This window comes from Condylostylus longicornis, unplaced genomic scaffold (genome assembly GCF_029603195.1).
Source record: "Condylostylus longicornis isolate FDR11 unplaced genomic scaffold, ASM2960319v2 ptg000044l, whole genome shotgun sequence".
NCBI classification, from domain to species: domain Eukaryota; kingdom Metazoa; phylum Arthropoda; class Insecta; order Diptera; family Dolichopodidae; genus Condylostylus; species Condylostylus longicornis.
This window is the reverse complement of record NW_026578013.1, coordinates 8487620-8559708: the sequence shown is the minus strand read 5'-3', so window position 1 is coordinate 8559708 and position 72089 is coordinate 8487620. Positions and strand designations below refer to the sequence as shown.

Below are 72089 nucleotides of genomic sequence, written 5' to 3'. Positions count from 1 at the left end.
AACGGTTTATTTTTATTTACCGTTATACTTAGTTTTATTTTCTGTTTTTTTTTTTTTTATTTTGCTTTTGAAAAGGCAATAAAGTTTAATATTATAGAATTAGGTTAGTATGTATAACAGTAATTTATTAAATTGGTATTCATTGTTTTTCTTTTTACTGTAAAATGAAAATGCTTCAATAAAATACAAAACACAATATATATATATATATATTGATTATATATATATTGAGTGAATAGGTTTGTTCATGGGTTTAGATAATATATCAAATTTGCTGTATATAGATATATATATATATATATGTCTATAACAATATATGACAGGAGAACAATAAAAGTAAATAAAAAATATGAAAAATTGTGAATGAGATTTTCTACATTATTTTCTACTTGCACATTACTTATGAATGTATGTGTAGATATTTTTATAGAATATGATAAAAGTAATGTAGCAGAAAAATTCTGAATTTCTGTTTGTTTAAATGTGCATTTGTTTAAGAGAAGAAAAGCATCAAATCAAAGTTTTTGTTTGAATTTTTTTATTATTCTTTTTTTTTATTCTTGTATTCAAAGATCTCCATTACATTTAATGCAATTGTAAATGGTAAAAACGTTAAAAAATTTTGTCTTTATTTCCTTTTGCTTACAACCATAATGAATAGAATAATAGGGGTATTGTGATTGCATTAAAATTTCACATGTCGATCTTTCAACGGAAATGTAGATGTTAGAGAAATGCAAACAAATTAATATGATTGAGGGATCAGCTTGTCGTATGCCGACATAAGTTTATTAACCAACCTAATTGTTTAGAATCTCATAATTGATTAGCATCTGTTAGATGCTTTAATAAAAATCCGGGTACAGAAACCGATTCTCTAAAATTGTCTAATTTTTGGAAGAATTTTAAAACTGGTTTTTATATTTGCATCTAGTTCATACAGTTCAGTTATCTAGGTTTTATATTTTCAATATCATTTCAGAAATATGTACAATACGCTACGACATGTCATTTTTCACATTGACCTGTTCACATTATATCTGTGATACTTCCTTGACTTTTAAATAAATTTTGTCAAAGTATGTTTGGAAAAGTGTTCAATGAACATAATATGAACATAATATCTACGTGTATATGTAGATAGATAGTAAAATATTTTTTCAGAATTTGCAATTTTTTGATATTTAATGCCTAAGGCTTTTAATATATATTAAAAGGATATGTTACAATCAGTGAAATTGTGTCATAAAAAAAGTTGTCTTCAAGATAAATTTTGTGCTAAATTGCCGATGTATGGATGGATATTGCATAATAGCGTATATGAGTTGATTTTTAGGATTTAAATCTTATTAATATTCTTCTAATTATATAAGAGGTATGTTAAACGTCAAAACTCCTTTCTTTCAATAATTATTTTTCCGTAATTTTTCCGGAATTTTGAGTTAATATAAAAAATTACGGAAAACTTATATGTATGTACATATGTATGTATCACATTTTATAAACTGTTATAGTATCCTGTTATTTTTTTTAAATTCTTATTGTAACGAAAACTTTGCATGTGTATGTATTGTAAGAGGTTTTTATTTTGTAAATGAAAATAAGAACATTTCTCAATCAAATCTCAAAATTATTTTCGTATTTACTCACATAATATAACAAAAATTTTTCATTGCTTACTTACTAATTATTGGTGTTGCCAATCATATAGTTTATCTTTTGGAATTTTTTGTAATTTCTAATCGACACTCTTGATCCTCCAGTGAGGGTCCTTTCAATTTTCATTTTCATGAAGATCTGTAAACTGCTGATCTTGATTATAATTTCAATTAAATTTGTGAAATATGAAGAAAATTTTAAAATTTAAAACAATAATTACATTAAATTTCCAAGAAACGCGAAAAAATAAAAGAAAAATTGAGTGCTAGTGAAATTTTTAGTTAGTGGGAATTTCTTAACTCAATATCACCCATCACTAATATTACGAAAAAGAGTAATAAGAGAAAATTGAAATTTTAAGTTTGTTTCGAAAGAGAATTTTCATTTAAAAAAAAGAGAATTTTCATTTTTCTCTTCAAAGAATTTAAGAGAATCACATTATGAAAATATAGGTACGAAAAATGAGAGTGAAAAAAAGTAAATTAAATATGTTTGTATATTAATTAAGGACATTTACAGTGTTATGAGCAAATTAAATATTTTTGTTTTTCAGTATTCAGTCACACATCAAGAGGTAAACTGTGTGGGTAGAAATTTATCTAGAAATAATGTTGATGTTTACGCCTATATTATGTGTATATAAGAATAATTTCGTAGAATAATAAGTAAAAATGAAATTTTATTGAAGTAAAATTTATTTTATCATAGTACTTCATAAAAATAGGACGATAATAATCAGTTGAGAATAAATATTCGAGTACCTGCTGTTGAATAATTTTCGATTTGTTGAAACAGATGATAAAAGGTCCTTTATACATACATTTTTGATGTTAAATCTATATGTAGATGCTTTTTTTTTTATTTCCATGATATTGTATCCTTATTATCATACTTGACGACAAGGTTGAATTGAATTTTATTTTTATTTATTTTTATGTTTTATTTTGTTTTGTTTTCAAGAAAAATTAAGTGTATTTTTCGCAGTGTAGGTGTTTAAATTTTCATTAATTCCTTTCGGGAATTGAAAATATATTGGTTGTGCAGATTTCATAAATAATTTTTTAAATCATGTGTACAGACATGTGCAATTATATGTAATATATTGGTACATAATAAATAATGAAATAATTTATATAAAATATTTACTTTCAGAATTTTTTGGAAAATAATGTCATAGCATTAAATCACAAGATTTTCTTTCTCCATAATGTATTGCCATTTAAAATTGATGCAATTTTATTCATAAAATATTCATAATAAGTTTTGAGAAATAAAAATTTTTCAATATCATAAGAGAAAAAAAGTTATTCACAATAATTAAGAGTGAAAATAAAATTAATCTTTATTATTAAAAGTTGAAGTTCCAGTAATGAAGTAAGAGTAAAAATTAATTTACTTTGCTATTTTGCAGAGGTCTACACATTTTATTGATTTTTTGAAATGAAAATTTTGAATGTTCAATGATTATGTAGGGTTTTTAATATGTAATGTAATAAACTCCTGATACTTCTGTGGTTAGAAGTAAAAACTTCTCAAATCGTTTTAAAAGCAAACTAAATCTGAATTGAATTTTGTTTGTTGGAAACAAAGTTTTTCACGTTTTACTTAAATTTTTTCTTGAAAATTATAGAAATTTGCAAAAATTTGCGGGAGGCTCAAAAAAATTTGTTTCTAGTGTTCTCATAATTGATAAAGAATTTAGCAACACAATCAATAATTCTAATTTAAAAGCATTTTGACATTAACATTAAAATTTCATTTTTCCTATTCTACTTGATACCGCAGAGAATATTTAAATTTTTTTAACAATGAACCCCAATTTATAAATTTTATTCCATAATTTAGATTTACTCCATCTCATAATTCTGCAATTTTTTCATTTTTCTTAAAAACTTAAAATTTTTGATATTATTATTGGGTAAAATTATTGAGTAATGAGGAAAAAACATTTTCCCAGAAGCTTATGAGAAAATATTTGAATTGAGAAATTGCCGTTTCATGAAATCTGTATCATTAGTGAATGTTTTTGTGCAAAATATTACGTAAGGTATATGCAAATTTTGTTTGCAAAATTAAATAATAACAAGCTTAATTATAATGAATTTATTCAAATAATTCAGAGAACTAATTATTATTTTTTAATAAATTTTATATTCGGGATTTTCATGTACATAAAACTGATTGCTATTGATTTGAACTACATAGCAATAATTTAATTTTAACTTTTAATAAATTCAAAATTGCATACTGGAAAACCATTTTACTGGTGTTCACACTTAAATATGTATCTGTAATGTAAAAAATATTTTCTAATAATAATAGTTGGCCATATTCTATTAAGGAATTACATATGTATATCGTGTCCAATGATTGAATGCAATGCCTTTAAGTTATTAAAATAATTTAAGAAAATATCCTGATTCTATATTATTATTATTAATAATTTTTTAATTATATTTTCAGAATAAATTTCCCTCTTAAAATATATTTTCGTATTTAAAACGCGAATTTGTTTATCTTGTATAATTCATCTAGTAATACAGATCCTTTTATCCTTTTAGCTATCATTCGTGTTAATCATATAGATACAGCAATATAGAATTAATTATCAGGAAAAATGTAGGTTAAGGTTATGAAAATATTCTTTCAAATGGCTATAGCTATTTGCTTTAAATTACTGAGATTTTATTAAAGGTTGTAGTTGTTAGGTTTGGCGATTTCGCTTTAAACAAAATAAGTATAAGCCAAAAATTTACAATAATATTGTTGTGGGGTTAAAAAATTTGAAAAATAAAAATAATAGCTATTCTACATTATCATATAATTTTGCATATTTTTAGGGGTAACAGTGTTAAAAAAAAGAAGATATTTTCAAATATAAAAGTTTTAAATGCTAGCTCATTTTGCGAAGCCATGAGGTAAATTTGTAATAACAAGGTGATTACTTTTCACCCTTTAAAACAAATTCGATGAAGCATATATGGTTAGTAAAATAAGTAAGAGTTAGTTAATTTTAAGAGTTAGAAAACGAAAGGATACAAAAGAGGGAAAGAAATTAATTCTAAAGAAAAATATTTACAAAACCTGTAAAATTTTAGATCTGTAAAACTTGTTTTAGATTAACTTTTAGGGAAGCATTCGTAAGCCTTCTTCTTTGTACTGCTTAAATTTAGAAAATTAAAAGAGAAAATTTGCATAGTTAAATGCTACTTAAATGATAAAATTTAATTCTTAGTCTATATTAAATAATTATTTTCCCTAAGATTTTTATTCTTTTAAATTATTTAGCATTAAATTTATCATTAATTCATAAAATTTTAATTGATTTTTAAAAATCACAATTTTTAATATTGAAAATTTCAGCTTTAACGAAGAATTGAAATTTTCCTCTTTTTCTCTAAAACTTTTAATTTTCTTTTAATTCTCATTTTCTTTGTGTTTGGGTAGATTTTTTTATCTGTTTAAGAAATTTTCCATTTTTAACTAATAGTCTGTCACATTATAAGTTCATTTAAACTTTTGTAAACTTTTTTATTCAATCAAAGACAAAAAAAGCAAAGAAAAAAAAATATGCTGGCTTTTTTTTTTAATTAAATTTCATAGTTTTTACTCTCCATTTTGAATCTGTTAAAAGACGTGATGTTTAAGAAATATTTTTTTTTCTGTTTCTAAGAATTTTTTTTTTCCTTGATGCAGAAAATCGCGCATTTAGTAATTAAAAAATGCATTTTTCAATCAAAATGTGTGCATAGCCAATTTATTATTAAAGCAAAGGGGGAACATTATAATTCCCCTTTTATAAGGGGGATGTTATAACTTTTCGTATAACCTTTAGTGGTGAGAGCTTTTAAACTTTGATTTTATCATAAACTATATTTTTTAGAGATTATTTTTTAGAAATTAATTTTTATAGTAAAAGTAGTACTATATAAAATATTTGGTAATATTTTTTTTCAGGGTGACTCATTGATGTAGTGACAGTGCAATTGTTGTAATTATGAGCTATAAAATAAAACCAATCTTCACGGAATCGCTAATTAAGTAAATGTTTTCAAAAATTAATACTCAGTTTGTAAATATTGGAACAATCTTTTGAATTATCTGTAAATTTCTCCAAACCGTTTAATATATTCTCCATTTTACTATTTGTAATCTTATAGGTTAATATGTCATCATCTAAATGCTAATCGCACAGCTAAAGTGTACGTACAAATATTCTATAATGTTTTGGTAAGATATGCCATATTACGTAATTTAATCAAATTTCTTTTGTATTTTAATTAAAAAGGAAATAATATTTTGGTTACTTTTGACACAATTTACATTTTATTGATACATTTTTTGTGTACTTGCCAAAATTTTGATACCTTTATATAAATATTGTAATTAAACATGGCTACACACATGTAAATAGAGAGCTAGAGTAAATATACGCAAATTCTATTATGTCATCTTTAATTAAATGTATTACTTGTATTTATGTGTTTGTGTTATGTAAATATTGCCATGTCAAATATTAATTTTTAATTATAAAATGTCAAGGTGAATCGGAAACAAAACAAAATTCTTTTTTAATAAAAATTGTTATATGGGCTATTATTAAAAGAAAATATGTTATGTAATAAAACAATCTGATGTGATCAGCACATAACTGAATGATTGTTTTTGAGACTGAGCTTATATATAAAATTTCAGGAAAATCTTCTAATTATTTTCTCAAAAATAGTCAAAAACGTAAAATCGGTTCGTAGTAAAAATTTAGCTCCCGGTACCTGAACATATCAAAGGTTAATCACAATAATCTCATACTTAAAATACACTAACATATATATATATATATATATATAAATTTTCTTGAAAATCGGTTAAATCGGATTTGAGATGCTGATCTTTAACAGAAAGACTGACAGACAGGCAGACAAACCGACAGACACCTCTCTAAAAATAGGTTATAAATTGCCTGTATGCAGAAGTGGGTCTCCGACGACATACAAAATTTGGTGCCATCACATAACTTTCCTCATGAAATGCAATGCAGTCATTAATTAAAATTTTGAAGAATACAGGATTATTGAATTGAAACATACTTTATATGGACTTTCCTATAGTATGATAATGCATTGAATATAGACCTAGGTAACCCATTTAGAAGATTAAAGCTTCCTAAAATACAAAAATTTTTCTTTTTCAGCTGACTTCATAGAATATTTAAGACTATAATTTTGGTTGCGTTAGAAGTAACAGTACTTTTAGACATCCACTGGAAATTGGTACAATAAACAGAAAAACTCCGTATACTAGTTTTCACTAAAAATTAAAGATAACAAAAATATTATAAAAAATTAATTTTTATTTTGGTTCAAATCAAATTTTTTAATGACGGAAATTATAAGATTGATTACATTTTTGAATTAAATAAATGGGATTAATATACTTTTTACGAGTACTTTTTCATGATTTTACAATATATAGCTAAGTACGGACCTTTTTATTTGATATTAATTTTATTAATAATATTGTATGTTATACAAAATCTTGGTAATAAATTTGCCTTTATAATTTTGCACTTAAGAATTCCATAATATTTATTGTGGTGATTATTATGATAGGCTTTATTAATAAAATATTTAAGAGCATTAAATAATTGAAAATAATTTATTATTATTAAAACTTAAATTTGATAAATATTCTGGCTATGACTACATAAAATAAACTTTTTAATTTCTATAATCAAATTTGTAATTTTACAAGGCAAAAAATGTTTTAAGCTTAAGAAAATTTTTCTATATAGAATTTTAAGTAAAAAATATAATTATAAAATGAAAATAAATTATTATGGGATTAAAATGTTTTTCAATCTCTTTCAATCTCTTTTAATTTCTAAAATTTTTTTTTCTAAAAATTTTTTAAACTAATCCTTGCCATAAGTACGTTTGGTATGGCAGCAATTTGGAATATAAAAAATTCTTTATAATGGTTTCAATTTATGAGGCTTATTCTATCGGTTATTTAAAAAAAAAATTTAGATAAAAATATTTTGTCCATTTAATTATCGCATATACGTATACATATAAATTTATATTACGTACTTGTATATGTGTGAATATAATAAAGAATTACAATTACTTTAATTAAGTTTATGTTGAAAATATTGTGAATTTATAAGAGTTCTTATAATTTTTTAAAGAAGAAAATCAATAAATTCTTGAAATTTATTTTATTTAATTATGAATATAAAATACATATACATATACTTATACAGGGTGATTCGGAATTGGTGTTCAGTTTTGGATAAAGGAGGAGGTAATTCTTTGGAGTTTTTTTGAAAACAATTTATTCGATCGAACTTTAAAAATATCAGATTGAAAATATTTTATATGATGACTAATGATAATCGAAGCTCTTAAAGCTAAAGCAATAAATTTTTCGCGACTCTTTTTCTCAGATCAAAAATTTATACAGCGGTAATGATTGACCCAGATTAGTAAGTTAAGTAAAAGTAAAAAATTTTGAAAAAATTTTAATTATCTCAAAATGCCGCTGTTTATTTCCCTATAAAATTTAACACCACTTCTGAACCACTCCGTACAGGTACCCGAGTAACATAATTCAATAAATGGAATAATGTTCCCTTCATATATAAAATTTCGTACAAACACAGACAGACATAAATATTGTGTAATTATTTTGAAGTTTTCTTTTCTATTTTTTATATCGGATATAAGCATCACCGATTTCATTTTAATATTTTAATAAGTATTAAATATCACGTTTACTAGCACAATATAAGCAATATTGAAGAAATTTCATTTTGGAATAATGTTCTGTTTAAATAAATTTGTATATTTATTCATGTATATACATATACATACCCATGTATTATTGTTGTATTGTATGTTAATTATTTTAGTATTAATATACGAGTACAATCGAAATAAAGATTTTATAAATCTTAATATCGTATATTAAAATTGAACTCTTTTTTGGTAGTTTTCATTTTATTTAACCATTCTGGTTTTAGATATTGCTATGAATGTCTTATCTGTCTCAAATATTATTGTAATTATTCAAATTTATATGATCAAGATAGTGTAATAATCTTACGATTGTAATTTAATTTACGACTATACACGGATTAAGATACATTTATAGCAACAATCGCAAAAAAATTAAAGTAAAATTAAGTGGCATCTTCGTCAACACACCTAATTCACAAGCTACCTTCTTTATTCTTTTGCTCGAAAAGATATCGACAGTATTTCCCAAACCTAGGATGAATTGCTTACTAATTTGAATGCTAACTAATTTGACAATAGAATGTGAATATCTTGACCGTTAAATGGAAAATCAAACTGAGCTGGATGCTAGCCTGTAGGATATCAAGCTTGAAATTCGAAATAAAAACAAGAAAAAGGTAACTGCAAAAATGTCAGCTATTCTTTATTGTACCTCTGCTCGTACATTATATATGTGTGCGAATATTATTGTACGTAGAATATTTTACTTTATATTATATTATACGAAAATTATTGACATAAAATGTCAATTTTTACATTATTGATATTCAATATTCTATATACAATAATATTTTCTTGATGCTTTACAATATCTACAATTTGTTATATAATGAACTCTGAATACCAAAAATGTCTTTATTATATAAATAAGATGAACATTTTTATTTGTCTTTTCAACACTCTTATGATGATAGATTGTTTATTCTCAACGTGAGTTTTTTTTTCTATTTTATTTTTCTTGTGTGTTTTTCTTTATTTCTTTTTTATCGCTTTACACTGTGGATGATCCAATGATGGTGAGATTGTTGCTTCTTTTTTTACGCATATTTTATGAAGAAAAAAAATTACCTAATTAGAGGTCTCAGTTGAATTTTTAATGCATGAACTATTTAGGAATTATTCAAAGGCATTTATTTTAAATGAATTTTTGGTACTATTTAAAGGAGTGAAATTAATTAATTAATTTTGCGTTAATAGCACTGATTCGGAAGTCAATTTTTTTCCATTGGCAAACAGAATTCACATATCAAATATCATAGAGTTCTGTCAATTAGTTCCTCAGATACGGTGAAAAATGTAAATTCGATGCATATTAAAAGTCCCTACAGTATTATGTGATTTTGATGCCCCTGAAATTATGCAATTTCTTTTGATTCTTCAGTATTCTAGAACTTGATGCGGATTTTCTTTAAGTAGCCGAAAATTTTAATTGATTGTACTGCAACTACAATGTTTTTCTTTGGGAAAATTAAGATTTCTCTGAATGTCTAATTTTATTTCTCAATATCTAAATTTTATTTTGTGACAAAATTTTTGTAAATGCAATTTACAATTAAAATTATTTACGGTTGCAAAAGTATGTAACACAAAAATGTCAACTTAAGACTGATTCATTAGTCTTACATATAGTTCTCAAAGATCCCCTCATCCAAATTTAACAAAAAAAAAAATTTTTCAAAATTCTGCTAAACACTCAAAATCTTAGAGATCAATGCCTTATTTTAACAAATGCACAGAATGCTCATTTTTCATGCTTGCAACCGACACAGGAATTAGAATTTTTAAATTGCCCTTAATACTGTATAACTAAAGAACACATAAATTTTTTTTCTGCTTTGCTTGCAGACACCCTTGAGATGAGTGCTTTGTTAACAATTGAATAACTCTCAAAAATCGATAAAATTAAAAACGAAAAGAAAAGAGAAAAAATAAATCAGAATACGAGTATACGAGAATAATAAAAACCAGAATTGTACAAATTTAAGTGCGTGTTGATCCTGTCGTAACTGAACCATATTAGATAATTAATGACAGCTTTAAAAAAGCATAACTCATACCTTTAACAATCAATCATTTATTTTCAAAAAAAACAAAAATAAAATATTTAGCAGGAAAAGAATAACAACGATCACATAATGAAATTATCCTTAGGACCATCTAGCTATTCATAATATACATATATTTTTTGTCCGGTCAAGGATATGAAATTTTTTTTTTAGTTTTCCTTTTCCACTATATTAAAAAGCATATTGAATTTTAAATTTCAACAAGGATATTTTAGATTAGAATGTACAAGAGCATAAAAATTTAAGTTCTTTAACAAATTTCTGTAATAGTTTAAGAAATAAAAAGAATTATTGATAGTTGAATTAAATGTAAATTGAAAACGATTGAAATTATTGGCGATCTTTGCTGAAATTGTGAATAAAAATAGATTTTGAGTAAATATTTTATTATTGAATAGAGAAATAAGTATATAGTGGAATATTTTTCCATTATTTTAACATTAGTCTTTAAGAATCAAAAATATAATTTAAGAAACTTAAGTTTTCTTTTAAGCAAAAAGAATATTTTCTAATTTTCAATATTTAGTAATAAATTTGCATCTAAAATCAATATTTTTCCTTATAGTTGCTGCGTTCCACCTGTTACCGGAATGTTTCGGGAAGAGCTTTTGAACCAAGGCGGAGATCTTATGGCTGGAAGTAGCTGTATTGCAAAATCATTGCAATCCATCAGTGCTATGGGTATAGTTCTAATGTAATTAGAGAAAGAGTCTATACGGAAAAACAAAGTCTCTAGAAAAATGGTTTTTTAAGTGTAAGTGCAGTGTAAGTGACATTCTAAATATTATTGTTGTAGGTGGGAAGAAATGGGGGAACTGCAATTAGTTCTTTTTCATAATAATCATATAGCTTTAAATATTTAGTAAAATTTAGATTTTATGCAAATAATTTAGTTTTTCGGCAATAAAATCTTAGCAATTGAATAACTATGCGATATAATGTTAAAGCATTTATGTTATTATCACTTCAAAAATTTCGATTCCGGATTATTCAAATTATTCGGATCATTCAGATAATATAATAATCTGCAAAAATACACAGGGAAAATAGTTAATTGTTAATTATCAGAAAAATTGCTTATCTCATCAAACATCTCACAGTACTGTCAGAATTAAGATTTCGTTGGGAATTTAAAGATTGTGTAGATGCGCACCGTTATAGTCATGTCTGACTAAGTATACATTTACCTAGTATTCAATGACAGAAAACATTGAATGACGAAATTATTAAGAAAAATAATTTGTTCGTATTACCGAAATGATACCGAAGAAAAACGAACAAATCCGAATTCAGAGAAAATTCTAAAAATGCTTTCTATTCTCAATGGATTATCGCATTATATAGAATTGCACTAATACCGTTTATACAAAACGTGACAACAGAGTACATCATAGTTGGGCTCCGACGAAGGATAAAGTAAGAACGAAAATATACTTATTTCAATTTCATATTTGAGCAATTGGCGGTCAAATCCACTCACTATATTAAAAATTCACTTGGCCAAATCCACTTTATTTGAGATCAAATACAACTAATTTTGTTAACACAGTATTGTAAAATAACGGTGGATTAATGTACCCCATATAGTCTGAACTACAGAAATTCTTTTGTATTAATTTTAATTTATGTGACTTTCAATTCTTTTTTTATTGGAAAATAAAAGTTATAACTATGGATTTAATTTATTATATTTTTTTATTATTGTTTATATTTTCATTATTATTGTTATAATTTTTATAATTGTTATTGTTATTGTTCTCATTATAATTTTTTTTGCGGTTTTATGATTCTTGATTGATTGTCTATTGAATAGAAATTGAAAGAGGGGAAAAATGTTAAAACAGGAAGTTATTTTGATCCTTTTTGTTTTTTTGATATAAAAAGAAAGAATAGTATAACGAAAACAAATTATTATAACAAAAGGGAACAAATTATAACAATAAAATAAAAAATATGAAAAAATTATTATTAAAGGAAAAATAAACTTTTCCTATTAAAAATGATTTCTTTTTTTTATGTATACATAAAATTTGTGGGTGAGATCAGAGAAAAGAAATTTCGTGTATGAAAAACTTTTTAATTTTTGTATTACAGGATTTCAAGGACATTTGACTTGTTTTCAATAATAGAAGAATAAAAAGAAAAAAAAAATAAACAATACTGAAAGTCATTTTCTCATTTCATATTATTTCCTTTGTCAAGATAAAAAAATTTTTTTGGTAATTGTAACGTGAAGTATGTAGATTTCCTACAGGTCTCTTTTTATGCGTATACATATATCTAAGTACTTATCTATGTAAATATGCTATATTCTTAGGTTTTCGTTGTTGATATTTGGTTTTGATATAAGTACCTATTTAAGGGCGTTAATAACAGAAATATAAATATTTTGTAATCAAAATTATGACGTTGTAATTTTTGCTTAAATAAAATTGTTATTATTTAATGGGATTTAAGTTTCCCATTATATGTTGGGATTTAACTTTATCTCCAAATCTTAACGAATTTGTATATAAAATTGTTTGTATTTAATAATTTTAAATAATTATATTCTATTTATAATATTTACGTGTTAACGCAAATAAATTGGATTTTCTATTAATTTATGCATAGTTTTCCAAATAGATTTTGTTATTGTTAAGATAACAATCAGTTTTAATAATGAAATTGCGTTTAAAATTACTTATGAATGTGGTTAAGATACCAGTAGTTTCTATAAATAAAAAATATGCAGTATGGCATACGTTTCAAATTGCTTGTATACGGGATTAATGTTGGAGCAGTTTTGTTGAATGATAATATATAGGGTGCCATACAAATAATAATGTTGCTCATGAGTTCTGTTTCCGGCATGCTATGATTTTTCTTTTTTTATAAATAATTTGTACCATTTAATCATTGTCAGTTCGCAAGCTGTAATAGCATAAATGTAGGGAAAAATACACGAATAAGTCAAGAATTTTAATATTCCTATAGAAAATCATTTTAATAATTCGGTTTTTGGGTTATTAATGTCACAAAACAATGACAATATTAAACTCTTAGATTCGTGCTTAGATTTTTTTTCCACATTTCTAGCTTATTCCTGTTATTTTTATAGAAAAGTTGCTCCATTTCTGTTGGTTAATAAATATATCCACTTGGATATTAGTCAAATATTAGTAAATTTATGTTGGGGCGCCAACCACTTCTTGTTTAGTATTCATAATTTTGTTATTTTATATGTTTTTGCAATCATTTGTGAAAATATAGGACTTTTGTATAATTTTATCATGATGTCTTCATTTTATAATATCTAAAATAAAAGGTATGACAGCCTGTAATTTCTAATAATGGATTTATGGTAAATATTATGAAATAATTAAGAAGAAAAAAAATTTAATATTTTAATAAAGTTCTTTTGTAATAAATTTTTCTTTTTATTCTTAATTAATTAAAATTTATAATTATAACAAGAGAAAGCTACAAATATTTTCTAATTATTTTGGTTGCGTAAAGATTTCTCAAAGATATGCTACAAAAATTCATTTAGAAACCATTACAGATCACATATTTTTAGAAAATTAATATAAAAATTTGGAGCTTTAATTATTGTTATGAGGTTATCCATGCTTACTTATCTATATATAAAATTTGTATGCGTAGGAATTTAAGTAAAATATAGTTTAAAATATTCTGGAGTAGAATAAGAATAAAAAAAATTGTTAATTTTAATATTTTACTGTTTTGTACGAATAAAATAAATTATTAAAACACAAATTTCTAATAATAAAATAAATTAACAAAAACATTCATACTTTCCTAAGGCTCAATTTTCACTAATAAGTTGCAATCTTTTATACCATAAACAATATCCTGTTTATTGTAACTTAGCAAAGACTTAGTTTTATAGAATCTGTTCCTAATTAAAAACTATTCATTATATAAAATGTTACAAATTATTTCTTTCATTATAAAAGTTTAAAATGCTATAGTGTACAGAAAATGAAATTAAGTACAGGTTCACCTCGATATATATGCACTCGTAGATATATGTAATTTAATTTTAGATATATGTAATTATTTCGTAAAATTTTAAGGTCCATAAACGTTCAGAATTTCTATCCAATCGTTTGCTTTTATAAAATTTTAACACTACAAAATTAAAAATGTTTCCTAATGCATGAATTAGTATCGATTTAATGCACGCGTCGAACAATCTTAGATTTGTTTTTTCTGCTGAGATCGGATGACCACCATGCAGTATACATTTTTCAATATGTCGTCTTCTGTTCCTCCCTTTATAGTAATTATACTACTGAGGTAATTCAATTTATCAACGTCTTCTATGGTTATGTTTTTTATCTTGAATAGGCTTGTGTTTTAACTATTTAGAGTTAGGGACTGTATTTTTTATTTCAATTTGCGTTTTTGTTTTGAAAATATGATAGATTTACTCTTATAATAAAATTTTTACATATCTGTAAATCGAAATAATTTATGTATTTTTCATTTTTTTATTAAGTTTACAAATATGTGTATGTATGTACCACGATATATATAAATTCAATTGAAATAGGAAAATTTCAGTCCTAAAAAATTACATATATCGAAGTATACCTGTATTTTTATAGTTAATTAGATTAACAAACATTCTATACAATAATATTATAAACTGATGAGTGTAAGAAAACAATGTTGTTCGAGGCAATGATTTTAATTTTAAATTTTATAAAAAATTTTCAATAGTGTTTGCGTTGCAAATAGTTTTGGTTTCATCTTCTCCTTTTTCCAAATTAAAGATTTTTTTAAACAAATTTTCTTCAAATAACATTTCAAAAAGAATATTAAATTTATAAGTTATCCAAAGTGTGATTTTTTATCATATACACTTATTTGATCTAATTTGGCTTAAAATAATGCATGGTGTCTTAATAAGAAGAAATTAAAAGTAGGTACAATTGTATAGATATTATTTAATTGCAAAAACTGAACCAACTAATTGGACGTACTGAAGGTGAATATTGCAATATTTCTTCAAAATACTAGAAATTTCGGTATTTTCAAATATTTGATTATTAGAACTGTTTGAAATTAACTCTTATTTAGTTATTAGTAATAGTTACTGTTAGTAACTATTATCCCGCATCCCGCATGGAAAATTCCTTAATTGTTCCATAAAATTTATTTCTAATGATTTCCGACAACTCTTTAAAGAACGAAATGTATAAAATAATTTTAAACAAAATTTCTTGTGTATTTCATTTTATTTCTTTTAAATCTAATCATAAGTCATGTCTTATTCTATCAAACAATATTCTTAACTTTGCAAACAAAAGAATACTGCAGAATATAGTATAGGTGTGTATATAGGAACTTACATTCTTCATGAAATTTAAACAAATCATTCCTTTTATATAACTTAATTGTGTACATCCTTCTTTCATATACTTACAAAAGAATACCGTTAAATAAATGTTTTATAAAATACCATTTTGTATGGAAATTAATAAAAATTGTAAGAAGAATGTAGTGTACTTTTATTATAAGAAGATGCTTTACAACAACAACAAAAAAAAAATATGTAGTTCATTTCTATACAATAATTTTAGAATAATAAAGTAGAAGAACTAGAAAACGAAAAACTGTATGCTTCCTTTTCAACTTTAAGAATAATATGATTTTTTCTTTTTTATTATATAAGAAGGATATTGTTGCATTACATTGCAGTATTTTATAATATAAATGTTATATAACAACCGTCATATTATATATTAAACTAACCAACCGTTATTGAAATAGTTAAAAATTTTAATAAGTTTACTTTTCTTTAAATTCTTAGTACTTTTCTAAAAAAAATCAGTTTAAGTCTGTAAGTCCTGTTCGTCGACGTGTTTATACACAAATAGATTTTTACTAGAAATTTATTTCCGTAGAAGAAAGTTTTTATCTATCTCCCCTCCTCCTAAAGTTATAGTCCCTAAAATCCTAGATGTGCCATTTTTTCACTATGAACACTATACAAACCACAAACGTTTTTTAAATTCAGCAAAAGCAGAAAGGTAGCGACATGCACCTTCTAAATCGGGAAGCATAATTGAACATTAAAAAGACAAAATCATCGTTAAGATTCATCCCAATCCAAACTTAAAATTTTTTCCCATTTTTTGATATATTAATGCTTTTTTAAACTTTGGTGCTCATCCTAAAAGTATGCAATATTTGAATATGAATAAAAGTTATTTGAATAGTTTTTAGAATCAGTTTTTACATTTGTTGAAGGAAAAAGTGCTACTTTACAAAATATTGGTTTGATCTCAGCCTTTTTCTATTTAAAGAAGCTTTTTTGCTATAGAGTATATACAGCTATTTTCCGCCTTCTATATTATGTAATTTTTTTTATAAAAGAAAAGAATTACAATCAAAATATATTAATAAATTCTATATAAAAGATACATCAATATAAGTCATTATAATTGAACAATAGTTTAATATTAGAAAATTATGTGGTTGCAAATAATGCTATATTAATGGGCGGGGGCATTATAATTGAAATAAATGCATATATTATGCACTTCCAATTGAATACAATAATATTAAAAATACAACACAAAAAAAAATGAAATTGTACAGGTTTCAGGTCATTGATTTTTTTTATATTTACGAGTAAAACTGCAAAATAATATACTTAATTATTTTTGTGTTTCATATGATTGCAGTGTTTAAAGCTATATATAGAAGTTGTGTATCACCTTTGACACTATTACAATATTGCGTGATTTATTTTTTTACAAATAAAATTTTTCCTGTAATATTCAGAAAATAAATACTATATTAATGTCTTGTAGTACAATTATAATTTTACAACATTGAGAAGAACTCAATAAGGCATCAAATTTTTCATAAAGTGATTATTTAGTGGAAATCTCAGTTTCCCATGAGTTATATGACCTATAATAGCAAATAATATCCATTTTTATGGCTATCTAAATTTATGGCTACAAAATCTATTCAAATAAATCGTCATTCATACAAGAATATTTTTCCCGGCTTGCTGTCGTTGCTGGACAGATTATAGAAATATGCCTGTCTTTGCCATCACCCTCTGAATTTGTAAATCTCTGAGGTCTGTTTTTTTTCATTCTAATAGATAACTAAAAGTGTAGAGAGCGAGTATTGTACGATCTTGTTCTTCTTACTAGGCTCTATAAGGGTCTGCAGATTTTCACACGCCAAATTTGATTATGATGATATGCACGGTTTTTGTGAAGCATGGGTTTTACCTCGGAAAACTTTAGGTTGGCCAGCCTTAAATTGTTCTTATTCCAAAGATATGGGAGTAATGCCATTGTCAGTTTTAGCTTTGTTAAATAGTGTACCGTTCAATACCTACTAACGTAGGTAGCTCTTCCTTTTAGTTGTAGTCCAATATAGAATTTGTTTGACACAGTTTTTTGAGGAGTCTAAATGACGATTAATTTCGAATTTTATTTTTCTTAATATTCAATTTACGAGTAAATTATTCAATAATTGAGGAAAGTAATGCTATCCGGTTTCAAAAAACACATTTTATATTTATTTTATGAAATTCAGCTGTTTGTTATATGAAAATTTTTAAAGTAAAATAAACTGTGCAAATAAATCATAATACTACTCGTACAAATGTACATAAATACATATAAAAATTAACAGTTTTTTGAATAATTAATAAAAACACAGATAAAATAATTTTTAACGAACGAAAAATAAAGACGCAAATAATATTTTTGTATTGTGTATTTGCCCTCTTTTTCATGCTCAAATCAAAAATATTCAATCTTGAATAAAGAAAGAGTAAATAAATAAATTATTTATTTAATTTTTTTTAAATTTTATTACGGCATATTTGTTTACCTATTTATTAAAAATTAAATTTATTTGTTTTGTTTTTCTTTGTGTAGGTATCTGTTTCAATTGAATTTTTAACACTTACTTATTCATTTACTTTTATATTTATTTATTTACTTAATATTTGACTTATTTAATATTTGACGGAATGCCAGAAGTTTGTATTTCTTAAAGAATTATTGGGCGCTATTGAAGTATTTATATGGCCAGCAAACGGGAAATAGATCCCAAAAAAACAAAAAAAAAATTTCTTATTTAATTTTTAAAATGGATTATTGTGACAATAAAGAAAATTGGGCATTAATTATAATTATAATAACATTTTTGACACATAAAAAATTTTGACGTATAGAAATCAAATGTCAACTTATGTGTGACAAATATTTTAAAGTTACGCATATTGTTATAAATGTTCTCAATGTAAAGTCATTGCATTTGTGAGTATTTCTTTTAAATATGGGCTCCAATCATAAATATAGTCTAAAATTTTTACACGATCATGAAAGTCTACTTGTTGTAATGAAAAATACACGTTAATTTTGTATGTTAGTAAATTTTGCTTTTTTTTTCCAAATTTCAACATAAGTGCTATAAAATTTCAGTATAAGTTGTGTTAAGGCTTTCTATTACTAAAAATCTTTAAAAATTACTAAAACTGTTCCAAATAATCAAAATTTTCTACTCCTTTATTCATGTTGTGTTATAAAGCATTGTATTGAATGAAATTCAATTATACAAAATGAGCACAATAATTACCATTAAATTCACATCACATAGCCCTGCCACGAAAATATAAAACTTTAAATTTTGCATTATTAAAAAAGAACCTATAGGCTTGCCTAATTACTTAGATTGATTAATTATTATTTTAGTGCAGTATTACAGTATCTATTTATTTTAAAAATAAAAGTATAAGTTATACAATATTTACTTCTAGTTTTTATAGTTTTTCTTATTCATAATTTATAATGAACGTTTTAATATCTAAATACAGTATTGACTTTCACGACACAAAAAACTTATTAGGAAAATTAAATAAAAAATACAAGAGAATTTTTTTTTATTCAGGAAAATTTTTCACTAACTTCTGTACATTTACATACAACCACTTATAAATATGTAGAATTTTTATAAAGAAATAAATCCGAATAAAAACAAGGTTTTGTAAAGTAGTGCGTTTCCCTTAAAAATATTATTTTTGAAAAACAGTTTTCTATTCAGATTATTGTGATTCTTTTACGATGAATAATGATTACATACTTTTGGGATATTCGACACCACGTCCAGTTCCGAAACTCTTGGTCTCCTCCACGTGATTCGTCTGGCTCCGCCTAGAGCAGAACACTAGTCTTCTATATCTATTCAATATTTAATATTATAGAAAATTCGGAAAAGCTTATAATTTCGAAAAAAATTTCACGGAAGTCGAAATTTTACAATTTTTATGAGTTGATAATTTAAAAGCAGAGGGAAAGTTAGTCTGAAAACAAAAAAATTATTAATATAACAGTTAATTTCAATGACCATTCTGTCATTGTAAATAAATTGCTGCATTGGACGAATAAAGTAAAATTAATAAGCAAATATTTTTCAATTTTATCAGAATTTTTCATAAAAGTTAAAAAATTTTTCTTTTCAAAAAGAAGAGAAAAAAGTAAAATTCAAGTTTTTGAATCTGCAATATTCTTAGCATAAATGCATTACATCATCGTACTTTATTCCCCAATGAGCAAATATTTAATTTTTGCATTATGTATTATACTATGTTATATAACACTCAATGTATATAACATTACATATGCACGTTAAAAAAGTTCATTGCACAAAAATAAAGAAAAACGAGAAAAAAAATAGAGTTGACCTTGTCAACTCTATGATACCCGTACGAATTTGTTATCCTATGTGCGAATAACTAATGTGCCATAACTAACTATGGGGCAGACTATGACTTTAAGTTGCCGTATTACCATATTAATTTATGCAAAATTTCAGTACTATGTGTTATTCAAAATACTGGTTGTGCCAAACTACTATTGATGTTGTATGGCAGCTATCAGAAAGAGCCAAGAAATTTTAGCGAATTTTATCAAGCACATCGGCCCTACTAATATATTCACTTGTGTGAAATCTCAATATCACAGCTTTAATAGTTTCTGAGATATAGCCAAATAACTTTTGAAGTTGTATGGCAGGTACCAGAAGGAGCCAAGTAATTTCAACGACTTTTATGTGACACATTGGCCCTACCAATATATTCGTTTGTGTGAAATTTCAATACCATAGCTTTAATAGTTTCTGAAATATAGCCAAATAATTTTGGAAGTTGTATGGCAGGTACCAGAAGGAGCCAAGTAATTTCAACGACTTTTATGTGACATATTGGCCCTACTAATATATTCGTTTGTATGAAATTTCAATACCATAACTTTTATAGTTTCTGAGATATAGCCAAAATAATTTTGAAGTTGTATGGCAGCTACCCGAACCGGTACCCCGATCATGTCCAATTTAAATAGGGTTCTGGCACTTACTACAATAAATCATTTGTGAAAATTTGGTGTACTTAGCTCAATTAGTTTTTGAGTTATCGTTCGGACGGACGGACGGACGGACGGACGGACGGACGGACAGACAAAGCTAAATCAACTCAGAATTTGACGCTGATCAAAAACATACACTTGAGTCTATTTCTAACACCGTTATTTCTTAGCGTTACAAACGGTAAGGCAAATTTAGTATACCCTTCGAACATACGTTCGTACGGGTATAAAAAAACAACTTTTTGAAGAAGAGCGAACGAGAATGAAAAGAAAAATTCAATGAGAAAAATGATTAAAATTCTTCATTTTTAATGAATTCATATAGAAGGTATTATGAATATAATGAACTAAATTAAGAGAGAATTTTACTCATTATATTAATATAAGGAGATATAAGTTATGATGGAGTAAGATTCTTTTGTATAATAGGGTTTTAGTAGAGGTTTAGAGGATATGGCATAATATTCTGAGGGGTTTTTGCGGCATTGCTTTTAAAAGATATTTCAAAAAATTTTTTGGGAATGTGTTCTTTTTCTAATTGGAAGGGAATTTGATTCGGTTTGATTGAAGTAGGATTCATGAAGTTCGTGATAGTGATGGTGATTCGGTGGTGTTCCTATTTCATAGGTTATTTTTATTCATATAAACTTTGCGGTCTCTATTTTTCTAAGAATTTCTTTTTCCGCCGGCTATAGTTTCTGGTGTTATAGTTGTATTTTCTTTGGGAACAAGTTTTGATAAAAAAAATGTGAAAATGTCATGTTCATCATCATGGTGCTATAATAATAAAACGAATAAGCTATTAGCGAAAATTATTTTTAATTTTTTATATTTTAATTTTGTATTGAAATTATTTGAATACTGACTAATAATATTTTTATATCAAGTGGTTTAAATTATCCCCTTTTTCATTTAAATTATGTCGATTTTGTTGTCTTAAACTAGTACTCCGTATTTAAATAAATTAATTAATAGAGCAATCAATTTAGTTCAAAATAAGAAAATTTTCAAGGATTCGCATCTAAATTTTTAATAACAGTCTACAAATATTCGCTTTTTAGTATATTATGAACGAATTAATAAGTTTATAATAAGCGAAACTCAAATTTACAATTCGTTGAAAAAAATTAAACAAAAAGTATTTTTTTATACAAGTGTAGGTCTCTTTATTGGCATGAAATTTCTATCTCATAATCATATCCTTTCGCATCCTTTTCCATATATTTTTGAACAGTTAATTTTCAAGTATATTTTCATACTTTTTCCGATACAAAAAAAAAGTTTATAATTTTGTTGAAGGTTGTTTTTATTTTTAATTTTTTTTCTTCTTTTGAATTTTCGTAAAAAATTTTCGAAATAAAAATTTTTATTTTGAATATTTTTAATAATAATATTTTCCAATTTATTTCAAAAGATATAAAAAATAAGCAGAAGAAAAAAATAAAAATAAATTTTTTTTTTAATAATAAGAAAATTCTCCAATTTGGATGCTTTGGTTTTATTTTAAGTGGTTTGAGAGGTTATAGAGGCTTAAAATAAAAGTATTTTTTCCTCATATAAATTTTGTTTATTTAATTCTTAAAAAAATATTCGCCTCTTTTCAGTTAATGGAAAAAGTTTCTTTATTTTAATTCACATTTTAGGATTTAATAAAAGTTTAAGTGAAAAAATAGTTTTCAAAGTCTATAAAAGTTAATGATTTAAGGTTTGATTGCTTGAAATTTGTTTCATGGACATAATATTTCTGTATTGAAAGAACCTTTTGCTTTAAGAAGGGAAAAGGTTTTCTTGTTGAACATTGTCGAAAAACATGATCAAACTCTGTTATATATAGGCTAAACTAATGATTTATTCACTTGAACTGTATGCATCAGCCGTCGGCAAAGTGCGGTTCATCATTCTGTTTGCATGAAAAAAGATATTCGATTGCACTATTAAAATTTTTTAAAAAAATTTGAAGAACTCAGTCATAGATAACAGATATAGGTACATAAAATTCCATACAATTTGTTAAAACAAATTAATTAATAACTTTATTGAAAATTTCAGTTGGAAATCTCATTTCTTCTTATACTTATACAACACGACGGTTGGTATACAGTATATGCAGTTTTGCTTTTTTTTTTACTATGTTAAAAACATGACTCTTTACATAGCCGTACACAAACTGAGTAGACAAACTGAGCGTACACAATTTATATAGTAATTTTTAAGAGAATAAAGCAAAACCGAGCATTTTAAGAGACTAAAGTTAAAGTTAGCCATAACAACACATTTGGCTTTAATAGGCTATAGTTTTTGTGATGATATAAGAAATTTTTGTTTCGGATGATCTGGGTATGATGGTAATTGAGTAGGTTGAAAATAATTAAAACTACTTTTAATTTTATTAGACTGCTTCGGGAATACCAGGATATTCTTGAGATAAGGAGCTAAGCAATTGTAATAATTTTTAATATTAAAAATTACTTGATTTTTTTTTGTTCAACTAAATATTGAATTAATTTTTAATAAACAATTTAATTAAATTATAAAAGATGCAATTTAATTCGACTAAATACAAAATAATTGAAACATTGGCATATAGCATAATAATCTTACTTATTGAATACTTGGCATATACTCGTATCACAATAATCTTACTTCAAAGTGATCTTTCGAAATATTATATTTCTATATAATTAAATGAAAATTTTTATATAACAGATAAGATTTGAATATTTTTGATATCTCATTAACTGAGTTAATAATATCAAAAGAAAACAAAACCCTTGGAATCAATTAGAATTTCAAAGAATTTTATTAAAAAAAAATTGATTGAACAATTCTTTTTTTTTCGAAAGAAGTAAAAAAGTCTTGATCTAGATTGTAAAGTTATAAAAGGTAATTTGAGTGTATTTATTACGTACGTATATAATTTAAAACATGTGTAAGTATAAACCTGGTAAATGTGAAATATTTTACAGGATTTGTGAATCTTAATTAAAAATTGAAATTATGAACTTTTGAACATTCAGGTAAATCACATAGTTTCAAACACAGAGCTTAAATATGTTTCCTATATGTGCCTTGGTTTAGTGCATATTATATCATAATATTTTAATTTTAAACTTGAATTAAACAGGGAATTAAGTAGGATTCAATTATATCTTTCAACTTATTATATCTTTCAACTTTTTCAACTTATTACATATAATTTAAAAAATACTTTTCCGATTTCGATAGTTTTCCTACCTAGAGGAAATGGCGAGAATCAGAGGTAAGAAACCAATTTTTCCTTATGCATTAAAAATGAAGCACTCTCAATATGTCCAACTCAAAAGTGGTCCCGATAAATGTGAAATAGTTACAAATTACTTCTTTCATACTAAAAATCTACATAATGTTGGATTGATTAAGTATCAAATTAATTGTTATCCCAAATTGGATTTTATTAATTTTTGAAATAGCTTTTCGCCATCACGCTACTTTAGGATTTTTCCTAAATTTTTACAGTTTACAGATTTTCCAGTATCTGTAATTAATTTAACCAAAAGCTTCCCCCAAGACACCTACATCTCAAAATTTCAATAATGCCAATTTTTGGTCACACATTTCCACAACACTATTATAGCAGGAATGTGAGACTCAAAATTCTCTATATCTATTAAAATGGGCTGTAGATATTTATATTTCTATTGAAATTTCATAAATACGAAAAATTAACAATAATTCTCTTTTCGAAAAATGTACACTTATGTCTTAATTAAACGAGCTATACCAATAAAATTCTAGTTTTAGATTAACCTAAAATTTCCGACAATTAATACTCCTAAATTTTAATTCTCTCCTAAATTTATGCAATACTACACGCTAATAAGGGATTTATTCTAATAAATCAATTTCATTACATTGATCTAATACAATATACATAATTATAAAAATACAAGCTTTAAACTTAAATTATTGAAGCAAAATATGCTGTTTTAGAAACCATAACGACTGCAATTTTTCTATCTACATTGAACAACTCGTTTTCACGTCTTTCGTTTCGCTTAAAAATTTTCTTATTTTTGATTTAAGTTTAAATAGCTAGTTCCCTTTTAAAAATTTTACATACATATATGCACATACATAAAAGTTTTTCTTATTTTTGTTATATTATATAAGGGAAACATAAAAACAGAAATAATACTTTGTATTTCATTGTAATAATTTTCGTATAGTTTCAAAACATTATCAAAGTTCAAATAAATTCATCTACTATTTAGAATATTTGCAACATTCATAATATTATTTCCATTAAAGTAACTCGCGTATAAATATTTTGTATTCTATGTGATATAAATAAATTACATATATACATACTTATGTATATAATATAATAATATAATGATCATTTTTATAAAATATGATAAGAAAAAGTAAAAAGTAATGATATTGATGCGCAACACAAGTATGTATGTATATGCACATGTATATAATTTGGATGTATTATAATGCACATTAAACATACACATGCATTCGTATTATTGAAATATTCTGATATTGAAGAAAAAAGTTATGAGAACGTTAAAAAAAATAAATAAACAAATACAATAATAAGAAAAACAAAAGTAGCAATATAAAAACAAAATAATAAAAAAAATTACCTAATTGCTTTATTTTGTCCATCCAAGGGCGCGTTTACAAAACTTCTAAAACAAATAATATTTTTTAGTTTAAAGGCAATGATTTTTCCGGAAATTTCTTTCAGAAATGTCAGTTTTCGGCTACAATCAATATACAATATAACAAACTTTCAAAAACTGCAAACTATGACGGTATGAGACAAGTAAAAATCTTATAATTGAAAAAAATTTTCAAACGTTCTTCAAAACCAAGAGTGTTTTTATAGAAATTATTCCTTAAATATTTCTCCCTAAACGTATGCAACAAGATATTTCAAATTATCATACTAAGTATGAAATGTGCTTTTTGTGTAAACTGCTATAATTCCATTAACTAGATATATGTATTTATTTTTACAGTTTCATTTTTCATTTATTTTTTTTTTTAAATTTTTTTTTTGTTGTTCTTGGTTTCTATGTTAAATCCTTTTAGCACACTAAGTAAAGAGAGGTGTTGACATCCTATAGAAAAAGTTTAAAAAAGTTCATGTGATTTTCAAGGATTTTCAGTTCTTTTGTTTTATACTTACACATTTTTACTTTTATTTGGTTTTTCTTTTTTGCTCCGCCATCATTATCAACATCAACATCATTATTGTCTTCAAAATGTTCAGGAATAAAATGTTTTTGATTCTTGTTTGCAAACAATTTGTAAGAATATAAAAATAGAAAGTCACAAAAAACGGGAACAAAAACATAAAAATTAATCATAGTTAAAATTCTACTAAGTTGTGCGATTCCGAAAATTTAGATATAATTTTGGACCTGAAAATAAAATTGTTCGGATTGTGTTATTTTGAGAAATCAGCCTTCTTCAAATGTACTTTTTAAATAAGTTTTTTTAACTTGGAAATTATATGACATGCAGTACCAGCTTTGGAATTTCATTTTGAAAGTAATTTAAAAATGCTCATAATTTTCTTTTGAATTTTAATTAATTTGACAAAAGTTGGAATTGAAATGAAAAACGTCATTTAAACAAAATTATACTATTTTAAATATTTGTGTTTAAAAATATTAATGTTGCTTTGTTTATTAAAATATTAAATAAGTATGTACATACATATATAGAATATATTAGGAAAGAAAAACAATTTATTGTTATTTTGTTTACTTGAAGTCGTGCATTTCACCCAAAAGAATAATATTTCAGTAATTTTAATAAAATAAAGAGTTTCTTTTGTCTTGCTTTGTTTTTAGCACTTTTCCAAAAAAATTTTGAAAAAAAGTGCTTATTAGTTTCACTTTGTCCGTCCGTCCGTCCGTCCGTCTGTAAGTATGTCTGTTTACCAAACTTCTACACCCTTGAAGATAGAAAGCTGAAATTTTGTATGTACATAGATCTTTACTAGAAACTTATTTCCGTAGAACAAAATTTTTACCTATCTGCCCCCCTCTAGAAGTTATACCCCCCCAAAACCCTAAAAATGGCCTTTTTTAACTATCTGTTGCAATGAAACCATAAGCATTTTTGAAATTTTGCAAACGCATAAAGACAGCGTCTTGCTTCCCCTAGCGCGGTATACTATAGTTAAAATTTAGAAAAGCAAAATGGCCGCTTAAATTTACCGTTATCTAAAGTACGTTTTTTCCATATTTTTGATTTCGTTTTTCTTCTAGACCCCAGCCTGTAGCAGCTTGAAATTTTAGGGGCTCTTAGACATTAACAAATAGTTCATTTTGTTAGAAGAAAATTTTTTTCCATCTCCACCCCCTCTCAAGTTATCACCTCTTGAAATTTGTAAAATTTGAATTTTTGACACCTTATATTTCCGAAACCGCAAGCTTTTTCAAATTTCTAAAAACGCAAAAAGCTAACGGTAAATTCCATAACATTCAAAAATATAATTATTTTTCTTAACTCACTCAATCAAACCTTAAAATCGAGCATTATGTTAACCGCACTTTATATCAATTTTCGCTTTATTTCAAAGAGTGCATATATGCATCATCCTAAATATATGCAATCCTAGAAATAGTATTGTAAATGAATGAAAATAATTTTAATAGTGTGATAGGTATACATAGACTGTATTTAAAAGCAGAATTTTCACTTGTTGAAAGGAAAAGTGCTACAATACAAACCATTGGTTTGACCCAAATTTATTTTAAAATTTGTTTTGTTTGATATTTGTAATATATAACGGTTATACATACTATACATATTTTGATATATAACATAATATATTTATTATACATTTGTAGTTGCTATGTTTAAGTAGTTTATTTTAAAATTATGAATGGTAATAACTCGAACTCAACTTAAACGTTATATAAGCCATGAAAATGAAGGTTATGTGATAAAATCGAATTTTTGATGTCGAGTTTTCGGTGGGAAAGCACTGCTCCATGACTAAAAGCTTACTATCGATCTTAAATTTTGAAGGAAGTGCCTAAAAGGCATTTTCATAATTTCGTGCAAACACTTTTGTTAAAGTAGACAATACCCGATGCACTCGGTTATGTGCTGTTCACATCAGATTTTTTTTATATTTATACAAATAATTTTTGCATTTGTGTTTAAATAAAAACAGTGATTATGGATTTACGATACTTTTCATGTCACGTAAAGCAATTTTTTAATCATTTGTTCAACTTTAAAGAGTGCGAAAAGCTCGGTCCCTATAAATCTTTTGTTTCTTTAAGGGAAAATTTCAGTAAAAAAAATATATATGATTTTTAGCACTTTTTCAAAAATTTTAGAAAAAAAGTCGTTATTATAGTTTCACTCTGCCCGTCCGACAGTCCATCCGTCCGACAGTCTATTTGTCTAATATTCAGTCAGGCGTTCTGTGAAAATGTTTGCAAAACTTCTACACCCGTTAAGATAGAAAGCTGAAATTTCATATGTGCATAAATCTTTACTAGAAACTTATTTCCGTAGAAGAAAATTTTTACCTGTCTCTCCCTGTCAACCTGTTTTACCTGTGTTCTAAAGGCCATTTTTTAAATAATTATTGTAGCAAAACCAGAAATATTTTTGAAACTCTACAAACGCAAAAAAGCAGTGACTGGTTTTTCTTCTGCCGCATATCATGCAATTTGCCATGGCAAATGAATAATTTATTTGAAAGACTGAATACATTGTTCATCCTAAAGGTATGCAATATTTGAAATATATTCGTATATATGTGAATGAAAGTAATCTTAACGATGTAGTTATGTAGCTAGATTGTTTTTCAAAACAGGAAGTGAAAATTGCTGCATTATAAACCATTGGTGTGACCTAAATTTATTATTTTCAAATTTTATTTGATTTGGTCATAGTAACGTGTCAAAAATTTGCAACTTCGTATGTACGTATTTGTAACAATTTAAAGTATAAAATCTATAAATATAAAAAGAAAACAAATTTCAAGTACTTTTGTTAATGTTTCTAACCCTATTATTTATTTAGCTACGGATGACATAATATTGTGATGAACTACGAATTAGTTTCTAATTAAAAAAATTTAACAACTGAAACAATTAAATAAAAAAAATTAAAAAAGGCATGAGGTGGGATCAACCATGTCAATTCTATAATACCAATACGAATGTTTTCGGGAATTTTATGTCAGTGTTGCCAAAAGAATTCATGAAAAATTATTTGGTTTAGTCCCTTAGGGATATCTCCGGCTTTGTGGTTGGGACGGGGATATTATAGGCGGGAGCGTGGGGAGGCTACAATAAGTCAAGAATGGCTGCGGTGGCTTGGGGGGTTACTCCTGTCCCACTCGGTTCCCTTAAAATCTACAATCTACAATATGGTTTAGTAATTCCTTCTTGAAATTCCCTTGAATTGAATTGAATTGAATTTGACTTTTGTAGCTTCAATAGCTTTTGAGATATGTTAACATTTTTTTTAAAGTTTTAATTAAAGCGATGTTGCTAGAAAGTCTATATAGAGCAGTTTTTTGAAAGAAATCGTACACACGATTTTATTCCAAAAATTTCAACTAATTGCTTGAATAAATTGATGAGCAGCATTACTTAATCGATTATTAATCCGACACTTAATATCAATATTATATACTTGTCTAAATGAAAAATCTTTATTTCTCGTAGGGAAGGAAAACATTTATGAGGTTGAAAAGTTTAAGGTATAATAAATTAGTTTACTATAATGAGGTAAATTTAATGAAGTAAGCAAATATCTGTCTTTTAATTGGATTTGGTATAAGTTTCAATTACCATGTAGTTTCCGTATAGTAATTGAGCTAAGCTTACCAAATTTTTATAAGTGTTTTATTATATAGTTCTCAAAAACTATTGAGGCAATAGTACTGGAGTAATTAAAACACTATTATTATTTTTGATAAAATTCCTTGATATAGCTCCATATTATAGCTTACGTACAACTTCAAAATATTCGGTAATATCTCAGAAAAAATTAAAGCTATACATTGTTGGAAATTTCATGAGGCGAATACAATAATAGTGTCATTTAATTAACCAAATATTTGATTAACAATCGCCGAAATTTTACTAATGCCTTTTGTACCTGGCAATGCTATTTAAAACTTTAAAAGTTATTTAATCATATTTCAAAATTATTGAAATTAAAATACTTGTACTTTTATACAAATATACAACATAATCTATCATTCGTATGGGTACCACATAGTTAACACAATTAACTCTATCTATATATTCTTTTATATTGATTTTGGTACTATTTAAAAATTCACCTAATGCTCACTTTATATTTTCCTTATTCTCAATTAAATTAACAAAAATTATTAGGTAAAAAAAATTGCTATTCACCTGTATCAATTAGAAAAGTAAATTTTCGCTAATTTTAATATTATTATCATTTCTGACAAAGAGGAAATAAGCAAGGAGAAGGAATTTGGCATTATTATTCTTGTTAATTAACTAATGTTTTATTTTGCATTATGTTTGATTTTTATTGATTTAGTGAAGTGTGAAAGCAAAAGAAAAATGTAGTTGATCAAATCAATCATTTCTAAAACAGCGCATTTCACAGCGCATAGACCTAGTGCTTTCGGCTTTTTGTAAAATTTAAAAATTGCGGTAGTTGGAATCATACCTTTTATTAAATTCTTATATTTTTACGACTTTGAAGAATAGTAATTGAAAGGCAAGAGGTGATACGTAACAATTTTGTAAGAGAGAAATAATATTTTCCTTGAGATAAAATCTAAATAGGGAATTGGTCGAGAGACGAACAAACGGATAAGTCGAGAGAAATGAAAAGACAATTTTTCCAATATTTTTTTTTGAAAATTACCAAAGCTAATTTTTTAGTCTTTTTAACATTAGGTACCAAATTGAAATTTTTGTTTTATTTCTTTGAAATATCAGTTTGAAATTTTGCATTATCATCCAGAAAAAACCTTAAAATATTTATTCATCATTAATCTTGTGTTGCCTTTATATATAAACAGGGCCAGCTTTATTAATTTGTTATATTATTTGAAATATTCGGGCAACAAAACTTATACGATCTACATGAAATTAAAATTTTTTTATTTTGAATTTAATTTCGGCTGTTTTTACAAGTATACTACTGCACAACTTAAAACATTGGAAAAATTTGAAAAAAAAATAAAACTTGAGCGTTAACTCGGTATATTTGGTATAGTGTCGATATGTTTTGTAATTGTTTTGAAAGGCAATTATTTAGCAACTTTATGAAAAGGAGACAATTTAGAATGATTACTTGTTTTGCTTATATTTGATTCTCGAAAAAACCCTAGTTTTTGGTAAAAAGGCATTATTCAAGCCAACGAGATTGACACAATTGTTCCCATGAATATTTTTTCTAGATTTTGATTTTTTTCCTTTAAGGGTGTTAAACTACTGTAAATTCTTTAACACTTCTGTACTTTTGTTATTTTCATTGGCCATGTAGTTTCCGTATAGTATCTGAGGTAAGCTTACCAAATTTTCATAAGTATTTTATTATATAGTTCTCAAACGCTCAATTATATCAAAAACTATTGAGGCATTAGTACTGGAGTAATTAAAATACTCCAATAAGTTCGGATACCTATACAATTTGCAAAAAGCTAATTTCTTCTCAAAATTTATGAATACGATTATGAACATTTTTATTTTAAAATATGAATTATTCACCCCCACAGGTGTTGCATAATACTCAAATAAGTGTCTAAAATGTCGTAGCTTTTCTAAATATTTAAAATATTTAAACAATTGTTAAAATATCATTAAATAAAAATATTGGTTTTGAAATTCTCTAAGCCGATTTTAGATTTTAAGGGAATTTGGTATATAAGAATACTTTTTTCAAATTAAATTTCAGTTTTAAACTACAGCTTCCGCGATAGTTCTTTTCTACGTAACTTCCACAATGAAGTTGATATTTTCAATTTTTTTGGCATTTTGCTTAACTCAGGTAAATTTTAAATTTTTCAAAATTTGAAATAAGTAGGTTATTTGGTTTGAACATTTCAATTAATTTATCGTTAAAAACTGAAAAAAATGCCGAGCTCTTTCTCTTACATATAATGTCACGTCAATACAGTAATGCTCTAAGAATAAAATTTCAAATTTTTGGAAAATCTCAAAAATATTTGCACAGTTTATTTTTCTTCATTTATATTTGTATTTTTTCTGTTAATTTCATGCTAATTATTGGTAGATGGTACTTGCACAATCTGAGATTTCGATATTAGAGCAAAAACTAACCACCAGAAGAAATAAATTTTTTGCAGATTTTAAAGAATCAATAACAGAAATAACTGCATTTTTGTGTGATTTAGAAATTGGACTTGATATTTTCAACACTACTAAAAGTAAGTTAAATATTTTAAATTTTTTTTCTGGAAACATAATGTTTTCTTAATTTTTATATATATACATTGTAGGCTCCGAGATGGTTAAGGATATCATAAAACAATTTAATTATGGAAATGTAGTGAATATCTGCAGTAGTACTTCAGCAATAAAAACAGTTACCAAATTTGCTAACGAAAAAATATGTGAAGATCCATCTTTAGCTGAAACGGCATCAAAAGCTTTAGGACAACTGGAAAATTATAAAGCTGATTTGCTCAGTTATCAGAATGACGCTTTAAGGAAGTTGCCTAAAGAAAAACAAAAAATTGAAAGCGTTGTTAACAAATATTTGTCAGATACATTTAAAAAAATTTTGTCTGAATTCGGTGAAGAATTACAAAACTGTGTTTTGGATAAAATTTCGAATGCTAGATTTACTAGTACTATTAATTTGGTAGAAAATGCACTCGGTACAAGTTTTCCAGAAATTCCTATCACTGATGATTTTGGAACAATTTATAATATAATAAGTGGAATTAAAGCTTGGGCCGATGATTTCCTAGTAGTACGAGGCGAGTTATGTAAAGTAACAGATTATGCAGACAAAATTCAAAATGGGATATGTGATACATACAATACGGTCAAAGATTTATATGGTAACGAAGAGAACTATGTGATAAAAACTTTGCAAAAATTTCAAACTTATTTCGGTTGTGTAGTAAAAGATTTGGGTGAGACTGGTGAAAATAATGTACTTTATGAACACCTTTTGGGTGAACATGACACTCTTAAGCTCATGGTTGGTTACATTTCTGGAGATATGATAAAAACATCAACCTCATTTATAACAAACGTTTTATTTCAATTTAATCCAAAATGTACGGATTCCAATAATTTACCATTTAGTACAGTCTTGAATGAAATTGGATCGTGTAAGGAACATATTAGTAATAAAGTTCATTCTTTTGCCGATTACTGTGATGGAAACAAAGAAAATGTGTACTATACAAGTTTACAAAAAAGCGGCAGTCAAACCCCTCTGGGATCTCTTAAAAGTTATCATGATGCAAAACCTTTATTACATTATAATAAAGAATTGTTACAAAAGCATTTTAAGGCCTTTTATAAATGTGTTGAAAATTCATTTGAATCTGCCGCTAAAAGTTTGGTTAACATTTGGAATACATGTTTTTAATTATGAACAATAAAGACTATATACGTTTTTTCTCCATAAAGGAAAAATGTCCTATAACCTATATATTGTTATACGAAAAATTAATAAAATGAAAAGAAAAAATCTTGGAAAATTTCTTGAATCTCTCCATTAAAAAAATTCAAGGTAGAAATCATACCCAATCCAACTAAGTATACATAAAATTATTCTAATATAAGAACTAATCCAATGAACTGAACAACGTGTTAAAGAAAACTTTAAAAGACTTCAACTTGTTCTCACTTTTATATCTACGCACATTAAAGTAAAATTTATTCTTATTTGTTTCGCTTTGTTTCCGTCCGCCAATTCGCCCGTCCATGCGTCTGTTTTCTGTACAAATAGATTTACTAGAATTTTTATTTATCTCACCATTCTTAAATTTATAGTACATCAAAGTGAGTGGTTTCCTCTACCATGGAGCAGTGTAGTCAAAGACTACAAATCGTCGTTGTGCAAAATCTGCATTGTTTTGAAACCTTTGAAGCCGTTTTTTTTTATACCTTCTTACGCCAACAAGTTAACGTCTCTCAAAAATGGTAAATTTGAAGAATTATATAAAAGTTATGTAAACTGTAGTTATATATATGCAAAAAGGTAATGGTAAGTGATATGCCATCAAAGCATTGTTCATATTAGGCAAGTGTCATGCCATCACACGTACATTGTTCATACTAAAGCCGCTGAAAACATACATTGTCATAAATTAAATTCATCAAAACTTTATATTGGTAGTATTTCTAATCTTAATTGTAACATACAAAATTCTCTTATACAATATTACACTTTCAATACGTTTTAAATTGAATACAAATTATAATTTTCTCTTTCCATTCTCTTTCTCATTTTAATTTGATTTTGATTATACCTGAGGTTTTTTGTATTTCTATGTACGATTACGATTATAAAACTATACATATAGCATTTGTAATTTGGCTAGTCACTTGTCACTTTGTAACTCTCGAACTCGCAAAATATTAAAATTTTTTCGTTGCATAGATTTAATAATTATTGCTTGTATAGATTTATCGCTACTTTGTGATCATTATTGTAAATAAAATTTGCCGAATTAATAAATTCTTAATTTACCATAAATTTAAATAATAATTCATTTTTATTTTAAACACAAAAATTTTGTTAAACTAAACTTGTAAACATATTGGAAGTTCTACCGACACATTTCTCATAATTTGGACATACATAATTGGAAAAAAGTTGTTTTTATTAATTTTGCAAAAAATTTTTGAAAAAAATGCTTTCTATAGTTTCACTCTGTTCGTCCGTACAAAAACAGGTTATTAAAATTTCCTTTTTTTGCTAAATTCTTAAAATCCGTTTTCTAAAATTTTTGATATAATTTTTCTTCTAGATCTCAGGTTGTAGCCTCTGAAACTTTACCAGCTTTTACATACTAATAAATAGTTCCTTTCATAAGAAGAAAATTTTTTTCCCCCATCAGACACTCTCAAGTTATCGCATTTCGATATTTTTAAAATTTGAATTTTTGGCCCCTTATATTTCCGAAAGTGAATATTTTTCCAAATTTCTATAAATGCAGGAAAATAACAGGGATTTCCATGCCATTAAAATATATAATTATTTTTTTCAACTCACGCAACTAACCCTTAAAATTGTGTATTATATTTATCCCTCTTTAAATTTGTTTTTGTTTTATTTCAAAGAATGCATACAATGCTCATCCTAAATGCATGCAATTTTTTAAAGTTAATTCGTATATGAATGAATGTAATTTTTGTAATTGAACATAGTTAGGTTGTTTTTAAAAGTAATATTTTCACTTGTTGAAGGGAAGGGCTACATTACAAACCATTGGTTTGATCCAACTTTATTTATAATTTATATTATTCTCTTTTAGTGTCAAGTAAAACTTTAACTTTATTTGTGAATAAAGTGAAAATTTTATTACATAAAAGTTTAAAATAAACAATGTAAATAAGTGCTGTAGAATCGATTTTTACGGTTTCGGTTATTTAAGGAGGATTTTCAATTGACCTGTATTCAAGACATTTAAATCTACCGCGAAAACCAGTTTCATTCAGAAAATTGCTGTACGTCTTGTTATAAATCGTGAATGTCAACACCATTAACTGTCGTTAACATTCTTCTGAATAATTTAAAAATTCTACTGAATAATTATTATTTAAACAATTTACACAATTATTAATTTAAAAATTATAATAGACTTTCTATAACAAATTATTCTCATTCAACATTCCAAAAAATTATATTAAAAACATACATATTTTGATAATCAAAATAAACATACATACAAATTATATGAGAAGGATGTCAGATAAAATTTATTGATCAATATATGTTATATAAGTACATATATTAATGTATTTACGTGATTATAAAAAATTGTTAATTGCATATTTTTCCAAATTCCACTTTTGCCGTAACATTGACAAAATTTTGAATACCCTATTTGAAAATCTTATATGAACAACATAACGTAAAATCTTAAATATAAAAATTCTATATTTCTAAGAGGTAAAAAATTGCCACACTATTAAAATCAGAATATAAAAATGAGTTTTTCCCGAAATAATGAAAATGTTACTTAGCCCCTTCTATTGCTTCTACCTCCATCAATTGCTACAAATTAAAATTATGTATGCTCATATATATATATGTAGATTGTAGATAGATCACATTGCTTCAAACAGACAACATCATAATATAATCACTTCAAAACTTGCACGACATATCCATACAAAAATTATTTCAAAAACATTTTAGTTATCAACATTACTTTTTGCAACATTTATATAATGATATAATTCTATCAACATCGTTTTCTTTGTTACTATTTCTTTTTCTAATATAAACTTAGCTTCTACGTACCTATCTACATAATAAAAGCGAAAAAGCTGTTACGGTTAGGGTCTAATTTTGAAATTTTGGAGTTTTAATTCTTTTTTGGTATCAATAAAATTTATTCGAACTGATTCAATTAAAATAATTTAAACAAATTAAGGAAGGAATTTATTCTATTGGATTGAAAAATATTTTATAAATTATGATTTTTTTCAAACAACTTAATTAATTAAGTAAATTAATGAAGCATATAATATATATATAGAATATAATATATTAGTTACTGTTGATACTGACAAATTAAAAACTCAAAGATCTTGTGCAAAAGCTTCTTTAAATAGAATTAGGAATCTTGTAAACCAAAATAAAGGCACGAAGGAAACCTATATAAAGCAGGTTTTGTATTATCATAACAGTTATAGAACATTTTATCCAGATGATATTTAGAATGTTCGGCAGAATGTTCATACTTCAATCTGGAAACATACGTCATCATAAATAAAATTCTTGAAAAGCATGTATTTGTAGTATTTCTGATCTTAGTTGTGATACATAATTTCATTTATCGTAAATTTTCGAATGGAACTAGTTTAAATAATTAATTAATTAAAAAGTAATTTAAATGTTGTAGATTGTCTTTAAAAAAAGTATTTTTCTTTTATTTATAGTGCTTCCATAAAAACCTTTGCTTTTATCCAACTTTATTTATAATACATTTAGGTTTGATTAAGTTTTGCACAAAGATAGAATTCACAAATTTTTTGAGCTTCGTTTTGTAAATCTTCACTGGTTTCAATACTTAATATTCATTTTCAGTTCTTTTAAGCCATTCATTTAGGTCTTTCTTAAAAATCAAAATAAATAAAAAAATGTATGCGAATAAAATACCACGCATAAAATACATATGTTATATAACAACAAGTAAAAATGTTTCAGTCTGTATAAACCGATTGAATTATAACAACCTGTCATTGTTGAATAGCAATTATTATCTTAGAAACTTCACGGTTATGTCTGACCTATAATTAGACGTACAACTGCCAAGTTTCATAAATTTGACTTAATTACTTTTCCAAATATTTAAAATTAGCTTTTGGACCTGAACCTATTTAGCAATGCTACTAAAATTTCAGAAATATATTATCTGATCTACAATTGGACACACGACTTATTATTTTACTGAATATAAAAAATTTGCTTTTGGAGTTGTATGGCAGCCATCCGAATCCGTGCAGCCATCCCACTAGAATTTTCTGAGCACATATGGAATGTAATTGGACACTCGTATACAAAATTTCATATTTCTACCTTTATTAAATTTTGAAATATTTGAAATAAACTATTTGAGTTGTATGGCAGGTACCCGAACCAGTTGTCTAAATTGGTCCAATTACAATAGAGTTCGTCTTTGGCACAAAAGAAATAACTTGTGAAAGCTTGGTGTCGATTGCATTATTCGTTTTTGAGTTATCGTGCGATCGGACCCACGAATGGAAATGTCTCAATGAAGAATTTTACACTGATCAAGAATATATATATTATGTCCATACCGCTGACGACTCCTTCAAGTGGTTACAATCTCCGTACCAAAGTTAACATACCCAAAGTTAATATATTTAAATAAAGTTATTACAAATGCATTTTAAAACAAACAACCGCGATTAAAAATGCCCACAAGCTTCTTATATCTCTAGCGATTACGATTTTTTGTGTTACTGTTAAAGTGTGGCTTATATTTTCAGTGAAGTAAACTTATTTTTGGAGAGAAAGAAAAAAGGGTTATTTGATCAATATGAGAAAAAAGTATGTAATATTTCTTTAATTTTTTTTTTGTACCAGTACGAACGCATGTTCGATGTGTTCGTAAGTTCACCAAATTTTCAGAATAGTATTATTATAGTAAATGCCAGAACCCTATTTAAATTGGATATGATTGGGGTACTGGTTCAGGTAGGTGCCATACAACTTCAAATTTTATTTGGCTATATCTAAGAAATTATAAGAGCTGTGATATTGAAATTTGACACAAACGAATATATTACTTGGGCCAATGTGCTTGATAAATGTTGTTGAAATTGCTTGGCTCTATCTGGTAGCAGCCATACAACTTGAGTGGTAGTTTGGCCATATCTTAGAAAATATTGGAAACAGTACTGAAATTTTACATAAATTAATATGGTAATACGGCAACTAAAGGTCATGGTCTGTCCCATAATCAACTATTGCAAATTTATTGCCACATAGGTTAAAAAATTCGTACGGGTATAACAGAGTAGACACGATATAAAATTTTAAATGTGTTAAAAATTTTTGTTTTTAATAAATTTCTTTTGCTAGCCGAGTATTTGTTTTAAAACACTCTGAATTTATAGATTGAAGTTTAAATATCAAATGTAGAAAATTTGGTTGATTATGTCTCTGTAAGTGTACGGATTGTCGTATTAGGCGAATTTTCGAAATTTTAACAAAATTCACTAAATATTGTCTTATAACAAATTAAGCCGACCGCAACTTAAACTCAGATACAAGAAAACTAAAATCTTTTCAATCGAACTCTGGATGTCACGTGATTTTAATGCAAATTCAGCTCGTATTAAAAGTCCAGTTGCTGTAGTTGCGCTACCTTTTCTTAAAATCCGTCTGTGAACTTTATATCAGCTATCCCTTGCAATAAAAGTTCACAAACTTAAAATCTTATTATATAATCTATAAAATTTTGTAGCCTTCTATTTTGAGATCCACAGTCTTACGACGCGTAGCTATAAAAAATATTAACACTCTTACATTTGCTCGGAACATTTTAGGTATCTGTTAATAACAAGAAGTTATTCCTACACATTACCAAAAAACTTTTAAACATTTTTCAAATTCGTTACCCATTTGTTTTCATTAGTTATTGTTAACCTTGAAGAAACAGATTAAATATTTTTGCATCCATTTCTATCAAATATTAGCTTAATTCATTTCATACAAAAATAAAAAAGTTTTATTTAAAAAAAATTATTTAGAATTTTTTGGATTTTATTTGCTTAAGATTTATATTGTGTACACATGCATAGGTACTGAAAAATTTGATGTGGTCAGCACATAACCGACCGTTGTTTATTGTACAAGAAGGTGACTTCTAACATTTCTTTCAAATTTTAAGAACGCTAGCAAGTTTTACCTAGGAAAACGTAAATTTGGCTTTTGGTAGAGATTTGGTAGAAATTGGTTAATTATGTATTTGTCTACGTGCGAGCAAAAATGTAAATTAAGTCCGTTGAAGAAGCAAGAAAAATTAGGTGTCTGAGTTCGTAATTTCAGACCAAGGTTATTTAAATTTCAAGTAAAACTGTTGAATATTTTTTGATGAAAAAGTAAAGTTGGACAGTATAATATAGTTTCAGTTATTTCAAAATTTATCAAAGTGTTCTATTCTCGAGGTAAACTCAGATATAACTTTTCGTCAAAATCGGATCAGCCGAACTGGAGATGCAGATCTTCACAGACAAACCGACATCTTAAAATATTTACTGTCTATAAAAATAGTTTGTTTACGCTTTCCTACAAAGAAGAAGTGAGTTTCCAATAAAAGTTCGACATGCGAAATTGGATACCATCACACAACCTCTCTTACTGTATGGAATGCGGTCGGTAAAAATAAAGATGATGGAATCAATAGACTTCTGATTTGTTCAAAACATATTATTTTATAATTTGCGCAGTTTTTTTTTTCTAAAAATCAAATTTTTATTCAAATTTGAGAAATATTCTTACCTCCGAATATAGGATAGCATAAATGGTTTTGCCTTCGAACTATAGGATTAGTTTCCTACCTAAAACTCCTATAATTTTTTGTTCTATATTAAACTTGTTTCAGTTACTTCCATTTCTTTCCTGGTCATCATTTTGAAATTTAATATTATATACAAAGCAAATTATTAATAATTTTTAACTTTTACTTGCGCTATAGAACTCAGCCTTTAAATCAAGAAAAACACATACATACGCATTAAGCAAGGCGTTAATTAATTTGAATTAAATTCTTTACTTAAAACTTTAAAAATTTTTTTAAGTTGAAATGCAAATTTCTGGTTCAACAAATATATTCGAAAAGTAACATAAGACGATTTTTAAGGATTTATTTCGTTTGCTCAAATAAAAGTCGGCCGTTTTTAAATGTTTTCTTAAATTCAGTATTTATCGCTTTTTCGTAAAAAATGTAAATTGGCTGTGAAATCTTTTTTGAGCTTTTAGGTTTCTCCAGATCTTCTTCGAGATATTGTGAGTCAAATTTTTAATAATCAAATTTCCGCTTTATAGCCAATTAGCACAAATATTTTGTTCTTTTATAAACAAAATACTGAAATTATGGAAGCTTTTTCACAGTCAATCCAAATTTATAGTTTTGCTTTCTTGACAGAGCGGAACATAGAAATCCGTGGCAAAACCTACTACTTTGTTCTTGAAATGTTGATAGTATGATGAATCAAAATTTTCATTTGCAGGTGTTGCATAATGTTTAATTAGGTTTTTAAAATCTTGTAGCTTTTCTAAATATTTAAAATATTTAAACAATTGTTAAAATATCATTAAATATAAATATTGGTTTTGAAATTCTCTAAAATGATTTTAGATTTTAAGGGAATTTGGTATATAAGAACACTATTTTCAAATTAAATTTCAGTTTTAAACTACAGATTTCGCGATAATTCTTTTCTACGTAATTTCCACAATGAAGTTGATATTTTCAATTTTTTTGGCATTTTGCTTAACTCAGGTAAGTTTTATACCTTTTGTGTTAATTTTAAATAACTACAAATAAAAGTTGGTTTCGGAGATTCGTTATTAAAAAAGTGAAAAAAATCCTGAACTTTTGGTTTTCCTAAAATTCAAATTTTGGAAGAACTCAGAAATATTTACACAATTTATATTTGTTAATTTACATTTGTATTTTTTTTGTTTGTATAATTGTATTGTTAGATGGTACTTGCACAATCTGAGATTTCGATATTAGAACAAAAATTAAATACGAGATCGAATAATTTTTTTCGAGATTTTAAAGAATCAGTAACAGATGTAACTGAATTTTTGTGTGATTTGGAAATTGGACTTGATATTTTCAATACTACTAAGGGCAAGTTAAATATTAAACATTATAAATTTTTTATGAAACATAATGTACACATATAATTTTGATATACGTACATTTTTAGGCTCACAGATTGTTAAAGATACAATAAAACGATTTCATAGTTTGATATTTACGAGTATATGCGACAGTAATTCAGCAATAAGAACAGTTACTAAATTTGCTCACCAAAAAATATGTAAAGATCCATCTTTAGCCGAATTAGCTTCAAAAGTTTTAGGCCAACTTGAAAATTATAAAGCTGATTTGCTCAGTTATCAAAATGATGCTTTAAAGAAGTTGCCTAAAGAAAAACAAAAAATTGAAAGCGTTGTTAACAAATATTTGTCAGATACATTTAAAAAAATTTTGTCTGAATTCGGTGAAGAACTACAAAACTGTGTTTTGGATAAAATTTCTAATACAAGATTTACTAATAACATTAATTTAGTAGAAAATGCACTTGATATAAGTTTTCCAGAAATTCCTATCACAAATGATTTCGATACTGTTTACGTTATAATAAGTAAAATTAAAGTTTGGGCAGATGACTTCCTAGTAGTCCGTGATGAATTATGTAAAGTAAAAGATTATGTGGACAAAATTCAATATGTATATTGTGACGTATATGACTTTTATCGAAAAATGAATGTGATAGGACGTATTAGCGATCATATTGAAAATTTCAAATGCTTCGTTAATATGCTTAAAAAAGACAAACAGGTTAAAGCTCATGATGCCTATAAATTTAGGCCCTCCAACCTAACAGCTAGTGCTATAAATATTTTTCAGACTGTTGTAGACCATTCCATCGATGTTTTTACAAACGCTTTAAGTGAATTTGTTCCAGGATGCGCAAAAGACATTGATATACCATTTACAAACTTAGCAGATGATTTAATTGCATGTGAGAAAATGATGAATTTTCAAAGAAATTCAACGCACGATTTTTGTAATAATATAGGATCAAAAGAACATTTTCACAATACAGATTTTCAAAGAGGCGACGGGGTATGGCCAAACGATTTTAGTGCCGTCAAACTGTTAGATGATGACGACAGTTTAAATGATGGAATTACAGCACTCAAGAAATGTATTAAAGATATATTTGGATCTGAGGCGAATGAGTTAATTAAAATTTGGACAAATTGCATCTAAATCAATATTAAAGAGCATGTTTATTTCGCGAATAAGGAAAAATTCATAAAATATAAATATATAATTATTAAACTTAAAGCAAATAATATTATTTTAATATTACTTCACTCCTTAGAGTAGCATAGAGTTGGTGATTGGGTTTTACAAGGTAGGAGACGAGCCTGCCGTAATGTATAAATTTTTAATACCGAATTACAACATTTTGATAGTCAAAGTATCTCCTTCTCTATGAGAAGTGAAACACATAATTTATCTTCAATTCTCACGGAAACATATTATATTGTCTATTACTAACACAATCCCATGTTTGTGTGTAATTTAATTTTTGTTTTGACATTATTTTGATTATTGTGAATCTGCATAGCAGAAATCTTTAATTTTTCTTCACTAAATTACTTTTACAACTGCTGCAGATACTAAAAAAACTGATCGCAATGTGTATTTTTTAGTTAAGTGAAAGTGTTTTAGAATATTATAAAAATGCTTTCCCACCGAAAACTCGATATGCAGAAGTGCTTTCCCACCGAAAACTCGATATGCAAAATTTTTTGCCATAACATAACCTACCTAATCTATACACAATACGGTCGGTAATAATGCTAATAATTAGAAATGATAATAATTATATTAAATGCTAACAAAATTGAAATTATTGCATATAAAATATATATTAACATTATATTCCACAACAAATTTCAATAAAAGTTGCGCCGAAACATATGCAACATTTTTAAAGATAAAATTTAATTCTAGAAAAACAAAAATGGTAATGACTAAGGCAATATGAATGCCATATTCAATAATTAGGTATGCATATTCAATATATTAGGTATTTATATGTAAGTTTATTTCGGATTGAACAACTTTTGGAATATATCAGGCCTCGGGAACTGCACTTCTTAGCGGGCCTGTTTTACATTTTTGAACATTTTGAAGAAAATATTCAACCGATTTACTTGAAATTTTATATGTAAACTTCATTCGACTGTCCGCGAAACCTCCTAACTTTTAGAAGAAATCAGGTGCCAGCAACTGAACGTTTACTACGGGCCAAATATACAATTTTGCGCATCGGGTAGCACAAAGCGAAACTCTACTAAGAGCCAAATTTACATTTTTGTAGGTATGTTAACTAAAAGCTTACTAACGCCTTAAAAATTGCAAAGAAGTATTTAACAGGCATTTTTATAATATTCTGTAACACTTGCACTTAACTAGACAATACACAATGCAGTCGGTAGTGTGCTGATTATATCAGATTTTTTTTTTATTTTTACTTTATTCAGGAACAAAACTCATGATTTATGCTATTACAACCTGAATTATGGGGCTTCAAAATATTGTGGTCTAAACACAATTTTCTATTTTGTAATTATTGTTAGACGTCTAAAATTAATCTGCATTGTGATCTAAATAAAACAAAAATCTTTTTTTTTAGGTTTTTAAGAAATTATACTTAGTTATTTTGGTTGCAATTTGCAAAATAAAATTATTAATTTAAATAATCAAATATATTACTCTTTGGATATCTCGTTACATTTAAAATAATTGGAGTTTATTATAATATTTTTGTTCGTGAAAAATTTTAATGTCACTGCCAATTTAATTTGTGCATATACAAGGTCCCTGCATTAATAGTTATGGAGCTTCGTACATATTATTTCGTTTAATTAATTATGTTTTATTGTTTAAGCAATATTCATTCAACATTTTAAACTACAATGTTATTAAGAATGGATTAAAAATTTTGTCAAAAATGTATTAAACGTATAAAATAGGCCTGGTGAACTCAAACTGAATAATGAACCAAAATAAAAAAAATATAAAATTCCATGAGACTGAGCAACAGAAATTTTTCTATACGTGGTGTTCGAGGCTCGATGATATTCTAAATTGAGAACGATACAATAGAACCAGACAAACAAAAAATGGGGGAAATTTTGCCTTTTATTTTATCATTGGTTTAAGGGATTATTGTATAAAATATAAGATTATAATAGTTCAAATGTTATAGAGCTTTCATAAAAAATATCTTGTGTAAAATTATTAAACTAAATAAAAAATAAATTAAAAAAATCGAAAAAAAAATCAATTTTAATTACAAAATTTAAGCGAAAGTAATCGTAAATTAAACTTCCCATCTATCAGAAAGAAATGTATGTTTGCACGTATTTATTGTATATAATGCACATACGTTCATTCATAGAAACTGCAGAAGCAAAATATAAACATGACATAAGAGTTAAAGCATTGGCAACTAAGTATAAATTAAATAAAGTTGGGTCAAACCAATGGTTTGTATTGTAGCACTTTTCCCTTCAACAAGTGAAAATTCTGCTTTTAAATACAGTCTATGTATACCTATCACACTATAAAAATTATTTTCATTCATATACAAAACTATTACTAGGATTGCATATATTTAGGATGACGCATACTCGTATATGCAGTCTTTGAAATAAAGCAAAAATTAACATAAAAAGGGGTTAACATAATGCTCGATTTTAAGGGTTAATTGTGTGAGTTAAGAAAAATAATTATATTTTTTAGTGTCATAGAATTTACCGTTAGCTTTTTGAGTTTATAAAAATTTGGAAAAGCTTGCGGTTTCGGAAATATAGGGTGTCAAAAATTCAAATTTTACGATTTTCAAGAGGTGATAACTTGAGAGGGGGTGGAGATGGAAAAAAAAATTCTTCTAACGAAATGAACTACTTGTTAATGTCTAAAAGCCCCTAAAATTTCAAAGTTCTAGAATATAGGATCTAGAAGAAAAACGACATCAAAAATTTGGAAAAAAAGGACTTTAGATAACGGTAAATTTCAACGGCCATTTTGTTTTTCTAAAGTTTAACTATAGTATACTGCGCTAGGGGAAGCAAGCCGCTGCCTTTCTGCGTTTGCGAAATTTCAAAAATGCTTATGGTTTTATTGCAACAAATAGTTAAAAAAGGCCATTTTTAAGGTTTTGGGGTGGTATAACTTCTAGAGGGGGGGAGATAGGTAAAAATTTTGTTCTACGAAAATAAGTTTCTAATAAAGATCTATGTATATATAAAATTTCAGCTTTCTATCTTCAAGGGTGTAGAAGTTTTGTAAACAGACACACGGACAGACGGACGGACGGACGGACGGACGGACGGACGGACAGACGGACGGACGGACGGACGGACAGACGGACGGACGGACGGACGGACGGACGGACGGACAGAGTGAAACTAATAAGCACTTTTTTCAAAAAATTTTTTGGAAAAGTGCTAAAAAGTTTAAAAAAAATTAATAATACATTAGGGTGTGCATACATTAAGCAAAACAATTAAAACAACAAAAAAAAACAAAAAAAAAACTCAAAAATAAAAACAACACAAAAAGGAGAGAAAAGGAGGAAAAGAAACAAAAATTTTAAAATAATGAAAAAACTTTTTCTATTTACCAATGCACTCTTAAATAATTTTAATATAATAATCAGTGGGGTTGCCATCGGCTCACTATATATGTTTTCAATTAAATGCTTTAAGCTCTGAAATTCCCTAAAATTTTGACTAAACTAATATTAAAGGCATTCATATAGGACAAATATAATTTTTCTTTAAAATAGGTTTAGCCAAAATTGCGAAACAAAAGTCCAAAATCAGACAGCAAATTCAGACAACACGAGAGTCTTGGCGAAAATAGTTTTTATGAAATGATTTATTAAAAAATAAATGATTCATTTTGTTGAAGGCAGGTTTAATGATTATTTGTAGATTTATTAAGATCGTAAATAAATAAATACATTTCTCGGTTACTTTTCAATTAAACAATGCGCTATGATTTTTTTGTTGGTATTTGATGTATTTTTTTAAATAATACTGAATGAAAATATTTCCTAAATTACCTACAATTTTTCTTTCTAAGTATAATGGAATTTCGATGTTGTACAAATATCTGTAAAAATTATATACCGTATGTATAATGTCACATAAATGTTCTTTTAAATTTACTGTTAGTTACAGTGCAAAATAATGACGATTTAAAATACCATTTATGTATGCTTTCATATTTACACAATATGAAAACTTTTCGCATCCTTTTCTCAACTTAACCTGAAATGCAATTAGCACTGTCTATAATAGAATAATAGCAGAATAGCAGAATTTAGAAGTAAACAAAATTCTGTTTTTAAAAATATTTGGTAATAAAAAACTGCAATACTTTCAAAAGCCATACTTTCAAAATTGAGAGTATATTCTTATTTTAAGTATAGGAGTTTAGATACAGACTGAAAGTATTCCTGACTTTCGACAAATAAAGTTTAATTTCTTCCCCAAAAATTTGGTTTTAAAAGCAAGGTTTTGTTAAAATATTGTTTTTTTAAAGAATTCTCAAAAAAAATGAAATTTCTAAGTCAAATAATTTAAGATATCTAAAAATTTATTTTAATTGAACAATCAATGTCTTAGTTATGCCTCAGAGTAAATTTTATTATTTGTAACTTGTTAAATTTTATATGAAAAGTTGGTAATTCCAGAATACTTATACTTGCAATTTCTATTTTAATTCTTAATCGTTGGTTTTAGTTGTTTTAATATGAAAGAAAAAAAAACATGTAATTAATTTAATCACTTATCTCACTTCAGCATTATAGCAGTTTTCGTTTTTGCTACTTTTATTTTTTTGGTTATCTTTTAGTTTAATAATATGAAAATGTAAAAAATACCGAATAATTTAATTTATTCACTTGTACAAATATTATTTACTTTTTTTCACCTTTTTCACATACCTGCACGCACAATACTCACATGCTATAAAATTTTTAAATTTTAATTTATCTACTAAATTTTTCTTTTTATTTTTAATTACTCTAGTAGATGATAAAAGAAAAATCAGAAAAAATAAACGCAACTCTATTCGATTAATTGTTAGTTTTTGATTTTTCTTTTTTAATTTAAAATTGAAAATTTCTAACAAAAAGTAAATTAAAGAAAATTAAATAAAAAATTTTATCTATTAATACATTCCAGTGATTTTGGTAAGTTTAAGTTTTTTCTTTTTTTTTGTGGTTTTAATGAGGAAAATCTGAATTAATTCTTTGATCTTGATAATAATAATATTTTAATTCAACAAAAGATCATTCGCATCAGTGATTATAATTTCTAATAAATGCACACATGAATTATAACAGAGAATTAAAAAATATGCCCAATAAGAAAAAAAGGCACAATGCCTTTTATGTATATACATATTGTGTATGTATGTTTGTTGTTTTTTGTATTAATTATTTATGTAGAGTTGTACTTTCAATTTTAAGATATTTGTATATTGATAAATTGTTCGAAATTTTTTTTTCTAATTTATTTGCGTACTGGGAAACTAAAAAAAAAATATTAGTTTAAACAGAATTTCAAAAATTTCAAAAATTTCAAAAATTTAATATGGGAAAAATATTTTATTTTTAGATAATTATAATTGAAATTGTGCATTTAAATCCTTTTATACACCTTTCATGATCATGCTACAATCTGAATTTAACACCATAATTAATAAATTAGAAAATTCAGCTGGTTGTTTTAAAAGTGGCATTAAATAAATGGTGAAAGTTCATTTGTCCATATAAATTGAGATATTTAAAGCTTTGCGTTTGAATCAACTTAAAAATATTGGCCATATTTATTTTATATCTAAACAGAACACTATTCAAGTTGTGATTGTAACTGTGGTGAGAAGATGTCTATAGCTCATCAAAATTACCATTAACTAAGTCTTTTTAAAAAGTGGACTTGCACCGCTTAATTATAATATTCTCAATTTTTTAAATAATTAATAAATAAAATGGAATTTGTAAATTTCAATAAAATAGAGATTTGTTAAATTTTTTAAATGCTTGTCACATTATAGATGCAATTTTTTCTTAATAATATATGTAGGTGCATACATCATTTCGAGTTTCTTCAGATTTTTCTATGCGTATAAATAAACTGTGCTTTCAACTTTCTAATTGATTTTATAGAATATAGAAGTGTTTCTACACAATTCTAATATAATTAACTTAGGCGTGTTGTTTTAACTATATGACATATGTATATTAATTTTTTAAAAATTTAAAAATTTTTTCAATGTTTATAAAGATAAGATCCTTTGACTGCTTTGTTGCGCAATTTGAATTGTATTAATGTTCTCTGACTTAGTTTCCCACTTGTTAGAGTTATAGCATCTTCAGAATGATAACTATCAGTGTCACTTCTTTTAAAAAATTTTCTAAAACTTGTCTGGACCAATCTATTATAATATGAAAATAAATAGATGTAGTTATATCAAATGTGTCCGTGTATTTGTAAAACTGTAATTTTTGTCTGGTGAGTAGCTCATGATGCAACTTATACAAAATTTTATGCATAAATATGTAAAGCGGAGTATGCCACTTATAAATTTATAAACAATATTTTTGATCAATACTAACGCATTGTGACGGTATCACAAGCTCTCCCATGTCAACAAAATCGATTATGGCCAAGTTGAGTGTAACCTCTATTAAAGTTAATCATAAATGTAAAATATAAACCATGTGACGTTGCTGTCAACATTACCATCATCGAAATCGTTACGGTAGCAGTCATAACATTACGGCCATTCAAAAAGTGTGAACTACAAACATACATACATTGAGCCTTTATTATAATAGATCGTCTCTGTAAATCACAGCTCCATTATAAAATTTCATTTAAAATTATAATAATTTTTATTTTTATTTTCATATAATAATTATTATTCAAATGTATCTAATTATATATAAAAAACAAAATCTAATCTTTGACATTTTATTACGTTTACGGATCTATGAACTAATGCGCATGCTTTTTATACATATTTATTTTTTACTTGTTGTTTGTACTTGTAATGAGGTATCTAAATTCTTTCGCCACTTTAAAAATAACGCGCAAATTATACAATGTATTTAAATTTTTATTTAAAAAAAAATACTTGGAAGGAAAATAATTTGGGTTTGTTATGTAGCACTTTTTCTTCAAACCATTCAAACTGCAGTTTTTAAAAACAATCTGCGTACTACTTAATTAAAATTAGCTTCATATACGAATATATTCCAAAAATTGCATACATTTAGGATGAACACTGTACGCAATCTTTGAAAGAAAACAAAAAAAAATTTAAAGAGACGTCAATATAAATAATTTTTACGTTAACGTAAACACAGTAAAATTTAACGGCTATTTTGTTTTTTTAAAGTTCAAATATGGTACGTCGCAGTAGAAGAAGCCAATGACTACTTTTCTGCGTTCCCAAAATTGGAAAAATGCGTATAGTTTCAATGCAATAAATAATTATAAAAATGACAGTTTTGGGGGTTGCAACTTTTAAAGAGAGACAACTTCTAGTAAATGTCTATGTATACATATGACATTTCAGCTTTCTATCTTTAAGGGTATAGAATTTAAACACTGCCCACGGATTGATGGATTGACGGTCAGAGTGAAACTAATAAACACTATTTTTCAAAAATTTTTTGGAAAAGCGCTAAAAAGGGAAAGACCTATCACCATAACGAACTTTTCAAATATTTGAAAAATTTTTTTAATTTCATTCACTTTAAATACGTGTGTATTTTTAGATTAAAACAAAAAAAAAATATTTAAAATTTAAATTTTTTTCTTAAATAAATTTGTGCTAAAAGAAAAAGGGCCACTTTTCTATTTCACTTGAATAATAAGAGGCAAGCATTGATTTTTTTTAAGCTTTGTTTTAGTTTCTATTTTTTTTTGTTTTTTTGTACTTTAATTTTTTAATTTCCTTATCGCCACATGCTATCTTTTTCTTATATCTCATTTTTAATAGTATATTTTATAATACCCTATATCCATGTGTAGATGCTCGGAGAATATTTACGGTACTATAATTTAAATACCATGAGTTTATAAATGGTAGTTATAAATTCACTGTTAAAAAAGAAAAGTTTACAAAAAAAAAATAAAAAAAAAACAAAATGTTGTTGTTAAATTAAAAATAGAAGTGAAAAAAAAGAGCAGAAAAAAAACCGTTGGTTGGTTAATAAAATCACTAAAGTCATTGCCTGCATGTTTACATTGAATTATTGAGGCGCGAATTTGACGATATAGGTAGTACGATTTGAATAAGCTTAGCATTAAAAAAAAAAAGAAAAAATGAGGGAAAAACACTTTGACTAATTTTCTTTAATTTTTTTTCTGTTTACTTTCATTTTGCCGCATATTTAAGAGAATTAATATTTTCATATATTAAAGATTATTTTATTTTGAACTTTATGTTATTTTACGGGCTAGAAGAATATGTACGTGTGTGTATAATATTTAGTGTGATTGGAAATTCTAATAAAATTTCAAAATTTTTTGAATTTAAAATTTTTATTTAAAAATTTTCTTTAAATGATACAAAAGCATTTAGGGGATCTCGAACGTAGTATAGATATTTTATCGGATAAAGAAATTTTGTTGGAATTTACTGAAAAATGGCATACGTATTGAATCGACGGTTCTGGATACAACTATTGTTTCTTAAAAACATAGGTTTGCTTCTCATTTTCTTATAAATAAGGATATCGCAATGAAATTAAAGGCAAAATATTGGAAAAATTTTCTTAATAAAAAAATTTATTTTTTTTTTATTTTAATTAAACTGTTTAAAATTAAACTTTTCTCTTTTCTATAACCAAAAATATTTAGTGTGTTTGTACTTATAGTAAAAAACAATCCACAAACTGTGTGCGATATTAGTTTGTGGATTGCTGTAATGATTGATTATAATAAAAGTTTTACGATATCTTATTAATGTATTTTAAATCACTTTAGAATAATGTTCCAGAAACTTAGCTTCCGCAAATGCAAATACAATATTTGAAAGCCTCTTGAACAACTTAGAACAAAAGTTATTTGATATTTTTGGAATTTCAATTAAAGATAGGTTTACAAAAATTTGTAGGTACAAGCTCGTGGTTATAGAACATTCACAGAAGCAGGGAAAATTTTTATTGTAAGTGTGCTTAGTATAGTTCTATTTGGAGCCGTCGATTTGTATTTACATACATATATTATAACTAACTATTTCTGGAAATTTATCTTTCAATATAACGATTATGTTTAATCTTGCCAGATGAGAGTCAAATATGTATCGTACTTTTTTCGAATTCATTTTGTTCAAAATTATTATCATTGAATAAAGCCTTTTGTTATATTATAGATATACATATGTATCCATGAAAAAGTATACAAGGTGTTTCGCATAATGCGGCAAATAATTTCAGTGATGATTCATATTGTACGATTTGATCATATTGTAATGATTTTAATATTGTACGGCATGAAACGGTATGAAAATTTTTATTGGTCATGTTAGAGGGCGCTTTGTATTGAATATTATCAAAAAAGCAGCTGCGGATTATAAAAAATTATTCCAATACTTACAATAATAAAGTGCCGAATTTGAAAGAAAAAAAAATTATTCAAATTTTTAAAAATATTTTTTTAATGCTACAAAATGAAGATTATTGCATTGCATTGTGACACTATTTAAAATGTTAAATGATAACATACAACAAGAACTTGTAAGCATCAATATTAATTAATTATCAAAATATTTAAGAAATGAATTGGAAAACATATTGATAAGTATAGATAGCACGCCGAAGTAAGTTGTCCGCTATAAAACCTTTTGATTATTTATAGATACACCAATTTTCGCACTTGCACAAATCTGCTTAAATGTTTTTTTTTTTTTTCAAAATTAAATCCGTAATTATTTTCGCACTTTTTCATAATTCCTTAATTTTAAAGTCTTAAATCTAAGCTTATTAAGTAAATGAATTATATAGAAAGCAAACATATACACATACGTAACAATTTTTATATAAGCGTTAAAAATGTAATTTTAAGGGAAATCAACAAGCTCTTAATTCTATGATTAAAAAAAGAAAAAAATTAAATATAATTTTATGAAAAATACTAAAAAGGTACTTTCAATTCATTGAACTCTGTAGAGTATTTTTAAGTTTTATAATTATATTAACAGTAGTATAACAGTTAAGTAGTATAGCTCAGCCAACTATTAAAAGGAAAACCAATAAAAAACAAAACCTTAAATTTTTTGTTACCATATGGTCATTGATCATAAATTTAACCTAAATATAAGTAGTGGAACAAAAAATTTAAGAGCTTTAGTAAAAGGAAAAATAATTTATTTTTTTTTTCCCAACGAAAACAAAAAAAAAAAGTAATAATAATAATTCCCTAGCTGCCAATAAAAGATTTTAAGAAAGCGAAAGAAAGCCAGTGATTTTTATTAAGAAGAAAATTAATTTTGCATATAGTTGCATACATACAAAAATTTTGACTATATTTATTGTTTTCTATTATCATAAATATTTTTTCATTTTACCAATGTCTAGGTCTAGACATTAAGTACCTACATATATTCATTTGTGGGTATACATTATATGAATAATAATATGTGAGCATGAATATATTTTTTTTCTTAATAAAAAATATTTTTAATTTCATATTTGAAAACTAATTTTTTTCATTTTTAATTATTCATAGAAATTTTTCGTTTATTTTTTGATTGTAGAAAGCATACGTGTATTAAATTGACCTGTGGATAAAAAATACTTGCATAAATGTTAACAAAAATTTCAATATTTTTGAATGCAGTTTTTCGACTATTTTTATCTACATTCATACATAATTATACAACATACTTGCATGTTCACGGTTAATTTTATTCATTCATATATACTTAAAACAATCAAATACTAATAGAGTAATTTGTAATTTGAAAGTATTTTGATATACCTAATCTATCGTGTATAAAGAAAATTTTTGATTATAATGAAAAATTTTAATATATTTATATTAATACAAATTTCACATTGGGTTTATTTGTATTACAGATTTTGATAGCTTAAATCTTTCTATTCATATAATTTAAATTTTGTTTAATATTTACATAAATGCAATATTCAAAATTCTCTAGCTAGTATATCGAATTGTGGCCTATGAGATTGTGACCGGGGCTGAACTGTAGATTGTACAGATATGGAGTAATAGTGTACCGCGATCAGCATTCAAGGATCTATTAATTGTGGCCCCCCGCTAGTTGTGTCCCCAATAAATTTGATATCTTCTGGAGGTTAATTGATCACAGCTGCTCTGTTGTTGGAACTTAATTATTTTTTTGTCCTTTTAATCGATTCCCTACAGTTCTAGATTCCGTCGTTTCACCTACCTTCATCCTTTGCAATTCAATTCCATAAAAATGCTTGGTGATAGAAGCGATGTTTTGGCCCGGCATTCCAAATTATTTAACGCAATTATAGATCTGCTTACTTAATGCTTTAATCTTATTCATAATAATAATCCGCAGGTGACTAAGTACCACCACAGTCTTGAAACGGTGATGTAACTGTGGAATATTATCACTGAATCTATGTACTTACCTAAGCGTATACACACCCCAATTGCTTATATCTTAATTTTTAAGACTTTCGGATACGGATACATACTCATTGAATTTAATTACCTAGTTTTTCCTCATATAAATCGTTGTTGACCACTGATGTTGTCCAATAATGTTCCATTTCATGATATACATATTAATAACTAGAGAAAAAAATGTCCACAAGTTTTCTTCTACAATCAGCTTATCTTCTGTATGTTATTTATATTTTTTCTGAAAGACATAATTTATTACAAATCAGCTTTTAATTCTATAATTAAATAGTATTTGGGAAGAATTTTAGAGGGCTGGATTCATTTATCCATACCTATTCAAGCTACTGCATACGTTTTGACGCCAGTTGAGTAAAAAGTATACATAATATACGTAACCTATTTCGATATTTACATAATATACGTAAACTAATAAGTTTATAATTATTACTATTATTCAGAAGGTTTTGATCTGAAAACGAATCTATTGTAATTTGTTTTAAAATTTACAGTGCAATGGAACTTGGGAAGCCATTCACCTTAAGATATTTAAAAAAATTGTTTATTTTAATTAATACACTCAATTGTGAATAATTTCTTATGATTACGGCAATTAAATGATAAAATTTGTCAATAATTTTGTAGAAAACAAATTAATTGAAGATTTTGAAAATTAAAATAAAATTTGTGATATTATTAATACCAGAAAATATACAAGATTTTATCATTAAATTTTTTTCAATTAATTGAATAATTTTCTATAATTTTAGTGGAAAAATTTTTTAATGTAATAAATTTTTCTATTGTAAAATTACAATGAAAATATAAATTGAAATTTTTATTTTTACAAAATAACAAATCTTGTTTATTACTTTCAATAAGTGATAGTAGTTTTTATGATAATCACATAAATGAAAAACAAAAACATAAATTAAACAATGAGAATTTAAATAGAAACATTAAAATTACACTATACGACTTGTATTTTAATAAATCACTTTCAATTTCTACAATGGTTATGTGTGTTCGAATATGTTGGAATACTAAAATTATTCCTCATCTCAACAAAAACAAAATGACAAAAAACTTGGATTTGTAAGCATTTTTTTTCTTTTATTCCGAACGAAGATCATTTTTGACGGTGTTTTATTACCATTTTTTTCTTAAATTTTATTAGCAGCCTCTTAGATGGGATGAGATGATATACGCAAATTTTATTACAAACCTTTGGCTTCTTCAGTTTTGTTTTTTTTTTTCGTTTTTTTTTTCAACAGTATGCATTATAATTCAAATAAGATGATTATTATTATAATAACGAAATTTTATAAAACCTGTCTTCGTCTGCTGTAACGGTACATCTGTGTATGTGTCATATATAGGTTTTATTGTGAATATATTATTATGATTTAAATGTCGTACACGCGAGTTAAGTCAACAATAAAATTAAGCTTTCTAAAAGAAAAGAAATAAAAATAAAAGAGATATGCTAAGAAAAGAAAAAAAAAGAATAAGAAATATATAAAAAATATGAAGTTAAATAAAAGAAAAAAAAAAAATAAATATAGAAGAGGAAGAAATACGGGAGAGATGAAAATATTATGATGCGAGAAATGAAAAAGGAGGAAGACGAAGAAAAACTCGCTTTTAAAATAAAAAAAAATAATTGTACGTTCCATAGCAGCATACTTACAACAACAACAACTGATTATTCTGTAAATTACGGTACTTTCCACCTGTAATTTTTTTTTTTTAATTTTTGTTCTTGTTTTTTACTATAAAGTCTGAAAGTTCATAACTACGTGTTTATAGCTATATGCATTGTATATAACACTCTTAAAAAAATTTGCAATAGCAGAAATTCTATTTAATGTTTTCCTTCTACTATAGGGTTAAAACAATTTCGCAAAGTGCACATGATAAATGCTAATTAGAATTTTAACGTGTAGTAGAAAACGTATTTACAAGGTAAATCAAAATTTGATCGCAGAAACCGCAATTAACATTGGATTTGATTAAAAAATTTATAAAATGAAAAAGAATGCAGAAGTTGCGTTGGGAGTTGAGCCGGACTCAATTTTTCAAATTCGCTTAGTATTGAAACAATAATATTAATTTAATTGGTAAACGTGTATCATATATTTACATAGCAGTAAATGTATACTATTACAATACCGTATACCGCGTTCACTTAGGTTAAGCACAGATCAATTGAATTAATTTTGGTACGAGCACTCTATTTTAGTTTTATAACAAATAAAAACTAAAAATTATAATACCTTGCAAAAATTATAAAAATATTGACGTTTATATAATATGCAAAATTTAACTTTGTCTTAATCATTATGTTTGTAATATTGTTTGCATAATTATTTACAAAATATTGGAAAATTTTTACGAGTTTTTACGAATAATAAACGAAAATGAAAAGAACAAACAAGAGAAAAAAGTATAATAAATAAAACTGATTTTCATGAATAAAAGTCAACCTCTGAAGGTCAGAAGACTGCTATTATTATTGCTATAAATTTCTTCTCATATATAAGTTAATTTCCGTATATTTGTTACCAAAATGTTTGCATGTATATCACTTAAATTTTTTATTATTATTGTGTTCGAGTTATAGTTTTGTAATTGTGAAATTGATAAATCGAATATAATTTTCTTTTTCCATATTATCCATATACATACTCGTATATAAAAATATAAGATTTTCTTTTATAGCTCTTTCCATATTTCCGTAAATTGATAAAATTTAAACACCGTTTTTCTTAATTATCAAGGAAAACATAATATTCAAATTGTTATAAAGCTGTATAACAGTGTTTACATTTCATGTAAGTACATTAATAACAATTATTATGTGTACAGTGGAAATATACCTTAATTATAGCATAGATTTACAGTATAACATTATTTTAATAATGTTGTTGAATTAACAATGAACGCTTAAATCAAAATATAGCAGATATATTAATATCCTTGTGAAAAATGTATATTGTTATTTTGAAATAATGTTTTACGGCGTTTTTCCAATATAATTTAAAATGTTAAATTTTTTGAAGTTAATAAATGATGCAGTTTTTACAGGAAGAAAATTTTGTAAATGTTAGGCAAGTGATTAATATTAAAAAATATTAAAATAATTTAGAAAACTAGAAAATTCGCTCGAAATTTTAATTAAAACTTCCGTAAAATACTTTGAAATAATTTTAAATAGTATGTTTATTTAATATTGAAAATAAGGGTTCATCAAGGTGAATTTCAAACTTAAAATTATGTATGCTTTTATTCCAAAAGATGTTGGTGCTGCAGAAAAACACAGTTTTTTGGATACCACTACATCAGAAGTACTCAAACTACGGTTCTGTTGTCTAAAAGACAATAAAGATTCTGGGTTTCTATTGTTTGCCACAATATGCTCATGTAGTAGTTCAAGAGAATTCATGTGTATGAAATATTGATAAATAATGTGAGAGGGACGTATGAGGTGCAAAAATAGGAATAAACCCTGGAATGTATAGATCTTCGCTACATTCTTAAGGCTACGTATAGTTATCTGCTTTTCAATAACTATATTGAATAATTCTACATTCTTAGTTAAGCGGCACCATATTCAAGAGAGCCTAAATATAAACTACTGTCGATTTTGTTCGCAATAAAAGGACGAAAAGGGATTGGAAGTTTTGTTTGTAACCGAAAGATTTTTAGTAACTAGCAAAATGTCCTGTTTGGTATAGGTCTCACTAAAGTTAATCTTATGATTAACCTTTTTAGGTGAATGGAATTTTGTGGTATGAATGGGGCTATGGGTTGTGTAACTGTCAAAAATATTTGAATCATATTTAAACATAACTCCTATTTATAATTTAATATTTTTAACTAACATTTTTTAAAACAGAAAGACAATATTTCCAAAATTACCTAAAAATCTCCATAAAACCCCCGCTAAAATTCTGTTACTTCGAACTACTTTCATTCAAAATTTTCTTTAGCTTCAAAAAATTTTGTTAATTTTTTTTTGTCTTGTTGAACGACAATTTTTCCCCTTCATTTGTTTCTAAACATGTTTTTCATCCAAAAAATTTCTACCTTTTTTCTATATCTAAATTGCTATAAGCAAATTTTTTTATTTAATCTCTGTAATGTTCCATGTTATCGTTAGTACAGAGTGTGTACAACATATTTTATATCTTATAATGTGTGTGTACTTCAACTTAAATTTGTAAGTACACACATTATTTAAAATCACAAGAAAAATGTTATAAAAATATTTTATACTAATAAAATTACAAATTTTCCGTTATTATTGTTTGGTTTAATCATCTGTTAGAAAATTATATAGGTACGTGTTGAAAAATATTCGTACTGGTATTCAAACATTTTCTAAAAACAAGGGCCGCTATAACAAATGATTAAAATTATTTCTGAAATTGTTTTATGCATTTGCTATAATTACCTAATGTTTTAGTACTTTTTCAAAAAAAAGTATTAAAAAAGGTATTTTTGAGCTTCATTCTGTTCGTCCGTGGATCAGTTCTTTTACAACCTCTAAGATAGGTAGCTGAAATTTTACGTATACATAGATTTTTTATTTCATCCTAATTGTATGCAATTTTTTTATATATTTTGTCAATAAATAAGAATAATTTAAATAATGACGTAATAGATTGTTTTTAATTGTATTTGTTGGTGGAAAAAGTGCTATCTTAAGTGCTAAATCACTGAGCCAACTTTATGTTTAATCAAATTTATAAAAAAAAAATTGTAGAATTTTTAGTTAGTAAGTAATGTCCCGTTTTAGCTGGGAAAATTAGAAAAAATAAAATTCTATTCTTGAATTGAACTTTGTTGTAACTCTGGTACTGTACTGTTTTTAATAAATTTAGCATAAGTACATACCTACAGCTAAAAATGTAATTAGATATTATCCAATAACGTTTACGAATCCATTAAAATATTCTTTTGCAAATATTAATGTACGTCATCTTTCAAACTACTGGCACGAAATTAATTGGCACGCCAAAATTTTGTTTTAGATACTATATTTATGAAGCATGTAAAAATTGTTAAGATTGGTTCGTTGCGCTCTTGATTGTGCACTAAAGAAATTCCAGAGAAAAAAAGAAAAAAAAACAGCAAGAAAAAGCAAAGCAATTATTGAAAAGAAAAATTAAAAATAAAAAAAGAAATAGAAGTGGAAGAAAGTGGAAAAGATAAAAGTAAGAATAAGAAGAAAAGAAAGAGAAATATTTGTATTTTGTTTAACTGTAAAACAGAGATAGAAAATTTATTTAACATATGCTTTGCTTATACTTCTACTATCTGACTATCGACGAACAACTCAAAACAAATGAAATTTCCACATTGAAAGATCTTGCAGTTGAACAATTTTTATCTTTCATTCTACTACTTTTATGCTTTTTATTTTATTTTATTTTTTTTCTTTTCTTTTTCAACAACAAGTCAATGCCAGCAAAATATTGGTATGTATGAACTGATTATCAAGCGCATACCAGTATAATTTAGTAGAGGTATGGTATAGGCAAACGAATAGTTAGTTTGTTGTTTTTAAACTCAGTTTAGTTTAGCTGCAATAATTATCTTGAAAAATACTAACTTAGTATAACCTCAATTAAATTTAAAAAACAGTTTCAAACGTGATGCGAAAGTAAACGGTACCATAAAATTTTCGAAATAGTAAGGAAGAAAAAAATTAATTCCGTTTATTTTTTTGTTTTTTATGAAAGAAAAAGGAATAATTTTTTAATAACGCGTTTGTTTGTACGTGCATTTTAATCAACGCGTCCTTTTTTATACAATTTTTGTTTGTTGTAAATGATTTTTGCGTTTAATCTTAATTTTTGTTAATTTATTTTAAATTTATTATTATTTAAGTATTAAATTATTTTTGTTCTTATTAATTTAATTATAATATAATTGATTCAGCTATTTAAATCATTAATTTATGAACTCATAAATTGCATTGTTTAAACATTTATTAAAGAAAAAAAAAATTAATTTTTTAATTTATTGTTGTCAACTTTGAATTTTTTTTTTGTTTTTGTGAAAATGCATTTTTATCGTGGGATCGTGATTATTTTTTTAACAATATGTAAGCATTTTTTTATGTTTTGATTATAAAAATTTTTGTTAAAAAATTTAAGATTATTGCAATGTTAATTACAATGTTAATTATTATAATTGATGACTTGACATGTTTAAAAAAAAGGAGTCTTAAATTCAGTAGATTGTTCATAGACTATTCTTGAACATGCTAGAATTAATACAGATGGATAAAATTTGAAAATTTATTAATAATTTTAAATTTTAATAGTTTAACAGGCTATTTTTTAATTTTTAGAGTTAATAGATTTTAAAAAATTTCGATGTAAAGTGTCTGCCTGAAAAAAAATGATGGAACTATTTTTCAATGGAGCCTTTTTTTGGTTGTGAAAAACATTTTTTAACGTGATCTGATTTGACTATCTTGATTAAAGAAGAAAAATTGGTTTAAATGCCCAAACAGATCAAAAGGTGTTAAACTGAAATTGACTATCTCACTTACATAATATTGGATTTTGGTATTGCTTCTGATTTAAAGACCAATGGTTCGTCTGCTAGGAACACTTTAGTTTGTTTGTGGCATCATAAGTATTCTTGATGGATTCATTGAATTTATTCCTATCGTATCTATCTAACGTTTAAATACGTGAATGGGCGCTTAAATTTTTTTTAAATTTTAAATTTTAAGGTAGAAAGTTCTAGTTGATATTAATTTGTTTCAGTAAATTTGTTTGAAATTTCAATCACATATTTGTTGAAAATAACAGATTTAAAAATTGTGTTAAGCTTTATTTCATAAATAATGTTTGTGAAAGCGTCCTTACGGATCAAAGACAATTTGAATAATATGAAATTTTTTTTTAAATTAACACCTCAATATTATAACGTTTTCTCTTACATGAGTATATTTACTTGATTAAACACTACAATAATTACTTATTTAAATGTCACAACTTCTTAATTCGTAAATTTATTTGCATAGCAGCTTATAACAAATTTCAAAAAATAATTTGTTTCTGTCAAACTCTATCATGAAGCTTTGCTAATGGAAATAACGGGATATTAATATTTTCAATTCACGGTATACTTGAGTATGAACAGTATGTTGAAAATTATACCCTGTCGGTAGCTCGTGTTCTCACAATTAAGACTGAAAGTGGAAATATTATAGCTACTCCGGAGATTTTTTTAAATTGCCTAATTCTTTTTAAACTAAAAATAATATTGCTTGTCAGTGACCAAATTTACACATAAAAAAGAACTCTAAGGTGTGCATAGGCTGAAGGCACTCCAGGAAAGTTAGATCTCACTAACCTATTTCAGAATATTTGAATTAAGTAATTACTGCACAAATATCCTATTTTAAATTGATTAATCCTATTTGATAAAATCACTGTCACTCATAGAAATTAAACTCTTTTGAGTAATATTTTTATTTGTGACACTTAATTGTATATTAATTTAACGCTGAACTAATTTCAATTCAAAAATATTTCCGTTTTACTAATTCTTAAGCTAGTTAATTCTTATACATATGTAGAAAGTAAATGTGCGTATGTGTAATAATTTTTCATTATAGTTGGCTAAAAGCGAAACGAAAGAAATTAAATAAAATCTCACATAGATTTCTTTTTCCAAAAAACTTTAAAATCTACAAAATCATTTCTTTTCTATTCAATATTTTATTTCTTTATCTTTGGACTAATTCCGGTACAACTTTTAAAATGGTTTGAGTTATTTATGATTTAGTTATTATTATACATTATTATAGTTTTCTTTTCATATACACATGTAATTTTGTGAATATTAAAAAAATAAATTAATAAGAATTTTTGTCCCATTTTTTGACAGACCGCTTAATAAATTAATTTGTTAGCTCAATTGAACTTGTTTATCAACTTATGTATTTAATTTTTTAATTAATAATTTTTAATATTAAATTTTAAGAGTTTAAAGAATTTTGTGAGTTATATGCTTACATCATGTGGCATTTAGCTGAAACTATTAAAAAAATTTAATACAGTAGAAGAAATTAAATGAAATTTTGGATTTCGGATTGAGTATAATTTTGAAAGATGATGAAAGAAAACTTTTAAAAATTTTATGAAAACTATTGTGAATTCTATAAAACTAAATTTGTTAAAAATAATTTTGTTATTGCATAATAATTTCTGTATTATTTATGTATTATCTATATATGTGAGTATGTAGGGAAAACCTCTGAAATATATAAGAAATTTATTTTTAACTTGTTAGGAAAATAGAGGTCGACTTTCATTTTTCTTTTGATGCCATTTCATGAATTGCAATAATATTATTGTAAATTGTGAATGGAGCAATAATTTTTTGCACAGTTTTAATGCAGTTTAGTGGTTTTATTTTCATTTTAATATTTTAGATAGAGAACTTATTAAGTTTTAATAAACGAAATTTCATTTTGTTCGTATTTTTGTAATTTTCAACTTTTAATTTTCTTAATGAAGTTTAATTAAACGTGTGCTAGAGCCGCCTTCGTATTCATAGACAAACTGACTTCTGTAATGCAAATATATTTTATTTTTTATTGAACAACTCTTCTTAGCGGTCTGAATTTAAATTGTTAATGCGGACAATATACCTAAATTTTGTAGTTCTATAAGACTTTTCCCTTCAACAATCTATTACGTTATTTAAATTCCAAAATGACCAAAATATTTCAAAATATGCTCGAATCTAAGGATGAGTTGCGTGAGTTAAGAAAAATAATTATGTTTTTTAAATGTCATGGCATTTATCGTTAACTTTCTGCATTTTTAGAAATTGGAAAAATTTTGTAGTTTTGGAAATATATGGAATCGATTTATGGAGGTGTAATTTAGCTATTCTTTTGCAAAACCATTGATTTGTTACTCTTCACACATTTATAAACCATGATTTTCGATTTTATAAAAGTTACAACCTAGTTCTAAAAGAAATAATGGTCTAAACTGGTACTGGAAATAATGGAGGTACTGGTTCGAGTACTGGCCAAATCACTTCAAAATTTGTTTGGCTACATCTTAGAAATTATAGAAGCTATATATATATAGTATTTAAATTTCGCACAACTGAATATATTATCAGGGCTATTGTGTTTGATAAAAGTCGTTGAAATTGCTTGGCTGCTTCTGGTAGCCATGCAACTTGCAAAGTTATTTGGCCGTATCTCAAAAATTATCCAGCGCATATACTAAAATAATTATACTAAAATTGTGTCGATAAAATTCCAGTTAACTTGTCAATTTTGAGAGAGAAATTACGGAAAAGGATTTCTCATAAATTTAATTTATTTAATTATAATTTTTCCCAATGAATTGCACTAGGAATATAAATTTTTGATAAATGCTTTTTTTGGTATAATTTGCAAAAATAAAGTTCATATATTTCATGATTCCGCCCAAGGTTTTTGAATTATTTTAATACATTTTATTATTAAGTTAAATTGTAAAATTATTTTTTACAACTCTGAATAAATTTCAGTTTAAATAATTAAAATTGTTCATTAAAATTTCTGAATAGTCGCCTATTATTTTTTGGTTTATCGTAAATATTGTAAAATAATGTATAGGAACTGAAAGCTTAATTTAATTATTTTTTAATTTTACAATAAAAGAAAAACTAAGAGAAAAGAATTTGTTTCATCCACTTTTTTTGCGAAAACTTATTTTATAAAATTTTAAAATTTGAAGAGGAAAAAACTAATGAGTGTGGGTGCGCAACCCACAGATTCGGTTTTTAGATTCGCAATATCAAACCTAAATCACTATGAATATTTGTTCAATTCTGTTGAATTGAATTTGGTAAAATAAGGATTCAATTTTGCTTTTTACTATTTCACAAATCGTCTTTCTAAATATTTATGGCAATACTTGCTTTTGCTTACGCCGTAGCCTTGTAATAAAAATGCATTATGCATTAAAATTAGTAATGTGTTGATAATATGTTGTTGAAGCCATTTTAAAAAACAGTTTCTATATAATCCTTAATGAAGATTAAAATTTTAGAGGTTTTTTCCAGTTTTTATCAGTCTTGCAAACTAACAAACTGAATATTTTGAGTTAACTGTATTTTGCCATGGAGTGTTTACAAATTCAAAATTTTTAACAAAGAAGAAAAATTTTACAAACATAAAATTGTTGAAGTTCATTGTGATAATATTGATTTTCCCAAATTATATGCAAAAATTAGAAGATGATCATTTGATCAATGGAACTGGATTAAAAAACCAATAAAATATGCAACTATTTGCAATAAGTTAAATATGAAGAATTTAAAGTAATTATTTTTGTACTTTATACCATATATGCACATATAATTGAAAACTTAAAAAAGTAGTTTATTACCTTGTTTTTGCCTATTTTACAAACTAGATTAGGATATTCATGGGTGTTCGTTTTCAATCAGGTATTTTAGATTTCTTCCAATACATATATGAATATACCTATATTGTAATACAAAAAATAAATTACTAATTCTATTAAAATAGAAATCCAGTATTGTATGTTGGTCTGTAATTCATACTTTTTGAACGATCGTCACCTTTATGAAGGTGGGAAGTGGACCTTTTTTTTTATGATGTGACCATGACGGTGAAGGTGGCGGTAATAATCATAAAAACTGAAACTATTCCATATTGAGAATTGCATTTTAATTAATTAAAATTTGCCTTTATTCAATAAATTAAACGCCTTGTAGGTTCAAGAACTAAAAAGAAAACTCTAAAATTTGAATAATAGCATATTTTGAACAGATTTATTAAAACAATATGTTGGTACATTTTAGTCTATCTTTTCAAAAATGCGACATTCTTGATTTGAAACTTTCTAAAATAACAATTTGCATATATTTTAGGAAAAACAATTTTGCATAAACAAAAATTAAAGCTTTTACACGATTATAATTTTTTGTGCTTTGAAAATTTTATATTTTCTTCTGCTTTTCTTAGTAACCTTTTTTTGTACAATATTAAAGTTTTAATTTGTCTAAATTTGGAGAATTAAGAAATTGATCCATAGTTTTCTTTGAATTCGTTCTAATTTGGTATGAAAATCGTGAAACTGAAATTTTAGCGCAAATATTATAATCTATTATTTTGCTATTTATGAATTTAAAATAAATCAAAATTTGTAAAAGTTTGGGACTTGACTTTTTAAACAATTCCCAATTCTTAAATACATAAACTTATTATTCCGCCGTGTAGAACAGAAATAATTTTGGAGAGAAAAATTTTAATGTAGAAAATTATCTATTAAATTTTCCAAGACATTAAATGTTCTTAATTTATGAGCATGCATGAGTGACTTAACGCAAATCCATGCAGCAAATAATCTAAAGTTGAGAAATAGCACGCTAATTGATAAGCTCATCTTTTGAAACCAGTTATTTTTCTAATGCTTAGTTTTAGTATATCGAAAAATTCATATTTTGCCTGGACTAATGTCATCTATAATATTATCCATGATTGTAACACGAATTCCGGCTTCACTTTTGAACGTATAATCTAAATGAGACTTATTTGTGTTATGGAATTTGTTTCAGTAGGCTGCTAAGATTTGATATTATTCTGTTTCTTATTAGCAAAAAAGATCTTTAGGTAAATGCTAGTCTGACCATAATTTTCTGACAAGTCAATGCATTATATTTGCTTTATAAAATTCGTAAATTAATAACTGATATTTCGACTATTTCTAGTAATTAATTTAACTGATCAACGACTGATCCAAGTGCTTATCCATGACGATATGGGATCATATAAGTAATAGGTCAACTCAGTTCATACACTCTTTGGAACATGCCATCTAACTTACAAACAAAAAAAATTGTCGTATGATATAGAAAGTGTGGAATCCGACCACTTAATGATGGAGTCACGCTAAATATTTTAATTATTTAGTTTATTTTATCGCCCCAGCATCCAAAATTTTTTACATTATTTTCACTTTTTTTTGCATTAAAATTTTAATGAAGATTAAAAATTTCCTCACATTTTTATAATTGGTATTTTTACGTTTCTTTTAGAGATAAACCGTTTGTATCGATATTGTCGTTATCTTATTTGTTACAATTCATACTGAAAACATAATATCATTAAAGCAATCAGTGTTATAACAATTAATGTTGCGATAATGTTAGGGTAAATGAATTAATTATCTTGATATTTGTGTTGTTTGAATTTCGTTCTTCTTCTAAAAGGTTATCATCACCGTTATACTTTTGGTTTTTCATTCTTTAAATTTTTTTTTCCTTTTCTTTTTCACATTTAATTCGTGTTGTTTCTCTTTCTTTTCGTTTGATTTTTTTTTTAATGGATTCATTAATTGAATTTCTATTTAGTAAGAGAAATAAAAAGTGGAGTAATAAAAAAGAGACAAAAAAAAAGATGCCAGAAATCAGGTTGAATTTTAGATTTTTAAACGGTTATGAAACTGGAACGATCGAATTTCTAAAAATAAAATAAAAATAAATTTTTCGTTTTCATTTTTTTTTTGAATATTTTTAATAAATAAAGTGTTTTTAATTTTTATAAGTGAAAATTAAATTGTAATGTTTTTCTAAATGTAAACTTAATAAAGTTTGGTCAAACCAAACTTGGTTTGTATTGTAGCACTTTTCTCTTCAACAATTAAAAATACTCCTTTTAAAAACAATCTGTGTATACCCACCACACCTTTAAAATTATTTTCATTTATATACGAAACTATTTCATTAAGGATTGCATACATTCAGGATGAACGATTTATGCAGTCTTTGAAATAAAGCAAAAATTAATTTTAAGAGGCGTTAACGTAATTCTCAATTTTAAGGTTAAAAGCTTGAGGTTTCAGAAATATAAGGCGTCAAAAATTCAAATTTTACAAATTTCTAGAGGCGATAGCTTGAGAGGGGGTTGTAGATGGAAAAAAATTTTGTTCTAACGAAATAAACTATTTATTAGTATCTAAAACCTGTTAAAATTTCACACTCCACAATGTACGGTGTGGAAGAAAAATGGTATCCAAAATTAGAAAAAAACTAACTTTAAATAACCGTAAATTTTAGCGGCCATTTTGTTTTTTTAAAGTTTAAATATAGTATGCCGTGGTAGAAGAAGCCAGCCATTATATTTTTGCGTTTGCAAAATTTAAAAAATGCTTATAGTTTCACTGCAGTCAATAATTAAAAAATGGCATTTTTATAGTTTCAGGAGGGTATAACTTTTAAAGGGGTTAGGGTTTCCAGTAAAGATCTATGTACGTAAAAAATTTCAGCTTTTTATCTTCAAGGGTGTAGAAGTTTTGTAAACGGACACATGGACAGACGGACGGACGGAGTGAAACTAATGAGCACTTTTGTTCAAAAATATTTTTGAAAAGTGCTAAAAATGAGCATTACAGACATGTACACATAAATACGTATATAAAAAGTTCGATGTTTCTTTGTGAGTTTTAAATTTTTGGTTAAAAAAATTTTAACAAGCGCCTAGATTTAGTACACAATTTTTGATTAATTTATTCTTACTATTGTCTTTGAAAGAAATTGAAGTAGAAATTTTTAAGAATAATTAATTATTTGCAAGGAATAGGTAAAAGTGTCGTAAGGAATAGTTGTATTCAAACGTAAAGTTCAAATAATTCCTCCAAAATAAAGTTCATTGAAATTGTTCTCGCTTCAGGCACTGAAAAACAGGAAGTTAGGAGGTAGTTGTAAACTACATAGTTTCAATTCAAAGTTTATAGCTACGTTCATGGTAAATTATTTTTATTTCTAAGTTATTTTGGAATATTTTATCAATTATACTGCTCTTCAATTCATTTATAGATTACAGTCAAACCTCTATAAAAAAACTCCCGTGAGACAAATGTCTCCTTAATACAAACTGTTTTGTTTTACTTTGCATCATGCTTGTTTTTATTCTTCACAGAAAATTTTTATTTATAAAAATTGTAGAACTCACGGTTCTGTTTTGGTATCTTACATCATTATAAATTTACAATACGTAACATAGTTAAAACACTTTTATTCCATAGGCCACTATAAGTACACTATACCGTACTTATTATTAATTCCTTTTCGTGGGCTGGACATTTACATAGATTCGACTTTTCTTCAACATCATATTATTTTAGATCCCTTTCAGGATTTCAGGATCTTTAAATCATGGACGGCTAAGTTCCGGTTTCTTAAAATGTCCAGTAAATGTGTTTTTTTTACAAACCGCCATATATTAATGAACTCAATAATATTATACTAAAGTATCGTCTCAATTAATTCAGTGTATTTATTGGCCATTAAGGAACGTACGTATTCATGCGAAATACGTTGATTTCTACAATAAGATTAGTTGAATACGCCCTGAATTGTAAGACAACGTTAGAAGTATCAACGGGATTACATATAAATTTCTTTACAAAATTCCCTAAATCTTTTCGTACGTATATATACAAAATTACAGAAAATGGCTTTATAAAACTTCTGAAAAAAATTTTAAGTTTACTTTGTGTTTTGTACAAACTTTTAATTCAAATTTTATATTCGTAGTAATTTTGCAATATTATTAATACTAAACCAACTGTATCTATATGAAATTTTGTTACTAGTTATTTTAAATAAAACTAAGAGTAATAATTATGTAGTTGTCCTTTAGGTATATGCTATTTACTTATTGAAAATCGAGCCTTGATTTCAATATCGAATTTATTTATAAATTACCTAAACACTTACTTATTGCATGGCGCGTGTTTAAACTGAAAATTTCATTGTAGGACCAAATATTTTAATTTGCATTATTAATAGTTAATAATTAAATTGTCAGATACTTTCCAAACAGTCAAAATAAACATTTCCATTTTCAAATGTTGAAACCAATTAAAATGGTAATTAAAGTCTTTTTACTTCGTCGAAATGAAAATTTAAAATTGAAATGAGGTCACCGCAGAAATAACATTTTCTTCTGAAAACTTCCAGAAAAAATTTAATTATGGTTTTTTTTATTTATCTACATTTTATTTATGATGTCTAATTAACTTGTCAATATCTCAATATTGCTGCCTTAAAGAAGAAATGAGATATTCCGTGGAAAAAAAATAATATTAAAGGATTTTGTATCTACATTTTCTCTTTCCTTTAATCAAAAATTATTTTACAAATTTGTTATTAATTAAATAAGTTAAATTAAGTAAGTTTGTAGTCTCCTTATTAAATATTTTAATTGTAACACCGTTTTGTTTTTTCTTTTAATTATAGTTGTTCACGCAAATGGAATAGAAAATCAGAAAACTACAACATCCGTTCAATCTCCAGCTTATAATCCATCTCAATCAAGTAGACAATTGAATGATAATGTACCAGTTAGATTAAAAGTATTTGGTGGTAATTCAAATGTACCACCAAAAATTGTTGCAAGATATGCGCCTCCACCACCACCTTCCCAACAAATCAATCAACATCGATACTATAGACCAGTTCAAATGCCAGCTATTCGACGTCGTTATCAAATTTCAAATGGTCCAGTGATACAACAAAAACGTTATACACCATCCAGTTATACACCACCATCAAGTTATAATAAAATGAGAAGATATCCAACAAAATCATATAAATATCCAATTTATTATAAAAAGAAATCAATTCCCGGAAATTTTAATGCAAATCCTGATTTGCGAAAAGGATATCAACAGTCGCAAGGTCCACCATTAGAAGCAAAAATATCAAGTCATCAAGGTTATCATCGTATAAATCAAAATAAAAAAAATTTTTTACCATCTCCACATTTTGATGGAAAAGTTATTGTTAAACCTACCGAACAAAAATATGGTAGTGGATTGAAAAGTGATAATGTTATCGGAAAAACACAATACGCGAGTAGTGCATTAGCACATCAATATGTAAATTTCCCTGAGCAACAACAATCAGAACATTATTATCGTCGGGAACGTGAGCCAAATTTCAATAATCAACAATATTATCAATCAAAACGTCCATATGGCGAACAATATTATCCACCAAAAAAATATGGTAACACAAATAATTCACCATATAATAAATATTCATCATACTCTGTTTATGATGATTCAAACAATGAAGATGATGATGATGGCAGTGATTCCGATACAAATTATGTTACAGAATCACCAGTAAAATATTATGTTGGATCAACTGATTCAACTATTGGAGATTTTCAAGCTAAAAAATATTTGGATTTTATGACAAGTAGTGATTATTTTCTACCAAAAGTTTCACCTGACTACCATACAAAATCAATAGCCTATAATCATAATCATAATCATAATAGTAATAATAATAATCATTTTAATTTCCCAACATCTACAGAACCAATAACATCAAATTTTAATAATGATTTATATCAAAATTATAAAAGTCAAAGAATTAATTTGGGTCCCGGATCATCAACTGGTATAAGAATTTCATCAAAAATATCTGCAAGTAATAGTAATAATATTAATACAAATAGTAATAGTAATAATAATAATGATAATATTGATTCAATCATTGTTGGCCATCATAACAATCATCATTATGATAATCAACAACAACAGCAGCAACATATACAACAGAATACATTTTATAGACCAAGTAAAAAACATCAACAAATAATACATCATCAGCATGCACCGGAAAAAATTGAGTTCACTGAAAGCGATGCAATTCATTCCAGTTATACAAGTAACCCAAAAGAAATTCTTGAACAATCGGCATCATCAACATCATTATTAGGTGGTGGTAGTAATAATATTGCATCTTCTGTTGATGATATTAAAGCAAAATATGGTTTAAGTCCTAAATATAAAGTTTCATATCAAAGTGCAAAAATTCATCATAATCATCATCACAATCAATATCCACAAAGAGGAATTGTAAAATACCAATCAGATGTTTATGGTAAAAATAACAGTAATGATGCTGATAATAATGATGATGATGGTGATGATGATGGTGATGATACTGATGATAATAATAATACCAATGACGATGTAAATGATGAAAATGCTGGTAATTTAAATGATGATGATGTAAATGAGAAGTAAAAGAAGAAAAAAAGAAAAATACTAGAAAAATTGAAATTGGAAGCAGAAATAAAACAGAACAAAAATAAGGAAAAAAAAACAAAAAATAAAAAAAAATAAATGAAAAATTTTCATGGGTGATTCAGACAGTGAAGGCAGAGAGACTGGTTATAGCATTGATTATTATTAAAAAAAAAGGAAAAAAAAAAAACAAAAAAGTTAAAAGAAAACTTTTAATTTTTATTTATTTATTATTTTTTTTTTGTTATTGAAAAAAAAAAAATTAAAAAAAAAATGGCAGCAAAAAATTATTTGTTTTGTAAATTCAAAATTATTTATTGTAAAATCAAAAATAATTAAATTTAAGGAATGTTTTAAAATAAGAGAAACAAAAAAAAAACAAAGAAAAAAGAAATTCAAATTTTAATTTTATGGATTTTCTTTACAAAAATGACGGAGGGGAATGGACGAAGAGAATAATTTTATAGCTGTAGGGGAAAAAATTTTAAAACATTTTTTTTTATCTCGCTCAATTTCTTTTGCACATGAAAATATTTATAGAAACCTCTTGCACACACATAACATGCTTACATTCATATATGCGTAAAAACAGTTAGTTAATTAATTTCTGACATAATTTTCCAGAAAAAGCAGAAAGTCAAAAGAATTCAAACGTAATAAAATGCATGATAATTTGGACTTTAAAATTATTATTTTTTTTAACTTTTATTTGTGCTTGTGACAGTGTTCTGGGTATAGTATTTGCGCTCGTGTTATCGTAATTGCTATTTGATTTGTACAAAAATTATTGCATTAAATGCGAGAAGAATAAGATTGAAATTATTATGTTGTCGTTTAAAAATTTGAAGCAGTAGCCATAATTTTACAAAATATGGGGCTATTAAGCTT

At 25.8% G+C, this 72089-nt stretch overlaps 1 protein-coding gene across 1 annotated transcript; it reads left to right on the top strand.

Moving 5' to 3' along the window:
- The first annotated feature begins 57371 nt into the window (after nt 1-57371).
- LOC129610419 (homeobox protein 12) lies at nt 57372-71370 on the top strand. Its single transcript, XM_055522986.1, has 5 exons — nt 57372-57543; nt 69400-69714; nt 69823-70595; nt 70713-71097; nt 71327-71370. Exons 1-5 carry the CDS (start codon nt 57372-57374, stop codon nt 71368-71370), a joined length of 1689 nt encoding a protein of 562 aa, XP_055378961.1.
- Nucleotides 71371-72089: the final 719 nt, after the last annotated feature.

Bases quoted from the DNA above. Each gene is read 5' to 3' on its own strand.
- LOC129610419 (XM_055522986.1), top strand. From the start codon at position 57,372: ATGTATGCTTTTATTCCAAAAGATGTTGGTGCTGCAGAAAAACACAGT. The intron at 57,544-69,399 runs GTATGAAATATT...TTTTAATTATAG, and splicing joins TAGTTCAAGAGAATTCATGT to TTGTTCACGCAAATGGAATA. The intron at 70,596-70,712 runs GCAAGTAATAGT...CAACAACAACAG, and splicing joins GAATTTCATCAAAAATATCT to CAGCAACATATACAACAGAA.